At 51.7% G+C, this 70,685-nt stretch overlaps 1 protein-coding gene across 1 annotated transcript; it reads left to right on the plus strand.

The window, feature by feature from the left end:
* The first annotated feature begins 7,469 nt into the window (after positions 1 to 7,469).
* ALX4 (ALX homeobox 4) lies at positions 7,470 to 56,351 on the plus strand. Its single transcript, XM_032283536.1, has 4 exons — positions 7,470 to 8,031; positions 40,838 to 41,148; positions 49,578 to 49,706; positions 51,984 to 56,351. Exons 1-4 carry the CDS (start codon positions 7,593 to 7,595, stop codon positions 52,311 to 52,313), a joined length of 1,209 nt encoding a protein of 402 aa, XP_032139427.1. The 5' UTR covers positions 7,470 to 7,592; the 3' UTR covers positions 52,314 to 56,351.
* The last annotated feature ends 14,334 nt before the right edge of the window (positions 56,352 to 70,685 follow it).

Here is a 70,685-nt window from a genome sequence, read left to right on the forward strand (position 1 = left end):
GAGGAGAGGAGAAGGAGTAGGGAAAGGAGGGAAGGAGGAGGGGACCCAGGGCCAAGCTCTAGTATCCCCATGCAGCCAGAGTCAGGAAGCCAGCTCTCTCCAGTCCCCAGGGAAGCCTGCCCCTTCGACTCTCTCCTGCTCCAACTCGGTTTTCTGAATGGTGAGACGGAAAGATCATCCCTTCCTTACCAGACAGAGGTGCCACCCACCTCAGAAGAGCCCCCTCCCAGTACCCACAGGCCTTCAGAGGGGCAGTCCCAGGCTAGTCTCATTGCAGAATGAAAGGGAGGAGGGGGAAGGGAGTGAGGTCCAGGTCTGATGGTACCGAGAGAACTCTGGGGAGAGGGATGCTTCATCCCAAAGGCCAGCTCTTCCCAGGACAGTGGAGCTTAACCCTCTAGGGGCCAGGCACTCCTTGGAGATTCTACTGATAAAGTGTTGAGCCCTCCTCAACCCTCCAGAGCCAGGCACCAGCAGACACGGTTTGAACGGTCTTCAGCTCCCTCTAGCCATCACACTCCTTGGCCTCCACCTCCCCAGCTGAGAAATGGGTAGAACATTCCTGATAGCTTCCTGGAGCTAAGGGAACAAAGGCAGATCCGCTCCTCCTGCCAAGCACCTCAAGAAACTGAGGCCTCGTCTGCCCGGGAGGTGCCTGAGGACCCCTATAGGTGACAGACTGCGTTTGACCCACCTCTTTCACCCGCCAATCTTCTGGAGCCACTTTTTGAAATCTTAGAGGACCAGCTCCAAGAGAAAAGGGACAGGGGAGACGACAAGGGGCTTCCCTCCAAACACCTGGCTTGGGGCTTAGCTAATGACATGTGGGAATTACGCGTGGACTTAAAATATCTGTGCTCTCCTCGGCTGTAACCAATCTGGAATGGGTGGACGGGCTCAGACCCCAGAGGCCGACTTCCGGTTCCAACAACTTCCTCTGGGTTCAAGGGAAATTAAGGTGGTCACGGGGCAGGGTGGAGACCTCGTCTCCAGGGCTTTCGAGCCAGGTTTTCCGCGCGTCCCCCGAGCTCCTCTCGCCGCTCTGCGCTCTTGGCCTAGCCCTTGCCGGGGAGGGCGGGGGACCAGGCGCCGTTGCGCACCTGGACTGCGCCTTCAGGCAGGAACCCCAGCCCCGCGCAGAAAAGCGGATGCCAGCTCCCCAAGAGCAGGGACGCACATCCTGGAAGAGAATATGGGAGGCAAAGTTGTGCGCCTCCCTCTGGAGGGCGCGAGTGGCGGGGATGGGGTGCTGGGGCGTGGGGGAGTTGGTCAGTTTGTAAAACCTCCAGTCCGCTCCTGATTTGCGCCTTCTGGAAGCCGGGGACCAAACCGCGTGTGAGCGGCTGGAACGCCTCGTTTTCTCCCTCATCTCGGGGATCCGCGCTATTCCCAGATAAATGAAGGTGTGGCCGATTGCAGGCTTCCTTTACGACCCCCTCACTCCCCTGCCTCATTCAACAGAATACGAGGGGCAGGAGAGAGGCAACTGCGAAGGCCTCTCCCCGCGCCTGATTCCCTAGGGTGCGATAGCCCGAGTTCCGAAAATGACTAAGCCCCTAAATTCGAGGTGCAAGTCCCAGCGTGAGGGGGGTGAGGAGGAACGGCGGGCAACGCTGCGGCGCTGCTGGGGCTCTGCTAAGCCGGCCCGGATCCATTCCCTCGCCTGCTCCCCTCCCCACTCAGGTCCGCACGCGGTCTCAAAGCGCCTAAGCGACCCCAGCTCCCTGGAGCGCCTGGAGAGCACTCGCGGGGGCCAGTGCATTCCTCCCTTCCTCTACCCGACGGGAGGCTCGGGTAGGCGCTGCGGTGTCCGCAGTCCAGGGACTTTGGGGCAAGGGCTGGGGCGGCTGGGAGCCGGTGACCTGCGCGTTAGCTGGCCTCCTCCCAGCGGAGGACGTGGTGGGTCGCGCGATCGGCGGGGGCTGGTGAGTGCGCGGAGGTCCCGCGCGGACTCGCTGCCCTAGTGCCCGCCCCGGCGGCTCTGGAAAAGTGGCCGTTTTTCTGCAAGCCTTGGAAGTCCAAAGGGGTTAGGAACCTTTCGGCACGCCGTTCCCCCGCCTCGTTTGGCTCCAGGGATCTCTGATAACCCGCAGTGGTTAAGACCGTACGTTCTGACGTTGGATCGCCTGAGTTCGAATCCCAAGTCCTCTGCTTTGCTGTGTGCCCCCGAGCTATTGCTTCACGTCTGTGTTTCGATTTTGTAATTGTTATAAAATGAGAATACTAGTTCCACCATAAGGCGATTGTGAGGATTGCAAAGATCTCGGTGCGCAAGAGCTGACTTGTAACATTTGCCTGATAGGTTGTAACTATTATGTTGTTATTTCTAGAGTGTAAGATTTGTGCACAGGGGTGCCCAGGACAGGAGGATTCCCATGCAAGACTTAGAAGCTTCTGAGCTTCATATCTTGACTCTTCCCATCTTTTCTGCCGGTGTCCAAAGTGTCTCTTCAGCCACCCCAAACTTCTGAGCAGTTATTGTAGCCTTCTGCCATTTGCGGAGTGTCAACTTTCAGCCAAGTGCTGCACAAGACTCCCTGAGGTGGGTGCAGTTCCCATTTTACTCACATGGAAGTCAAGGCTTGAGTCAGTCAGGCCAGGTTACACAGAAGGTAAGTGCCTGCCAGGCTGCGGAGGGGGGGTGCCCCTCCTCACAGCACCACAGTGCTCAGCCAGGGTGAGATGCACTAGAGAACTGGGGCGTAGAGGGCAGCTCAGACTGAAAGTGGTGGCTCTGCCGGGGCGTGGTGGCTCACGCCTGTAATCCCAGCACTTTGGGAGGCTGAGGCGGGCAGATCACGAGATCAGGAGATTGAGACCATCCTGGCTAACATGGTGAAATCTCGTCTCTACTAAAAATACAAAAAATTAGCCGGGCGTGGGGGCAGGCACTGTAGTCCCAGCTACTCGGGAGGCTGAGGCAGGAGAATCGCTTGAACCCGGGAGGCAGAGGTTGCAGTGAGCCAAGATTGCCCACTGCACTCCAGTTGGGCAACAGAGCAAGACTCCAGAGAGAGAGAAAGAGAGAGGGAGAAAGAGGAGAAGGAGGAGGAAGAGGAGGAGGAGGAGGAAGAGGAGGAGGAGGAGGAGAAGGAAGGAAGGAAGGAAGGAAGGAAGGAAGGAAGGAAGGAAGGAAGGAAAGCAAAGAGGTGTCTGCTGTGCTTTCTCCCCACTAGGGACCCTCTAACCAACTCAATCCCCCACCCCAGGGGAATTGAGCCTCAAGAGCTCAGCCTGGAGCCACCAGGACTGGCCAGCTACCCTTCAGCCAGAGACAGTCCTCTGCGCTATTTACTAATTATTCATTCAACATACTTTCTGAGCCGTGCTGTATGGCAAGTACTGCGCTCAGCACTGGGGAGGCAGTGGCCAGGGACTTGCATTCTAGGAAGAAGACACACAATAATAAACCAAGTCCATTCACAAATGTGGGAGATAATGTCAGATCACAGTAGATGCTACAGAGAAACAGGAAGGTGTGACAGGGGTTGCCAGGGTGGTGAAGGAAGGCCTCAGGGAGGAAGTGACACCCAGCACTAGGGTTGAGGAAGAAAGACTTTTCTTCACCATGACCCTGCCCCCTTCATTGTGCGGAGCCTGGGGACTGAGCCCCAGAATGGGGACGCTGCTTCCTGGAGGACTGAGTGAGAGAAGCAAAAGGGAGGGAGAAAGGGGCAGCCAGCGGTGCATTTGCCAGAGGTGGAGGTGCAAGATTTGAAGCAGTTATTGTAGGCTCCACCATCTGCAGAGCTGGCAACTTCCAGCTAAGTGGTGCACATGACTCGCTGAGCTGGGTGTAGTCCCCTGGGTCTCCCAGTACATAGTGAAATAACTGGGCATGCAGAAACTGCCTGGTGTGCTAAGGGACCTGACGGGATGCAGGCAGCAAGCCAGGGAGACCCTCGGCTACAGGAGAAATAACGCCCCTGGAGAGCATGGTCAGGCCCAGACACAGGCTCCGGCACTCTCCCTGCAGCAGGAAAGCGGGAAGGATGCCCTACATCTTTGCTCAGGAACCAGATGGGAGTGGCTCGGCTTTCAGCTCTGGAAAGATCAACAGAGGAACAAATGATTGAACACACACAGAAATAGCCAGCTCCTCTTATCAGCGCACTCCCCGGAATGTTTTGGAAGGAGAGGGATTCCGTGGAGGTTTGCAGGAGGGCTTCAGGTCGTACACTCAAATGACTTGCCTGGAATGTTACCCCAAAAGGTACGTTCTCACGTGCTGGCACGTGCTTATTCTTCCTGGATCCATCTATAAGATAAAACGCAGAGGACTAAAGGCCCTTGTTCCAAGGATAAAGGGTGTCAGTGAGTCAGCAGAGATTCTGGCTTAGGGCATTAAATCCTGGGGTTTGAATATCCAGGTGGTCAGGGACAGGTTGAATAGTGAGGCAGTAATTAAACAGGTAATACAGGATCAGAATAGTTAGGTGGTAAGAGGCAGGATGATGCTCAAAAAACGCTTCTTGAAATATAACAAATTTTTGCATTGGTTGCACCTGGTTCAGAGGTTCTAGGAATAGTGTATAATTGCAATTGGACCTGTCCTGGGGTTGTCCTTCCCATCCAACGCTCCCCACCACAACTTGCCTCTCATAGTCCTTCCCTCATTTTTTAGGCAGGAATGAAGGTGGAGGAAGAAGTGGGGGTATTGCCATCACCTTCTTGGTGCCTGCAGGCAGCTGCTGGGTACAGGAGACTGGAGTAGGCTGCTGGCTTGGAACTCCTTGACAAAAAAGTGCATCTCTAAGCCCCTGGGAACCATGGGATGCTTTCATTCATTCACTCAACAAGCATTTTATGAGTGCTTATGTCTTGCAGTGGGCAAGACAGACCTGGCCTCTGCTGGGAGAAAACTCTCTGTTCTCAAGGCACTGGTGCAGGAAGGGCCAGCACGCTGTTAATTCTGCTGCTAGATTCTTGAAGAGGGGGTGGGTGGGCGACCAGTTGTCCTTGACTAAGGGAAACCAAAGAAAGAGTCTCAGAACTTGATGCCGCACTGAGCAGTTGGAATAAATTGAGGGGATAGAATCTTACAGCCCCAGGTTTAATCTTTTATTCCACAAATATTTGCGGGGTGCCGGGCACATAGGAGGCTGACCTGGGGCGACTAGTGGGGTTGAGATACACACATAGCCAGGCAACCAGACAACCACAAGACCTGGGATAGAGATGAGACAAATGGCAGCGTCAACCTGAACTAGGAGAGATGGGAAGACTTCTTAGAGGAAGATGCTCTAGGCTGAATTCCATTGGCCAGACAAAAGTGCAGGAGTGAGGTTGGGGAATTCCAGGTAGAGGGAACCACCTAGGCTACAGTGCAGGGGCTAGAGAACTGGGCAGGTTCTAGGAGCTTGAAGAAACTGCCGGACAGGGGCATTTAGAATGATGGCAGGAGCACTCAGCGTTTTGCTCTCCAACTTTGGAAAATTATTTTGGTTCTCAGTCTACCCAAATGTAAAATGGGTATGATAAACTTGTATTGCCAGATTGTTGGCACAACAAGAACTCAATAAATAAAGGACCCTCACGTGGCTTCGGTCTGCCCCAGTGAGGCGCGGTTCCCGTTGGGCGTGGAGTGGGGGGCGGCTGGAGCCTGCGGGCTCCTGGCTTGGTTTGCGGAATATCTTTATTAACGAGCACTTCAAGGTAAGCCGGCGATGGAAACCAGATGTGGGATCATGCGGTCGGCGGCGGAGCAACGACCAGAGATACCAAGGGAGTAGGGTGGGGTAAGAATTAGCCCAGATGAGGTTGAGAGCAGAAGCGCGACCCCCCAAATATTTTTTTCTCTGGGAGACCTTAGATGCAGAAAGTTGACATCTGACCCACATTCCTGGATTCTGGGTGCTCAGGCCCTCTTTAATGTTACCCTGCACTTTCACCTCTCACCCCACTCCCAGACTCCCTCGAGGTACGAGGTACGTTCTCGCTTCACGATTTTTTCTGGGCTGCTCTCGCTGGTCTCCTTCAACTTGAACCATTCCACAGCCAGGGGGCCAGTTTCCTCTCTGCGTCTTCGAGGTCCGCACAACCTTCCAGGTCGGTGGAGGGACTAGCCTGAGCAGAAGTTCCAGGGTGCGGCTGCTACTTCCTGGCTGTGTGACCTCGGCCAGGTGGCCGCCCCTCTCTGAGCCTCCGTTAGCTCCTCAGAAAATTAGGAGCCCCAATCTCCAGCATGGTTGTCATGAAGCGAAATCGACGATTCGTCACATAGAAGGGATCCGCGCGCAAAGTTCTTTTCCCTTGCTGTGGCGGTGCCAGGGGCCTCGAGCTCGTGTTGGTGGGGAAATCACAACCTATCAAAACCAAGCAGTTCATTTTACAGTCGGGAGGCAGTGAGGCCAGAGAGAGAAGAGTCGGCCTCACCCCCTCCCCTACCCGCGACCCCAAGGAGAGATCCTTTGCCAGCGCGACCATCGGTGGAGGCCGCAGGTCTCCAGACTCCGCGCTTATACTTTGCCGGGCAGGAAATCCCCTCGGGTGGGCGCAGACGGGGGACGTGCGTGGTGCGGCCTCTGGAAGGTAGCACATGGGGCAGAGTTCTAAAGCATCTGAAGCTGGGCCCAGCCCAGGGCTTCCCTCGGGCTTCCCTCGGGCTTGAGGAGCACGGATCCCGCCGCATCCCAGCCCAGCACCCTTACAGCGGAGGGCGGTAGTTAACAAGGCGAGAAAGTTGACCGTGCACGGGACGAATAAGGCTCCTGCGTGTGTTAATCTCCCGAAGGAACGGGAATGGGGAGGAGGACTGGAAACCTAGGAAAAGGTGCCCGCGGGAAGGCCCGCAGCAGCGCCCGCGAGTTAGAGCGCAGGAGTCCAGAGGACTCGCTTCCATCCGCAGGCCCGTGGTCCCTCTGACTTCGACTGTCAAAACCTGTTAGGTTCATTGGGGGAGAGGGCTTTTTTTTTAAACCTGTCATTAAAATTTGCATTTCCCCTCTGCCTTAAGCCAAAGCTCCGACACCCCGCCAATTCGCAGCCTAGCCTCGGGTGCCCTGGGGGTCCTGGCACCTTCCCAGCCCCGCCTAGAAGCGGACAAGCTCTCGGGCGCCTCTGGGTTGAATCCCCGCTAGCGAGTAGTAGCGTCTCCTTAAGAGTGGAGAGGACGGGGCAGGGGCCAGTGGAAGGAGAGAGGAGGAGGGGACGAGAGAGGGGAAAAGGAAGAAGCAAGTCAGGGAAAAAAAATTACTTTTTTTTTTTCCGCTTCAAAACCTTAAGAGGGTTTGGGAGATCTGGTCAACTTTCCGAAACATCTGAATCTTTTTACTGCCCTCCGTTCTTTCCCTAGGCTAGCTGTGAGGAGGGAGGAAAGAGAGAGGGGGGGAGAGAGAGAAAGAGAGAGAGAGAGAGAGAGAGTGAGAGAGAGAGAGAAAAGGGGAGGGGGGAGAAAGAGAGGGAGGGGGGAAGAGAGAGAAAGAAGAGGGGAGAGGGAGAGGCAGGCTTGGAGGGGAGGAGGGAGAGCGAGCAGGCCCGGCGCGGAGAGCACAGCCACCGCCTCCTCGCCTCCCCAAACTCCCAGCCCAGGCGCGCGGTGGCGTCCTAGCGCCCTCGCTCGCGCCCCCGCCCGCCGGCCGCGCAAGCCAGGCATGAATGCTGAGACTTGCGTCTCTTACTGCGAGTCGCCGGCCGCTGCCATGGACGCCTACTACAGCCCAGTGTCGCAGAGTCGGGAGGGCTCCTCGCCTTTTAGGGCATTTCCCGGAGGCGACAAGTTCGGCACAACTTTCCTGTCGGCCGCTGCCAAAGGACAGGGATTTGGGGAGGCCAAGAGCCGGGCCCGTTACGGCGCAGGGCAGCAGGACCTGGCGGCACCCCTGGAGGGTGGTGCCGGGGCGCGGGGCCCCTTTACCAAGTTCCAGCCCCAGCCGTCGACCCCGCAGCCCCAGCCGCCGCCGCAGCCGCAGCCGTCCACGCAACCGCATCTTTACTTGCAGCGAGGCGCCTGCAAGACGCCCCCGGACGGCAGCCTCAAACTCCAGGAAGGTAGCAGCGGCCACAACGCGGCCTTGCAGGTTCCCTGCTACGGTGAGTGCACGTTCGGGTCACCCGGGGCTGGGGACGGCGGGGTGCTTGGCTTCCGCACCCCTTGAAACTGGAGGATTGCGGGAGGCCCGAGTTGGCGGGCCGGGGGCGGGGTGAGGACAGCCGTGGGTGACTCCGGTCAGAAAACGGGATCGATCGCTGCGAGGGAGCCAAGGGATCTGTTCTGCCTCCTTCATGCCCGCCGGCCCGGGCGCAGAGCGTTTTGGCTGTTAAACTCGACCTGGAGTTGGTTTTTCCCGGTCCCTTCGGCATTTCCTCAAACCGCTGGCTTTGCGCTGCCCGCTAGGCGGAATTTGAAGCGGATGCTTCCGACCGGCCCAGGGCGTGCGGCGGGAAGGAGTCTCCGCGCAACGCTCGGGCGCCGGGCCGCGGGGCTGCGGAGGCCTCGCTCCTCTCCGGCTGGGAGGCTCCTCCGGAGGCGCCGCCGCAGGTGAAAGCGCCGCAGGTGCGGAGCCCCGCGGGAAGCCCTGAGCGCCGCTGGCCGAAAGCTCACGGGAAATCCGGGAGCACCGGCGCGACACAGTGCAGGGCCGGAGATCCTGGGGTCCCAGGAGACACTGGGGTCTGGCAAGACCCGAGTCCTGGGACGCAGAGCGCTACTGGCGGTGGGATGCGGGCGGGCCAGAGCTCTCCTGGCGCTTCTCTCTCCGCGATTCTTGGAGGCGGTAGGCCTCTGAACAATGATTTAGGACGGAATAGAAGGGGAGACAGGAAGCCGCTGAGGCCCAGGTGACCCAGGGCTGTGGCAAGAGAGAAGGATCTGGGTCCTGATTTGAGCCCACGGGGAACCTGAGGGAGCTGGCCTAAATGACCTCCAAGCCCCCTTGAACCGAGACACAGGAGGCAGGCCTGACCCCCAGAGCACCGCCACCGATTCCGCGAGAGAGCCACTCAAGGACGGACTCTAGCCAGAGCAGCTCAGTAGCCTAGGCCTTCTCTTATTCCACAGAATCGGGGTTCCTGAGCCTCAGAGAGGAAGGGGGAGGAACCACGCAGAAAGAGAAAAACCTTCTCTGGGCGGGACCCCTAAGCACAGACTCTCCCTGAGGCCTTGGCCTTCAGGCCTGGCCCTGGCGAGGTGAGTTGGGGGCAGGGAATTTGCCCTGATCCAGGCTGATGGAGAGGCAATAGGCCTGGGGACAGAGGCTGGGACGTGGTGGAGGCCTTGGTGGCTGGAATAATCCTGGGAAACAGCCGATGGCAGATTTTCTCGTATTCAGGTTCTTTCTTTCACAGGCGCAGAACAGTTCATAGATGGCTGCTGACAAACATTCACACTCATACACTTGTCTACAATGCATTCTACACACACACACACACACACACACACACAGACACCACACAGAGGGTCTTCTTTGGCAGCCCATGTGGTCATACCCCAAGAACACATCCCCATGTGGCCTCAACGAGCTACATACTCCCAAACCCATAGGACAAGACTGAGAGCAGATTTAGAAAAATTCAGTGGCCCTTCCCCACTTCCTCCACCTTTCTTCTTCACCTCCGGTTGGAATGAGATCAGGCACTCAGATCACAGACCTCCGAAGCTCCACACACAGACACACAGGCAGCTCCCATACAGGTGCTCCTTCTGTGCTTGGTGGACAGAGAGTCTCAGCTCTGTCCATACAGGCCGGCCTTCCCAGCCCAGGAGTGCGGGACCCAGCCTGTCCCTGTCATTCGGGACTATTAGGTGAGAGCAGGTCACAGACTAGGAGACCCATGGAGGTTCATCCTGCATAGCCAGGGGCTCATGCTTTCTCTCCCACTGCATTGGATTTTCATAGTTTAAATAAAATTACCAGTGAGACCTCTGAAGAGGCTGGGAGCAGCTGAAGCAGCTCCCCACCTCTTGGTTAGATGCCTTCAGGTCCAGAGGGAAGGGGGAGAGGGCTGGCCTCCCCTGAGCCCTCTCTCTGTGCCCTGCTGGGTCACCACAGCCAGCCTGGCCTTCCTCTACTTGCACTAGCCTTTGGAGCTGAGGGAAAGGGCCAGCCATTGGACCTGGGACTGCCCCTAACCTATGGCAGTGTGACCTGACAGCAAGCACCTTCCCAAACCCTGGTTTCCTCATCTGCATCCTGGGGTGATAATAGAAAGGCCTTACTGAGTCGTAAATGTGCCTCTGCAGAGACAGCAAGAGGCAAGAGCCCCCCTCCCCAACCCATTTACAGCCCTATCCAACTCCGTGCTGCTAGGAACTTGAGAGCACCCAATTCTGAGGACAGGGCAAGCTCCTGCCACTGCTCTGGGTCATAAACTGCAAGCTGGGACCAAAGGCAGCCTCTAACCACCCGCAGGACCCCACTCCATGCCACCTAAGATGGAGGCACTGCTGGGGCAAAGCCGCAGACGATAAACAACAAGTCACTGTTCGCTCCTTTCCCTCTCTCAGTAGCCGTGTCTTCCTGGCCCGGAGAGGTCTGGTTCTTCTAGGAAAGGGATTAGGCTCATTAGGTCTAAGATGGAGAAACTGAGGCTTCAAAAGCTGAGGCTCTGCCCTCTACAGAGGTAGCCAGGGGAGGAGGGCCTCTGGAGTGGGATTCCCACACTGCCAGCAAGCCGGGAAACTGAGGCATGCATTGACAAGGATTCTCCCCACCGTTGTGAGAGTGTACACTAAAAGGGGGAGAAACAAAGTTCAAGGAAAAATCCTTAGACGTTTTCAAGAGCTTGGAGAAAGTCCGAGGCAGGGGTGGCCTTGGTGCCAGTACCAGCACTGGCTGATCTCCGACTTCAGGCAGGCAGCGGAGACTTGGCAACCATTCCCAGCCCTGGGGGTCCAGGGCAAAAGTTAAGCTGTTCTTTCGCGTGTGTAACTACACCTAACAAAAGGGAGAAGCTCAGAGGCCTCCTCCCGGGCCTCAGCTTCGGGGGCCACTCCCGGCAGAATCCAATTGCCCCTCCGCAAGGAAGGTGCTCCCAGCCGCTGCGCCAGGGCCAAGCCGAGGGAGTGCAGGGCGGGGACGCCGCTTCAGTCTCTTGCTGGCCGGGTCTGGTCCGGGTTGCAGAAACAGTTGATTAGAGAAAGCCCCCCCGGGCTGCAGACGTCCCTATCCCAACTTGGGCCTTCCTTTCCCCAAATGTGCTAAAAGAACGACGATTAAGTTGGCTCCGCAGTGTCCTTTGGGTGCGGTAACCGCGTTTTTACGAAAGAGCCCCCACCGAGCCCTCTTCTGCGGCAACCCAGACCTCCCTAGTCTCGCCCCAGACTCAGTCCGCTCTTTGGCCTCCGAAATTCCCTGCCCAAGCCCAAGGTGGGCCGCCGGGCCCCAGGTGACGTGTCAGGTTGGAAACCCGAAGTTTCTCAGCGATGCGAAGTGTTTCCTTGTACTAAGGAAAGGGACTCCGGCGTCTCGCCCCCAAACTCCGGATCCGACCCCGGGAGCCGCAGCCTGCGCGTGTCAATCCTTGGCTACGCGTCCCTGGACACGGGTCCACTGCGGGAAGCTGCCCTGCTGCCCCCTTCCCTTTCGCTTTCGATTCGTTGCAGGCAGGTTTTTGTTGAAAGCAGATTGCTACCTCTCTGTCCACGCACCCCGGAAAGCAGCGCTCTCTGCGCCAAGGTCTGGGGAGGGGCGGGCCAGGCTGGAGTCCCTGGGGTGCCGCTTAGAGGCCCAGTCCCGGTTTTTCAAATTAGACGCAATGTTTAAATACTAGGAGGCATTTATTTTCCCTGCACCGACACAATCCATGCGCCACGAAATGTGTAGATTCTGCGGGGGTTGTATTTGAATTTAGTCAGAGAACTGGGGTATGGGTTTTTTGTTGTTGTTGTTGTTGTTGTTGTTGTTTTTTTTATGTGAGAGACAACCCAAAGAAGACAGAAACTAAAACTCAGCAAAAGCAGCAAATGCCCGCGGGTGACTGTGGGGTGATCGGAGGAAAAATCGAGCCTGGGACTGAAGCCTGCTCGAGAAGGGGAGACTGTTGTTTAATTTTGGAGGGAGGGATGGCGAAGGAAGATGCTTTCCATTTTTTAATTCGTTAATTCCCATAGCCAACAGCCTGCTTCACCAGCCTGGTCCAAACACATACGTTCTTAAATAGAAAAACAGAGGGCCTGGATTAAAAATCAGTATTTTAAGTCAGTCGACTTGCGCAATTTTTCTTTGTTACAATTTACGTATAGCGAAGTGCTTAGCTCTGAGAAGGAAAGTTGGAAGAATTGTTACGTGTGTGTACACTGTTTGGAAGACCATCTGGATAAAGAAACAGACCAGTCCCTTGTTTCTTTAAAGGCTGTAAAACGTTAAAGCAAAAACATTTTTTGTAAGTTGTTTTAAGAAAATTTCAGAAGAGACTTTGGATCACCGGCGACCCCATTTTATTCCTGACAGCAGTGTTTCTTGTGTAGAGTGACAGTGTAGCTTGGGCATTTGCGCGGTCGGGACTCTAATGCGAAGTTCCAAGTGGCTGCGCCGGAAACCTCGCCGCGACCGCCGAGCTAAGCCGGAGTCACCGAACCCCGAGCAGCGCGCAGTGCTATACCGGCCCTCAGTAGGAAAACAAAATGCCCTACAGAAAATCTCGCGGAAGTCTTGGAGGGCCCCCCACCCCCAGGACACTGTTTTCGAAGATCATCTGGGTGCACTTTCTCTAGGAAGTCCCTTCTTCTCGATCTCGGCCCCCTTCTCTCTGCCCGCAGCCCGCGCGTAGCTTTGTTTTGGTGGCAAACTGAAATATGAAATGGAAATATATTGGCCTTTGCAGCTGCCAGGCATGAGAGGTGGTTGACGACTAGCGCGTTTGTCTGGGCTTCGGACTTCTCTGCAGACCCCTAGACTGGGGTGCCCGAGGCCAGGAGAGGAGGAGGAGAATTGCCAGGAGCCCCGGAGGCTCCGCGAATTTGGGATGACGCTGGAGGGCCGCGCTGCTTTGGCGCGCCTCTCGCCGCGAGGATAGGCGAGGTGTGTGGGTATGGGAGTGTGTGCTGGAGAGAAGAGAGAACGCTTGACCAGAGAGAACTTCCTGCCCCCACCCCCGCCAGCATCAGCGTCCTTAGCCCCCAGACCCCTGCTCAGGAAGCCGAAGGACCTGGGCCCAGGCAACTGTGTTGGGTGGGGCGGTAAGAGCGCTGTTCTGCACCCAGACGTCGCCTGCCAGGCGCCACCTGGCCACATGCGTCCGCAGCGCGGATTCTCAAGCCGCCGGCACAGGTCCCCACCGAGGTGACAGTTATCAGGTTGAGAAACCAACACGGCAAGGACCTGGCTATGTGAGATCTCGTCTGGGGGGATGTAGAGTGGAAGCCGACTGTCCTGCGGTGCCACGAGATAAGTGAGAAGCAGCCCTTCCAAACAGGGCCCTTTGCGGGGAGGAGGAGGCACCTCTCTCCAACCAGCAAGCCTTCCCAACCGCAGCCGAGGTCTTCTCTAGCATCAGTTACCCGCGGCCTCCAGGGACCCTGCCTCCAGAGGTGCAGCCCGGCACACCTCTCCTCTGCAGAGGTGTAAACCCGTGACACTCCCATCTCCATTCAAAACGCTCCTTCCTTGCCCAGTACAGGAGTGCGGAGTAAAGCAGGGGCAACAACTTGCGGGCTGCCTGGAGGCAGGTCCCTCAGAACGGATGACAAAAGCTTAATGGTGGGACAGAAGCTTCCACTGTGTCCAGAAAGAGGTAGTGGCCCCCCTATCAGTTGCACCCACCCTGGACCTCACCTCCAGCACTTTAACAAAGACCTGCTTCTCCACCTGACCTAACCTGAATCAGACAGTGCCCAGGAGGGAGGAGTGGAAGGGAACCTCGGTCAACGATCAGATCAGCCATGAGTAAAGTGAGGAAGAGCTACGCAGAGGCAAGGCTCTGAGGAGCCAAGGCTGGGGTGTGGGGTGGCACGCAGGGCTGCGGGCTGGTTCGGATTTGGACTCCAGAGGCAGTTGGAAGAGTCACCCTGGTGCTCCACGGCTCCCAGTGTGCCCTTTTTGTGAGACGGGGGTTACTGGGAGATCCCGGCGGGGTAAGAGGCGCCACCACCTGCCATGTACCTGTTTTTCCCAGTGATCGTGGCACTTGTACTGAGGACCTCTTGGTCATGGCTGCTGGGCACTGGTGCCGCTGCACATTGGGGATGGAGGGGGAGCCAGTGCTGCCTCATCGGATTCTTAAAGCAGATTCTTTAAGAGTGAATTTTCCTTCTGAACTGGAGGCCCCAGAGCACCGACGTTGGCCCCACGCACCTCCTAGAGGGACAGGACCTGGTGACCCAGGTCAGAGCAGAACAGCTGGCTCTCTGCAGCTCTGAAGGCCACAACCGAGAAGGCTGGGAAGCTGTGGGAGGTTTGAACCACGACACTGATGTCCCGCGTGGCATGCGTGCGGACCAGGGCCCACAGTGGGGTTAGCTCACCCCAGCCTCCACCTTTGTGTTCTCTACTCCCACGTGGGCTTGGAGACATCCCTTCTGCTCGGGGTCCGAATTTTAGCTCTATGAAATGCAAGAGGGTGGACAATTTCCAAAGACCCTCTTGGAGTTTCTGTGCTGATAGCAGTCTGGGCCCACCTTCACTCCCTTTCCCTCCCCTCCTCACCCCCACATGCATTTTTGCCCAGGAGAAATCTGGGTAAGGTGGGTGAAAAAGGCTTCCCTGGAGGCTGGCACAGGTCCTGAGTGGGGAGCCATCCCAGGACACAAAGCCAGCTGGAGGTCCTGCAGAGCAGTGGTGGAATGCAGCTTCTGGGCTCAGGGCTGGGATGTAAATAGGGAAAGGGCTGAGCGAGTGTCTTTGTGTCCACACGTGCCCAGGCCCAAGCTGAGGCCCCGGCTCATGGTCCCTGTGTCCGCTCATCTTCCCTATCCCAGTATTTATGGAGCACCTTCCCTGGCTGGACCGTCTAGGAGACAGAACACGCCAAGTGCCTGCCTCCTGTGTTTTGGCTTGTGTCCTTCCAAGTGTGTTGTTCAGTTGGGCTTAACAAACGTTCACTGGTTGGAGAATGAATGAAGAACTGGTGTCTCCTGCAGTGTTGCCCCTGCATGATTAAGTGCACCTGGGAGCACCTTTGGCTGTGTGAGGGACGGCTTGGGTGTTTGTGTGAGCGTGTGCACAGCATAAACGAGGGCAGTGTGTGCCTCGCCCATTCTCACAGGGTCCATGTCCTGCTTTCTGAGTGTTTCAGGGCAAGGCCTAGTGTTTGTGTGTAGTCCAGTGAAAGGCATGCCTCTCCTCCAGCACTTGCGTCTGTGTACCCCAGTGTGTGAGCCTCAGGTGTGCAAGGGTGAGTACCCATGTGCACAGCTCTGGAGCCCCTCTGGGTCCATGGGTGGCATAGCCTCTGACTCCAGAAGCGCACCCAGGGAGACAGGGACTAAGCGCCCTTGCATTATGTCCTGCGGCCTTCCTGCCCCTTGTCATGGCTCCCAGGAATAGCTGACTCACCAAGTGGCAGGCAGAGTCTCCCTGTGGCAACTCCCCAGTGGGGCCCAGCCATCCCCAGTATCATCCTGGGACTGTCTAACGGGGTGCATCCCGCCTGCCCGACCGCACTGTGGTGAGGCCTTCCAACAACCCCCCAGCTCTGGAATGTACCCTCTGTGCCGTGTGGCTCACCGCGGAAGAGACGCATCTTTGGCACTGTCCTTACGCACACTGCTGACCCCATTTAGCACACAAACAAACTGAGGCCCAAGGGGAAATGGACCTCACAGCCAGGTTAGCAGGAAGGCAGGGACCCACTGAGTTCTCCTTCCGATACAGTGGGTGGAAGGGCAGAAAGCCTCGGGGAAACCGATCCACTCACCCGCTCTCATTGGACCTGGCTCCTGCAGTAAGTCCAGTGAGTCGCATTCTCTCTGTGCATCGAATACGGCAGATGCTTCCAGTCCAGCCTCCTTAGAAGTAAAGCAGACCCCACCATGAGCTCCTGGGCGTTAGAGGACAACAAGAGAGCACCGCGGAGTTCCTGGTGGGAGTGCAGGGACCTGACTCCAATCCAGCTCCACCAGGCTGGGGCCCCTGCTCTCTGCCCAGAACCCCAGGCTGGATTTTCTTTTCTTGAGTTCGTGAAAACCACAAGCCGGGGTCAGTTGCAGCCAGATGACCAATTCCTCCCGCTGTGCAGGACTGTCCACCGGGCCTGAGGGCCTTTGGTTGCATCCAGGATCCTGGTACCTCCCCCGACTCTGCAACACACACACAATGGGTCATGGTGACATGGTGGGGGTTCCACCCAAGGTTGGGAGAGATGGCAGTCATCTCCTGGCCCACATGTCTTATTTCACAATCAAAGGGACTGGGAGGCCTGATTCCATTTACACATGGCTCACCAAACTGCCTGTCACGACGCCAAGCCTTGTGGGGGATTCTGGGAAGCTCTGGATGCAGCCCCTGCCTTAAGGTCCAGAGGCAGAGACAGACAAGCGGCCTTGAAATTCCAGTTCAATGGAATGGGCGCTGAGGTGGGGAAAGCCCTCACTCAGGCTCTGAGGAGGTCAGGCTGACTTGCCCTGGGGGGTGTATGTGCCACCAGGGTTTTGTAGCTTATTGGAAGCCACTTAAGGGGAGGGTTCAGGAAAATTGGGGGAAGCTGGGATTTGTCAAAGCCGATGGGTCTTCTCTAGCGCTGGAAATCCTGAGGCTTCTTCTCTCCTTGACTTCCTCCTTTTCTCCCTCCATGCTTTCTCTGCAGATCAAGAGATCTTGGTTTTTCTATGGAAGTAGCCATGTATAACAGCTCCCTTGCCTCTCCAGTGCCACGCTGTTTCTCCATGTGTTGAATGGGACTTTGTCCCTGTCCCACCTGGGAGGGGGTGTAAGGAGGATGTGATGATCGGGAGAGGTATCGTCCCTGCCCCGTACATCCTGCATCGCCAGGTTCTCTGCCCCACCACTCACACTGTACCCTTCCAGGGTGCTAGGATATTGCAAATGGTAGTGGTGGGGTCCTTCCTGATCAGGTTTCAGGGTAGGGATATAAACTTTGGGGTCCTCCGGGATGTGTGAGCCTCCCTGATGTCTCTATCTAGCCACAATGATTCATTCACATCTGGTTCACATCCCAGCATGGAGACTGGACAACTCCAGCTCTATGGCCTCTGCCTTCAAGGAGGGAGCTCACTTTCAGATGGGAAGGCAAACATACACACAGCTCTACCGCACAGGCCCCCCGTCGGGACCTCCACCTCCCCATCTCTGAACCTTCTTCCTGGGACTTGGTGGTTTCGGAGGCCTTGGGGTCCTGTGATATTCACCAAGAGAGGTGGGTGGGTCCTCCAGAATCCTCAAGATGCCTCAGGGTCCCACACTCTTCCCCATTCATTGTACCAAGAAAGGGAGAAGGCTGCTCCAGTCTGCCAAAGGGTAAGGGTCTGGCGTGCCGGACCTGGCTCTTGGCCTCAGTTTTCCCATCTACAGGACAGAGACCATAATGGGTTTTGAGGCAAAGAAGGCTTGGAGTTGGCTGCTGCTGCAGAACCATGTGACAGCCCAGAACCACTGAGCGCTCCTGCCTGTGCGTCAGACGGTACCCCAGTGCTGCTCGTGTATTATTTCATTTCATCGCCGTCACAATCCTATGAGAATGATACTATTATCATCCCCATTTCACGGATGAAAACTGAGGTTCATGGAAGATAAGTAACTCGCTCACAGTGGGACAGCCAGGAAGGAAGAGGTAACTCTTGATGGCCAAGGGATCCAAGAAACCTAAAAGGCACCCTGTTTTAGGATGATCCTGATTAGCCTTGAGATCGCCCTACTTCTATCCCAGATGATGTGGAGATGAAAGACAGCCTTACGAACATGGCCCCCAAAGCGTTCTCAACTTCACATCCCGGGATGCAGAAGGCAAGTGGTGTCAAGGGTAAGCTTTGGCACCTGGCAGGCTGAAGTTCTAGACCTGACTCTGTGACCTTGGGCATACCTTCCTCACCTGTGCCAGGTGAGAACAGGGCCCCAGGCATGGCATAGGGCCTCATAACTAGTATGAGGAATGACTGCATGAGTTTCCAGAGGTTTCAGGAACATGACAGAACCTTTGATTAAGGCAGGGCGGAGCTGAGATGCATCTGTGGGACCAAACAGTGGGGAAATAACACCTGCCTTCTGGGAAAGAGGAGAGAGGTTTTGTCTGTTTTGTTTCAAATTTTCCCCAGAGCCTGGAGCTGGCGTATATATTCGATGCTCAATAAACTGCCTGTTGCTGAATGAATGAATGAATGAATCGATTGTATGGGATGGGAACATGCTGGGAATGCTGTACCTCTTTCCACTCTCTCTTCATCCATCCTTCGTTTGAATTGAAGCCTGCGGTGAGAATCTGCTTTGTCGTTCTCTTGCATTCTGGTAGGAAATGATAGTTTTTTTTTTTTTGCAGGGTTCCCTGTTGGGTGTAGGAGCAGGGAGGGTCTGGGTAGCTCTATTTTGCACAAGGCTTGGTCCTCTCAGACTCTAGCAGCTGGAGGAGCACCCCTTTTTCTCACTGTTCTTCCTTTGGTCTCACCCCACAGCCCACAGGTGTGGGTTCTGACTGCCACACCCCTCAGGGTTGGCTCTAGTCAAACAGTTTTCTCCCTTCATTCCCAACTCTCCTCCTCAGGTCTCCCCCATTCCCTATAGTGAGTTTCATGTCCTTCCTGCTGGCACCCCTATTCCTGCCGCCTGCCCAGGGGGCTGCCTGAGAGCAGCTGCGGTTCCTCCCTCAGTACCTCATTCACTCATCCTCCATCCCGAGACTCTGATACTCACCTGCAAGGGACGCAGGCCTCTGTTCTGGCCAGGATGCCATCCTGCTGTCACTTGGGTTCCCAGCTGGGTGTGCGGCTCCAAGGCCTGAGCTCTTCCCAGCACACCCATGATTCCTTCCACCCGCCCCACTCCAGCACTTGAGGTCTGACAGCACTTGAACATCCGTGATCTCCTAAGTCTCACCGAAGGCCTATGTGGAGGAACTGAATCTCCATTTTGCAGATCGAAGACAAAGCTCAAAGAGGTGAAACAGCTCAGAAGGAATGCATGGAGGAGTGCGCGCCTGGCAAAAGCTCTTCCTCCCATCCAACAGATCCTTCAGCCTGGCACTCCTGTGTCGGGCAGGGACCAGAGCGTTTGGCAGTGGGCGAACTGGCTTCTGCCCTCAGGGAGCCCATAGCCTGGTTAGAATGTGCTACATGCCATGGAAATCCCCAGGGAAAGTGAATGGACTGAGGCTTCCTGAGCATGGACATTTGAAGTGGGCATTGAAGGTTGAAGAGGAGTTCACCAGCGGAAGGAGCTGAAAGAGGCCCTCTAGACTCAGGAAGCAGCATGAACTAAGGCTTTGGGTAAGGGAAGAACATGAAGCCAGCGTGCAGAGTGCAGGGGCATGATGGATGCTGGTGAGATGGGCTGAGGAACAGCAGGAGCACAGCCAAGAGAGCCTTTTATATTGCTTTAATTTATTTATTTATTATTTTTTGAGGCAGAGTTTCACTCTTGTTGCCCAGGCTGGAGTGCAATGGCACAATCTCAGCTCACTGCAACCCTCTGCCTCCCAGGTCCAAGCGATTCTCCTGCCAAGTAGCTGGGATTACAGGTGCCCGCCCCCACGCCTGGCTAATTTTGTATTTTTAGTAGAGACAGGGTTTCACCATGTTGGCCCAGCTGGTCTTGAACTCCTGACCTCAGGTGATCCACCTGCCTCAGCCTCCCAAAGTGCTGGGAGTACAGGCGTGAGCCACTGCACCCGGCCCTAGGCACCTCTTATTTCGTTTCTCCCGTGAGGAATCATACAGTGTTTCTCCTTGGACGTCCAGCCATTTGGATATCTTCTTTGGAGAAGTGTATTCAAGTCCTTTGCCCATTTTTGAATTGGGTTGTTTCCTTGTTCTTGAGTCATAGGAATTCTGGATATTAATTCCTTTTCGGTTATATAATTTGCAAATATTTCTTCTCATTCTATGGGTTGTCCTTTTGCTCCCTGGATACTGTCCTTTGATGAACAAAAGTTTTACATTCTGATGAAGCAGCACAATTTTTCCATTTTTCTTTTGCTGTCTGTGCTTTAAGTGTCATATCCAAGAAATCATCAATAACTCCAGTGTTGTGAGGACTTTCCCATGTCTTCTTCTAAGAGCTTTATAGTTTAGCTCTTAGGAAGGTCTTTGATGTGCTTCAATTTTGAATATGATGTAACATAAGGCCCCAGCTTCATTCTTCTTTATAGGGATATTCAGTTTTCCCAGCACCATTTGTAGAAAAGACAGCCCTTTTCTCATCAACTGGTCTTGGGACCTTTGTTGAAAATGGATTGGGCATGTATTTGAGAGTTTACATCTGGTCTCTGTTCTGTTGCATTTGTCTGTCTGGCCCCTGAATGGCCTTCTCAGGTAAAGTCCAGGATCACAGAATGCACAAGGACCCTTGTAGGCCATCCGTCCATCTCCCTGCTTGCAGGCCAGTGACGGACCGGCCACAGAGATTTAGCTCAAGGACACACTTGTTTTCCAGGACCTGGAGCTGGTGAGAAGGGGTGGAGGACAGAGCCACAGGAGAGGACTCTAGAACAACAGCCTTGGCCCTGACTGGGTCCCTGGCTATTTGGGGGCCCGTCTGCGCCTTTAGTTGACCATCCCGTGAGGATTTGGCCTTTGGGGAAATTCTCATGTGCTCTTGGGGTCTACACACCCTGAGATGCTCAAATCTGGGACCACTTCCTTTATTAAGACGAATCCAGAATCCTTCCAGTGGCGCTGGGTGGAGCTCCAAGAGGGAAGCATCCAGTGGCTCCATGCTGTTGGCCCTGTGCATATTATGAAGATTTTCTGTTTGATTCTCAAAAGAGGCACTTGCAACACCCTGTCCCCCAACCTAGACTGTCCAGTGAGCGGCACAGCCAGGGTTGGGGCTCCAGGGACTAGACAACAGGCCCCAGGGGAGCACAGCTGCAGAGAAGCCCCTGTCCCGTGCTCCCCCTCCTGGGAACTTCCCCAGCCTAGGTGACTAAATAGAGGCCCACTTGAGCCTGGTCTTCCAGCCATGTGCCCTAAGGCATAATTTCTAGAGTTTCTGGAAAATCGTAGAGACTGCGTTCATTCCACCATTGGGCTACACAGGCTGCGTGATGCTTCCGATGCCTTTGATTCAGAGAAACCAGTGGAGCTCAGGACCTGGAAACGAATTTCAGCCCGCACAGTTGAGTGACCTCAGGCAAATTAGTTGACCCCTTTGCCTCAGTTTCTTTACTTGTAAAGTGGGGATAAGAATCGTGTCTACAAGTTAGTGAGAGGGTGAGACTTAAATCAGGTGAAGCAGATAAGGATCTTAGAACAGTTCCTGGAGCATAGGAAATGCTCAGTAACGGTTAGCTGTTATGATTGATAAGATTTTGCTGGAACCTTGACTATGTCAGAGTGGCCAGAAGCCTTGATAGGCAGTTAAAGTTGACTGGGATGCATAGAGCTGGAAAATGAACAAATTATTCCTGAGTCTACGATTACTGTGTGGTTGACATTGCCTTTTAAAATATGGATGAGTGATGGGAGGCGTGGCCTCTCTACCTAAGGCAGGGGCACAGGGGAGGGAGGCTTCAAGAAGGGAAAAGGAGCCACCCAGGCCCCTCAGGCCCTTCCTCCCCATAGGCTGCTGCGCCTTGTCCCACGCAGCATGAGCCGGGGCTTAACCCTCTCCCTGCTGAATGTGTTTTCTGTGTTTGTTTGACCTAGACCTTCAGCCTGTGCCCAGGGCACAGGTGGTGGTGTGTTCCTCTCTGATCAGCACAGGGCCAGGCACAGAGAATGGGGCTCAGGGAATGTCAGGCAGGCTCTGCACCCTCCCTGGACCCCAGCTGGCCCATCTGCAATTAAGGAAGCACCCGGTGGGCATGGCCCTGGGCCAGACCTGGACTGAGAGTTTCCACAGAAACCCGCTGGGAGATAGTAGTATCCTCAATCTGCAGATGAGGAAGGTGAGGCTGTCCCGCTGTGACTTGAACCCAGATCTCCTGAAGCCAAAGAGTCTTTTTCCTCTCCCCTTCCCTGCCCATGGCGCTCATGCCCACTGCCTGGACAGCCTCATGCCTGTGTGCCCATCAGACACGACCAGCACGTGAGAGCTCTGTAGACTGCAGGGCTGGGGGAGCACTGGGCGGGGGGGCTTCGGCACACTGCATGCCGTATGTGGGCCACAGCATCTTCGCTCATCTACTGGAATCATGACCACAAGCCCTGACCACCTAGACTCCACTCCCTCCTCCCTCCAAAGCCATCCTGAGAACCAGCCCAGCCCAGCCCAGGCCCCCCATGTGATGTGTGGGAGCAGCTCCCATGGGTGAAGAAGGAGACATACCCTTCTAAACAGAATGAGTCATGCCCTCCTCACTCTCACTTGCCCAGCGTCGGCCAGGCCAGGGACAAGAGGCCAGTTTGGAAACATTGCCCATACCATGTGGCAGGTGGACATCGAGGGCCAGGCCTCCTCGGGGAACGCATGTACCCAACCCCTGCTGTACTAACACAATCCCCAGAACTTAGACCCATGAGAGAAGATTCCACAGAGCCCAGTTTTGTGCTACGCAAAGTATCTTCTCAGGAGATCCATCCACCCTGTCGCAGGGGATCCGTCCTCCCAAGAAGTAGTAACGGGTGGAAGAGATACACTTGTCTCGAGTTTGCTGTGGATTAAGGTTTTCTTGGTAAAGGGACACACCATGCATTTTATTTTATTTTATTTTTATTTTTTAAAGATGGGGTTTTGCCATGTTGGCCAGGCTACTCTGGAACTCCTGATGTTGGGTGATCTGCCCACCTCGGCCTCCCAAAGTGCTGGGAGTACAGGCATGAGCCACTGCACTTGGCCACATCATGCATTCTGAAGCAGAGACTTGTTTGAATTTTTTATTTTGTCCAGATGAACAGAAGTCAATGAAAAAGACATTTCCTTCCCTCCTTCCCTCCTTCCCTCCTTCCCTCCTTCCCTCCTTCTCTTCCTCCTTCCCTCCTTCCTTCCTCCCTTCCTCCCTTCCCTCCTTCCTCCCTTCCTTTCTTGAGACAGGGTCTCACTATCACCCAGGCTGGAATACAGTGGCTAATCACGGCCCAGTGCAGCCACAACTTCCTGGGCTCAAGCAATTCTCCTGCCTCAGTCTCCCGAGTAGCTGGGACTACAGGCACATGCCACCAGGGCCAGCTAATTTTTTTAATGTTTTGTAGAGATGGGGATCTTACTTTGTTGCCCAGGCTGGTCTCAAACTCCTGAGCTCAAGCAGTCTGCCCACCTTGGCTTCCCAAAATGCTGGGATTACAGGTATGAGCTACCATGCTGGGAAAAGAACCATTTTCAGCTAACATGTTAATTATGAATGCAGAAACATTGATTGTTTATATTTGATGCTTACTATATGTGATAGACAAAATGCTTGGAACCCAACCATTTCAAATCCCAGCCATTTGTACAAAAACACCAACCAAAACTTATATATAATTGTCCTTTAGATATTTTGAATTGTTAACAATTTTATAGTTATAAATGTGGGATTTTCAAAAAAGCAAATATTGAAAAATCTTTTCCATTCTAATCAACTTTAAGAAAGTTGATGACTTTCGGCCTGGCACAGCGGCTCACGCCTGTAATCCCAGCACTTTGGGAGGCCAAGGTGGGTGGATCACGAGGTCAGGAGTTCAAGACCAGCCTGGCCAAGATGGTGAAACCCCCGTCTATACTAAAAATAAAAAAATTAGCTGGGCGTAGTGACAGGTGCCTATAATCCCAGCTACTTGGGAGGCTGAGGCAGGAGAATCACTTGAACATGGAAGGTGGAGGTTGCAGTGAGCCAAGATGGTGCCGTTACACTCCAGCCTGGGTGACAGAGTGAGACTCTACCTCTAAATAAATAAATAAATAAATATAAAATTTTTTTGAAAAGTGAGCACATTTGAGAAGGAAAAGACTTGATGTTGGTGAAAGCAGCACATTCTTTCTGGAATTATATGCTACTTTTGCAGGCTAAGAAATTCAGTTGTTTAAGATTAATTCGATTCAGCACGTTCGAGCTGGGTGCCAGACACCGACACCAGGCAGGCCGAGGGGGCAGGCCAAGGGGGCAGGCTGAGGGTACCTTCGTAGCACTCCTCCCCTGCCTTTGGCGAGGGCGCAACCTGAAGGCAGAGGCTGCCAGGAATCCACTCTTGGAAAGTTTTAAAAGTCTATATGACAAAATAAATTCACATTTAACATTTGATTTTTACAGCGGTTCCAATGTTCCACCCCATTTACAGTCTTTGTTATATGTGTGTGAAATGGGCCCTTCATTGAAAGGGACCCTGGGGGCTACTTTTGACAGAGATTTATGGTTCATAAATGTCTTTCTGGGAGCTGCCTCTGGGGAAACCTGAACTGGGGAGGATGCACCTGGGGAAGGAAGCCAGGGGAGATGACACGGTTGCAGGCTGAGCGACGTTGCCCTGGCTGTCAGCTGCCATGGCCAGACTCATCACCAAATCATAACTGTATTCACGTATCATGGTGGCGTCCCATTGATAGAGAGGGTAAGGTGTGTGGGGCAGGGGATGAGCCGTCTTACTCTCCACTTCAGCCAGACCTCACAGCCATTCTGGGATGTGGATGTTCTCAGCCGTACCTTCCAGATGAGGAAACCGAGGCACACAAAGGTCAAGTCACTTTTCCAAAGATATCCCTCTGTGGCAGAACAGTAGGGTGGCTTGGGAGCCTCTTTCATAATCTCCTTTAGCCTCCCCAATTTCTTTGACAGGGGAAACTGACATTCCCTATGTGGGAGTCTCATGTGGAGCGTTAGCTGAACACAGCTTCAACAGTCCTCTCCAACCACAACCCTGCCTCAAAACCCCATCTCTACAGAGATCTGGAGTTACCCCAAGGGGCTAGGTGCCCCTGTTCTGGTCACCATCCTGCACTGTAATCACTACCCCTGTCACCAAGCTGAGCCATTTGAAGGTAGGGGCTGTGTTTTACTGGGCTTTGTATTTTCATCACCCGGAACTTTGCCCAGCACATAGCTGGTACTCCAGGGATGCTGTTGAATGAATGAATGCAGCAAATAAGTGGCAGAAGTAGGGGCCGAGCCCAGGCCCGTCCTACCCCAAAGGCTTCTCATTCATTTCATTTCGCGGCATGCAGGATCTAAGCCTCTCCGTCTCGCCTGCCTGGGGATGAAAGTGAGATTACAGTCTCTTGGTGAAGGTGGTGGGCTGCAGGGTTCTTTCTGCTACAGAAGGGAACCAGAGGCTTGGGGGAATTGAGAGATGTCTCAGGACATGCCCAGGGCCACATGGTCTAGAGGAGTTGCATGTGGAGGAGTTGAGAGGGACAATGGGCAGATCTGTCCGTTGGGCTGGATGTCCACAGGGCTGGATGCAGGAAGTGCAGGGTTCGAGTCCCGGCCCTTCCACGATCAGGTGATATGACCTCACTCTGGGCCTCTGCATCTTGGCTATGAAGGGAGGGGCTGCTCCAGTGGGATCTCTGAGCCCTGGGGACATATCGCTGGTTTAGCAGCAGAGCCTGCGAGACTTTGCTTCTCTGGCAGTGAGTCCTGCTGGGTCAGGGTCTCATCCAGCCACCCACACTATGAGATGGAGCTAGGGAGGGGATGAGGAGCTGGGAAACTTCCAGCCTCCTTAAGGACAGAGGCTGACAGGGGCACTTAGAGCCCCGACTGAAGCCAGAACACCCATCCCACCCCAGAAGGCATCAGGAGGTGATCTCCAAGTGTTAGTTCGTACGTGGGCTTCTCATGGAGACCCTGAAGCTCAGTTTACCCCAGTCCTCTGAGATAGAAATGACCCCAGGGGCTGCTCAGCGGTGCCCCCTTAGGACCAGATGAAGCCTGTCTGCCCCCTCCAGGAGTCCCCCCATGTTAGAAAGATGACCCGTCACCACCTTGAGAGGCCGTGGGCTTGGCGTGGGACCATCGGGGTCAAATCCCAGCCTGCCCCTCCTAGCTATGTGATCTTGAGCAAGTTATTCATCTTTGCTGGACCTCAGTCTTCTCATCTGTGAAGTGGAGATATCAACACTGACCTCATGGGATCTGGGGAGGGTCAGAGGAGATTAGTGGGTAGGTCAGAGCAACGCAAACACAAGGCATTCCATCATAGCTCTCATGGTTGTCACCAGCCCTGTTTGGAGACCTCCTGTCTAAGGCTTCTTGCTTGGTTGATAATTTGGGACTTGCACTATTTGGGAGTGGGGGGGGTGATATCTTGGTATCTTGTTTTTATTTTTTATTTAGTTCTGGTTTTGTTTTGAGACAAGAGTCTTGCTCTGTTGCCAGGCTAGGGTGCAATGGCGTGATCTCCGCTCACTGCAACCTCCGTCTCCCAGGTTCAAACAGTTCCTCTGCCTCAGCCTTCTAAGTGACTGGGATTACAGGCACGTGCCACCACACCCGGCTAATTTTTTGTATTTTAGTAGAGACCGCGTTTCAGCATGGCAGGATGGTCTCGATGTCCTGACCTCATGACCCACCCACCTTGGCCCCCCAAAGTGATGGGATTACAGGTGTGAACTGCCGCGCCCGGCCTTAGTATCTTGTTTTACCATAAAATGCAACATGCCTTGCCAAGCCCTCCTTGGCTGGCAGTACAAGAGCCACTCTGTCACAGAAGTCTTCTCCGACCTTTTCAACGGGAACCGACAGTCCCTTTCTGTGGCCCTGCCACCTCTGGGAAACGGGGCTCTTGCCTTGGGGACCCTGTAACACTTGACCGCTTGTCCCTCATCCGTCTCTTTCACCAGCCCACGATTCCTAAGGGAAGCGCTGATGAGGCGCCCAATGAATGAATCAGTGAGGCAAGACACAGGGTCGAGCAGAGAACAGGAATGACAACTTCCAGACACAAGCTGGGGGCAGAGGGGACCCAGGCCTTGGCAGAGGGGGCCATGGGGGCTGGGGGCTGGACAGAGGCCCTAAGGGTGGTTCTTTCTTTCCGCCATTTTTTTTTTTTTAAATGATACATGGAAACTTTATGTATCATTTATGTATGACTAACTGTAGGAGAATTCAAATTATAGACTCAAAAATTAAAATACTTTTTAAACTTTTAAGTTCCACCAGTAGCTTGGTCTTGGCTTCCTACAGCTCTCAGAAGAGCTGCTTAAAGGAACCCCATGTTCTAATGGGGTCACAGTGGCTTCCATGGAAGTGAGGGCTTCCAGAGGGCTGGGGAGCAAGGCGTGCTCCAGAGGTGGCATTTGTCTTGCGATTTTTATTGCAACATACAAGGCCCCTTGTGGAACTGTGAATGGTGGCGGTGACGGGGGAAGGTGAGGAGGTTATTAAGTAAACTCAAGTCTAGGTCCTGTTCAAACGATTACAAATGTCAGCTTCACAACACGGGTTCCAAGAGAAGGTGGTTTCTTCCCATTAGCCCACATACGTTTTCTTTAAAAAACTTTTTATTTTGATATAATATTATACTTAGAGAAAAGTTACAAAGTGGACTACAAAGAATTCCCAGATGGCTTTTACACGGACTCCCCAAATGGTGATGCTTTGCCTTATTTGCATTGTCTTTTTCATTCTCTCTGGGTCTCTCTCTGTGTATATGCTGCGTTTATGTATGTATTGATATACATGCATACCATATACATGGAATCATTTAAGACTAAGTTGCAGGCTGGGTGCAGTGGCTCACGCCTGTAATCCCACCACTTTGGGAGGCTGAGGCAGATGGATCACCTGAGGTCAGGAGTCCAAGGCCAGCCTGGCCACCATGGTGAAACCCCGTCTCTACTAAAAATATAAAAATTAGTCGGGCATGATGGGGTGCAACTGTAGTGTCAGCTACTCAGGCTGAGACAGCAGAATTGCTTGAACTCGGGAGGCAGAGGTTGCAGTGAGCCAAGATTGTGCCACTGCACCCCAACCTGGGTGACAAAGCGAGACTCCATCTCAAAAAAAAAAAAAAATACTGAGTAAGTTGCAGACATATGCCTCTTTGCCTCTAAGTACTTGTGGGTGTGCAGGTCCTGAAATAAGGCACTGGTCCACCTCTGAGGTCCCAGATGCTGAGTGAAGTTGATCCTCAACAGGGCAGTGTGACCAGGGCCAGCTCTGAAGGTGGTTGCCAGGGGGCCAGTCTCAGGGCAGTTGAGAGCAGTCATTCTCCTGTGACTGCTGTCTTCCTCCCTTCCTCCTTGACCCTGTCTTCTGTCTGTCTGTCTCAGTCCCACCCACAACATCCACCTGGGGCCGGTGGGCGTGCCCCAGGCCTGGGGCTCAAGTCTCAGCTCTGCCTCTTACCAGTTTTTTGTTTGGCTTGATTTTCTTTTCCTTTCTTTCTTCTTTATTGTTTGTTTGTTTGTTTTGAGACATGTCTCCCTCTGTCACCCAGGTGAGATGGAACTCTGGGTTCAAATGACCCTCCTTCCTCAGCCTCCCAAAATGTTGGGATTACAGGCATGAGCCGCCACCCCCGGCCCTTCTTAACAGTTGTTGATTCTTAGACAAGGCATTTACCCCTCTGGCCTCAGTTTCTGGAGCTGTAAATGGAAACCTTTTACCTGGAGGTTGTAAAGAGGATGGAACACTACTGGTGGCGTAATAGATGCCCTAATACTTCGTAACATACAAAGCCCAGTTCCCGGTGTTTGTTTGTTTGTTGGTTTGTTTTCAAGAGCTAGCATTAAGCCCTTTTCCTTCTTGAACTCTGGGAAGTCCACTCCATCTCTGGACTAAGAGAAAGACACTCACCCCACTCCTGCCATTGCAGGAAGAACTAAGAGAGCTTCTGCGTGAGGGTGGAGCGGTGCAGGAGGGGGCTGCAGCCCCTGCCTCAGCAGATGACCCCCTTGGAAGAAACCCACAGGGAAGCTGGTAATAAATCTCACAGCCACAATGAAAGCCACTGGGCCAAACTACACCCCAGGGGTGTCCTGGGGAGCTTTGGCCAGGCAAAGTCATGTGCAAGTTAGAGCACCCACTGTGTGCCGGCCTCAATGGAGGGCCAAGGAGTCCCCATGGGTCTCCAAAGTGAGGCCACTTAGGGGAATGAAAAAGAGCCCCAGTCTCAGCCTGTCTGCCACTCAGTCGCTGGTGACACTGGTGGGTCCCTTCTCTCGGTGCCTCACTTTGTCCATGTGTCCAACGAGGATGCTGGGGGTTCCGTGTGGGAATTCTGAGGGGACTGGAATGAGGCAGGAATGTGAGAATACCCAGAACTAGGGGAGGAAAGACTCCTGCAAGGAAGGCCAAGGACCCGCCCAATCCAGTTCTTTGTCCCTTGTAGTGCTGGGACGGTGCAGACACATAGTAGGGCTGAATTACTGCTTGAGTGGCAAATCCTCCCAGCTAGGACTTGGGTCTTCAACTGAACTTTCAGAAATCTCATCAGATACTGGGGCCCCAGGATCACCTTGTGTCTAGACTTTATTGGAACTGCAGTGCCTCCTGGTGGCCAGCCTGAGCAACTGCAGAGTTGATATTGGCCTGCTGGGAGTTGGGCCCCGGAACCTGAATGCTCAGCCCTCTGGGTAAACAGCCAGGGCCAGGGACTCCCCCTCAGTCTTGGCTCCCCACAGGGCGGTGCCCCTCCATCCCATCTTCTATACCCCTTCTGGCAGGAATTCATTGCAGTGTTGTTGAACTGAGGAAACAGAAGCCAAGAGGTTTGTCCAGGGCCAGGGAGCTGCTAGGGTCACCTTTGGTCCTTCCTGCCCTGCGCTGTGGCTGGATTCCTTGACCCCATCTTCCTGCAAGGTCCATTCTTCCGACTCCATGCTGCAGCCTCCCCATGCAAGCAGCGTGTGCAGGGACCAAGGCCCTCCAGCATCTGCAGCCCAGCTCCAAGGCCTGGGGCCTTTTCCTGCAGACACCCTCAGCTGCATCTGCAGAGCTGCCCCAGCCATACCAGAGGCAGAGGAGCCCAGGGGAGTCTCCCCCAACCCAGGCACACACACGCATTTGCATTAATCCCAGGGGTGTGTCCTGAGCCCTTACACAAGGCCCAGGCCCCAGCTCCAGACCCCAGCAGTATATCTGGGAGACCAGCTGTAACCCGCTCACAGTCTAGGGAGGGGGCAGGTCCCTGAGCTGGTGCTATAAAGCAGGGAATTCACTGTTTAAGAGGCAAGGGAGGTCAGGGAGGAAGAAGGGTGACCCTTGGCTGAGCCTTGAAACCCAGGAGAGGCAATTCACAGCAGAAGAAATACAAAATAAAAGGTTCCATAGTTATTAAAAAAAAAAAAAAAAAAAAAAAAAAGGAAAGACAAGATCTCACTTTCATTCATCAGGCTGGCAAAGATTTTAAAAACACTATAATGATCATTTGGCTCTGAAGTCGGAGGGCACACTGTGGTAGCTGAGGAAATGACACACTTCTGGAAGACAGCTTGGCCATTTCTCAGAGACCCTCAGATATGTGGATGATTGAACTCCGTATTTCTAGTTCTTGGAGCTTCTTCTAAGGGAATTGCCATGCATGTATTGCGAGATTTAAATCCAGACCTGCTATGATTTCAAACAAGTAGAAACCTGTGAGGCCAGCAGAAGCGGATGGATTACGTAAAACAGCGATTGTTCTCACTATGTAGCCATTAAGAATGGTGTGATAGAAGAATATAGAACAGCATGGAAAGAGGTACAGAATGTAGTTAGATTTTTAAAAAACATTCACAGGCCGGGCACGGTGGCTAGCGCCTGTAATCCCAGCACTTTGGGAGGCCGAGGCGGGCGGATCACCTGAGGTCATGAGTTCGAGACCATCCTGGCCAACACGGTGAAAGCCCATCTCTACTAAAAGTACAAAAGTTAGCCAGGCGTGGTGGCACTCACCTGTAATCCCAGCTACTCAGGAGGCTGAGGCAGGAGAATAGCTTGAATGTGGGAGGCAGAGGTTGCACTGAGCCGAGACTGAACCACTGCACTCCAGCCTGGGTGACAAGAACAAGACTCTGTCTCAAAGAAAAAAAAAAAAGTTTACAAAGTAATGTGTTCTCTGTGTGTGTCTGTGTATGTGTGTGATTTTCTTTTGGTCTGTCTTGATTTTTAAAAATCTTCCCCGTGGAACATAAATTACTACTTGTATGGAGAAAAAAAAGTCACAAAAGTTATAGAGAAAGCCATCAGTTGAAAGCAGAAGTTAGCCACAGACTGGAAAGGCAGAGGGACGTGCTAGTAGAAGGAAGCGTGCCCTCGCAGGAGTGCGGAAGCCGGAAGTCACTCATGGAGTGTGCGGGGGGAGTGGAAGCTGGTCTATGAGCCTCAAACTAGATGGGGGGCTGGGGTATCCGTCTGTGAGTCAGGTGGGGACCAGTCCTGCCTGCGAGACCGTGAGTGCCACACAAACCTGATGTGCAGGGTTGGCAGATTTAGCAAAAAGCCAGCAAGCAAACAACAAACCAGGTTGCTCAGTGAAATCTGCATTTGAAATAATGAGTAATTTGTAGGATAAGTATTTCTCGTGCCGTATTTAGGATCTACTTATATTGTTTAAACTACTAACTGTTTATCTAAAATTCCAGTTTAACCCAGTCTCCTGTGTTTTTTCCGGCCATTCTAAGGAGGGCTCTGGGAGCCAGGGAAAGCTGTGTGTGTTTTAGACACACTCTGTGATTGTATTTGATGGTGGTGAGCCTGAAGGTAGAGAAACCCCTCAGGAGGTCGGGACTGGATCCTGAGCTCCGAGCATCACCAGGATCCTCAAGGTCTGAGTTGCGGGGGCCCAGTTTGTGAGGACGGTGGCCAATCCCCACGGCAAAAGAGCCTTTCTCAGAAGCCTCCCTCAACTTCCTCCACCCCATTCCAAGTGGTGCTTGTCTCTTGTTTCCCATAATCCCACACACAGCGCCCAGCATGCTGTCAGCACATGCGCCATCCAGGATTCTAATCACTGCTTTCAGATAACGTTTCAATCTGTTCATGGGAGAGCAAATAGAAAATTCATTCAGACCAGCTAAAAATTAAAAAAAAAGAAACAAACAAAATTAACCCATGGACCCGTATTGCCACTTCTGGTGGAAATTTACAGTGTTTTCTGAGGACAAATGCTCCATTCCTTTCCTCTTTTTGGTCAAAATGAGATTTATTTAATATAAGTTGAACATCTTTGCATCTGCTAAAATGCTATCCTTTCTTAACATCAAATTCATTACTTGTTCATCACGTTTACTGAGCATCTACTGTGTGCCGGCTATGATACTAGGTGTTACATAGCAGGGTAAAGAAAGCACATATATTCAGACATATTCCCTACTCCATGGGAGGGAGAGAGAGACAATAAACCAAGGAAAAGCAGAAGAACACATAAATACATAACATTAGTGCGGTGGTCCACGCCTGTAATCCCAGCACTTTGGGTGGATCATTTGAGACCAGCCTGGGCAACATGGGGAAACCACGTCTCTGCTAGAAATACAAAAATTAGCAGGGTGTGGTGGCGCACACCTGTAATCCCGATTACTCGGGAGGCCGAGGCCTGAGAATTGCTTGACCCCGGGAGGTGAGGTTACAGTGAGCCGAGATTGAACCACTGCACTCCAGCCTGGGTGGCAAAGCGAGACTCTGTCTCAAAAGAGAAACAGCATGCAGAATAAAGACCATCAGGAAGGATATTCCATTTATGGAAATATGATCCTTTATTTAACCAATCCCCTATTGCTAGACATTTTGATATTGTCGGTTTTCCTACATATTAAACAATGTTAAACAATGCCATGATGAACTATCTCTCTACTGATTTTTTTCTTTTTTTTGAGATGGAGTCTCCCTCTGTCGCCCAGGCTGGAGTGCAGTGGCGAGGTCTCAGCTCACTGCATCTCCATCTCCCAGGTTCAAGTGATTTTCCTGCTTCAGCCTCCCGAGTAGCTGGGACTACAGGTGCCAGCCACCACACCCAGCTAATTTTTTATATTTTTAGTAGAGACAGGGTTTCACCATGTTAGCCAGGATGATCTCGATCTCATGACCTCGTTATCCACCCGCCTCGGCCTCTCAAAGTGCTGGGATTACAGGCGTGACCCACAGTGCCTGGCCATGAATTCTTACCATTATTTATTTAGAATAAATTCCTGGAAGTGAGATTTCTGGGTGAAGGCATGTAAACTTTTTATTTAGTTTTTGTTTTATATATTTGAACACAATTTTGTATTTTCTCTTTAGTTAAATTTTTTAAAATTTGAAAACATGCTGTAAAAAGAAAGATTTTTTTTTTTTGAGTCGGATTTTTGCTCTTTTGGCCAGGCTGGAGTGCAGTGGAGGAATCTCAGCTCACTGCAACCTCTGCCTCCTGGTTCAAGTGATTCTCCTGCCTCAGCCTCCCAAGTAGCTGGGATTACAGGCGCCCACCACCACGCCCAGCAAATTTTTATATTTTTAGAAGAGACGGGGTTTCGCTGTGTTGGCCAGACTGGTTTCGAATTCCTGACCTCAGGTGACCTACCCGCCTCTGCCTCCCAAAGTGCTATGATTACAGGCTCGAGCCACCGCACCCAGCTGTAAAAAGTTTTGGTGTATACTTTGATGAGTTTTAACATACTCATGTATAGATTCATGTATTCACTGCCGCAATCAGGATACAGAATAGCTCCATCACACCAGCGCAAGCCCTTGGTAGACAAACCTTCCCCCTCCTGCTATGCCTGGCAACCAGTGATGTTGCCTGCAGTCCCTGTAATTTTGCCTTTCCCAGAATGTGATAGCTGAGGGAAGGTGCGCTTTACTTAGATTTGACATGGACTTCGTTTATAAATCATAAGGCCGCCCTTGAGATTCATCCATGTCATCATTTGCCAACAGTTCCTTCTTTTCACCTGGGGGCCGATCGTGGCATGGATGGACCACAGCTTGCGTATCCATTCCCCTGTCAAAAGACACTTGGGGTGTTTCCATTTCAGGGTGATTCTGAATAGAGCTGCTACAGACATTTGTCTATGGATTTGGGTCCCTCTCCTCTGTAAAATAAGTCATTATTTCCGTAGAGTAAATACCTAGGAGTGGGATTGCTGGGCCATGAGGTCAGTGTAGTTTGATTAGACAAGACACCGCCTGAGTGTTTCCACCTGTGATGGATGGGAGTTCCAGGTGCTCCACACATCACCTTGGCATCATCAGGTTTTTCATTCTCACTGTGAAAAGCACACAGTATCTCCCTGTGGCTTTAATTTGCATTTCCATAGTGGGTAATGAGGTTGAGCATCTTTCACGCTTATTTCCTCCCTGTATATCTTCTTGGGTAAAGTGTCTGCTAGAATATTTTACCCACTCTTTGTTGAATATTACTATTAACTTACACTCCACACTTTATTCAGATTTCACTGGCTTCCCGCCACTCCTTTTGCGGTTCCAGCAGCCCACCCAGGAGACCGCATTGATCACGCTGAGATCTCACGTTTCCTCGGCCTCCTCCAGTCCGGGGCAGTTTCTCAGACTTTCCTTATTTGGAGAGCATTTCAGGGCTTGGGTGGGTGGCTGTGGGTGAGCAGGATGGCCTTTGTGCCATGGTTGGCCTGAGGATTACCACCTCCACCCCACCCTCTGCTGAAGATTGCCAGCCCCTTGAGGGCCAGGATACGATCTGTCTCTGCACACAGCCGTGCCTATGCATGTGTGCTGAAGGCTAAGCCCAGTCACTACCGCCCTTTGGCATTATTTATTGGGACTGGAGCTAAATGAGGGACATCCAAGTTGAGCTCTGGACAGAGCCCAGGGCAGATGAGGTGGGGTGGGGACGTGATCAATGACTGACCTTTAACCTCTGCCCTCACCCTCACAGGACTGTTTGGACAGCAGTGGGTTTCGGCAGTGCCCTTTCAATAGCCTGAAGGGCCTCAAGCTGGCCTGTTTTTTTTAAGGAGGTTTCAATGGTGCTGTGCACCCCGCCACAGGGTGTGTGGGGCCAGCTCACCCGAGAACAGAGCGAGCAGCATGTCCCCCACAAAGCAGATGTTCGGAGGAAAAATAGACGTAATCAAAACCATTGAGGATAAAATGACTGAGCCCCCTCAGCTCCATATGCACAGGCCTCTGCACAGCCCCACACAAGCACACACCACCCATGTCCACACCCACCCACGCGGGTCTGCAGCCACACACATCCCACGTGTGTGCCTGCACTTGACCACACACACATGCATGCACACTCCACAGGCCTATCCACAAGCAGCTGCATGTGTGCTCCCCACACCCACTCACAACTGCAGACTTGCGCCACATGCCCTTGGGCGTACATCTGCGCACACAGACGCTGCCAGCACCCTCTCCCTAAAAAGGCTTTAGAAGGTCATTCTTGAAATCACGGCCAAAAGAAAAAAGAAACATCAGTCACCTTTGGAAATCTCTCGAGGGTTTTCATGTTTTAAAAGGGTGAAACTAGATAAGAGTGATGCCATTGGGTTGAACCAGGACAGATGAGTGGAGGTAAAGGGAATGAAGCAAGGTTTTCCATTTCATGCATTTTCTCCAGCTGAAATCCAACAGCCAAGTGTTCCCAGGGCTAGAAGAGGCAGCTCCCAGTGGTACGGGGATCCTCCCAGGGGGAGTTAGCAGAGGTTGAGAGGCTCAGTGGCTCTTGATTGAGAATATAACCTTGAACTGAATGCTTCCCGCTTCGTCAAACGCAGTCTATGTCAATAATGCTGACCGAGGATTGTTTGAAGCGTATTGGATACGTGATGGCCACACCGTGTGCACACCCTCCGTGGGGCGGGCATTGCTCTTGGTGATGCAGGTTCACTACTTGATTGATGGCTCTGAGTAGTCTGGGGTTTACTTCCAGATCAAGACTGGGGAAGCTGCAGATTGGGACTACAGCATCTTGGATCCCATAGCCTCAGCCCTGGGACAAACCCATCATGGGAGGGGCGTCAGCATAGAGCCTTTGTGGGTCCACCAGAGCTGCTCCAGGGAGGGTGTGAGAAGTCCGACCCATGGTGGGTAGCCTGGACCCAGTCTGGGCGCTGTTGCTGCTCATCCTCATTCCAGCACGAGCTGCCCCAAGGCTCTGAAGAAGGCTTGCCCAGCATCCAGGCAAGCTGAGAGCTCCCTGGTGGCCTTCTGTACCCCAGTGTGGCGGCAGGGCGGGTGTGGAGCTGATTCCTGGCAGAACGTGGACTGGGTTTCGGGACCTTGATTTCAATTCTAGAACTGCCCCCATGAAGCCCGTCTCTGCTTTTCCTTCCGTCCCCTGCTCTCTGCATGGAGACATTGCTCAAGGTCTATCCGGGTGTTTCTTCTCCCCTCTCTCCCTCAGTGACCTCAGCTGTTTGTGCAGTCAGCCTTGAATGGTGGCATTTTGTCACTGCATGCCCCTTTTCAATGTATCCCACCCAACTTCCTCCCCATTGGGTAGGAGGATGAGACGGTTCATTCATTTACTCAACAGATATTTGCAACATGCTCTCTAGAACACTGGCTCACAATGGTGCACACAGACGCCTGGACAGAGTGAGAGCTCAGTGATGTTTGTTTGTTAGAAATTGCTCATTTATTCCTCAACAACCTCTTCTGCATCTCTGCCACCTGACCTATCCTGTGCTGAGCCTCAGGTGAGAAGGGACAAATGGCATGAGGTCCCAGCCCGACATTCAGGGCTTGATGAGATACGAGTCAGCAAACACAGGCAGTCATTGGAGAGGACAGAAAACAGTCACAATCTGGGAGGGCTTCCTGGAAGAGCTGGCACTTCGTTGGAATTCCTGGAAGGAGGGACATTTCAGGCAGTGGGCCGAGATGGGGACTTGGGGGACCAAGGCCAGTGGTTTCCTTTGGTCAGGAGCAATCAGCCTGAGCCATGGAACCTGTTTTCAGGGGCCATCTTGTTGAGGAGGGCACCTCATGGGGAGCTGGATCTGACCAGCACCCAGGCCTTTGGCCATCACACTGACTCTCCTGCCAGCCCCGGATCATGTCCTCAGAGAGCAATCTGTCAGCTTTGTCCAAGGCCCAGCCCCACCCTCATCTCATCCCTGCCACCCGCTGTCTCACACGGGCCAGAGAAACTCAGGGCCACCCGAGGAACAGCAGTGGAAACTGCAGGAGGGAGGAAGACTCAGGAGTGGCAGGAGCCTCCCAATGTCTGCAGGGGGGTTAGAACTGGAACCAATGAGCCAGACCTGGGATGGGTCTAAGGGTGAATGGTCCCGCTGTCCTGGGGGCACCTGAGGGCAGTGAGCTCCCTGCTACCCTAGACTGGAAACAGCGCCAGGTGGAGAAGCTGCAGGGTGGCAGGGGGTGGACACAGATGGCCTGAGCTTGGGGTCTGAGGACTGAGACTCTGAGTGGGCCGTGCCTGTCATTCTGACTGGTTGAGTGGAGCCACAGAACTTTGGGGAATTTTTGTCGTTGTTGTCTAAATGAAGATCCCCGGCACAGAATTTAAAGCAAGCTGACTCAAGACAGGCTAGAAGGCCTGCTTCTCCAACACAGAAGCACCCTCCCCCTCTTCCCCTCCCCTCTCCTCCCCAGGTCCTCAGGGACAGTCTCTGCTGCTGGTGAGCAAGGGAGGAGGGATCCTCAACCACCCTGCTGTCCCTATTTGTAGGTGAGACTCCAGAGATAAAATGGGTCATCTGAAGTCCTAGGAAGAGCGAGGGCCAAGGACGGGGCTCCCAGGTCTTGGGCTGGTGGTCTTTGCACGCCCTGTGTTGCCTCTATCTCTGCCTGCACCCTTGGTCTCAGTGGGCAGCTGGAGGTGGACAAAACTGAACCCTGACTTGTCACCATGAAGACTGGACCTTCTGCCCGAGAGCTGGCTCAGTGCAGAGAGGCTGTCTCCAGGCGCATCCTTACTCCCTCGTCCTCAGGGCTGGTCCTTCTCCCCACCAGATGGACAGAGCAGGATGCCTTGGCCATGTAAGGCCCCTGGGTTCCTTCTGCCACTACCTGTCTCCCTGGGAACAGAGCCCAAGACCCTGGGGGAGGGAGTAGAGGGCAGGCCAAGAGCTAAGAGAGAGGCTGTGCTCTGTCCAGAATTGGGGTATGTTCCCGCCTCTCTCTGGCCCCAGTTTCCCCCCAGTTAAAACTAGGAGTTCAGGCTGGTCCATACCAACTCCCACTTTCTGTAACATGGAGCTCCCATTGCTGTGCAGGGTGGTCCCGATCCCTAGCGAGGGTCCGTGGGGCTGTGAGATGGGGCCTGGGGATCAGGGCTCAGGGCTCAGTGCTCACCTCCCTCAGCCCCTCATCTGGCTTCCAGGAAGTTGCAAAACAGGGATGGTTATTTTTGGTGAGGCTGGGTGGGATTTCTTTAAAAAAAAAAAAAAACACAAATCTAAAACATAAAATGCATTTGTCTGCCAGGAAGATAAATATCTTTGCTGAAAGCTCTTGGCCCCACTGCCAGCTGCAGTTTGCATAATGCTGTCACTGAAGCTGTGGCTGTCTGCATGTGCCTGGGCTCACTCCGGTGTCACGCATGATGCCACTGGACCGGTCCGGCACCCCCATGGTGTCTGCACAGCCAGTGGCCGGCCCTCAGGAGCAGCCTCCTGAAGCTGCTTTCAGTCCTACTCCAGGCACACATCTCCATGTCCTTTCCTTGATGCCTGGGAGAGGGAGGTGACAATGCCACAGGCCAAATGTCCCTCTCAGCTTCCTCAATGTGCACAGAAAGCCAGGGATGAGACAGTCTGAAGCCGCATCCCTCAGGGTCTGGTTGGAATCAGAAGACCTGAACTAGAAGCATCGTTCTGATGCTTAGTGCCCATCGCTTGGACATATTTCCAGAAGAAGAAACCAAGGGTCAGAGTGGTTAATGCTCATACCTACCACACATACTTGTTGTGATGATCAAAGCTTGTGCATGTGAAAGGTCATGTCACATGCTCTCCACACGTCTTATTGTGTCCGTTCTTTCACTCAATACACTTCCTTTTCCCCAAGTTACAGACAAGGAATGTGGTTCTCAAGGAGCTCACACCCACATCTGCAGACACCCAGTTGGCTGCCCTTCCCTCAGCGTCTGTGCATGCTCTGCACATGCTCCTGTGCCCAAAGGCCTGAATGCTTGGAGGACTTCTCCAGGGTCAGAGTCGTCTAATGCTCACAGGGCCTGTGGGTCTGCAAGTCCAGACTAGAAATGTGAATATCAATAATGGCAAAATTACATAGCCAGCACTCTAGCTGCTTTATTTCCCACAGCTACTCTATGAGGAAGATCCTGTAAGTATCATCTCCATTTTATAGAGGGGGAAACTGAGGCACATAGTGGGTAGGTAAGCTCTCCTGAGCACGGAGCTGGGGAGTCATGGCCATAGGATTCACAGCAGGGCTAAAGAGTCCATGCCCTTGGCCAGGTGCTGTGGCTCATGCCTGTAATCCCAGCGCTTTGGGAGGCCAAGGCTGGTGGATCATGAGGTCAGGAGTTCGAGACCAGCCTGGCCAATATGGTGAAACCCCATCTCTACTAAAAATATAAAAAATTAGCTGGGCATGGTGGTGCACACCTGTAGTCCCAGCTGCTCAGGAGGGTGAGGCAGAATTATTTCAACGCGGGAGGCAGAGGTTGCAATGAGCCGAGATCACATCACTGCACTCCAGCCTGGGCAACAGAGCAAGACTCCATCTCAAAAAAAAAAAAAACAAAAAGAGTCCATGCCCTCAACCAGGGGTCCTTAACCCCCAGGCTGTGGACCAGATCTGGCCCATGGCCTGTTAGTAACCTGGCCGCAGACCTGGAGGTGAGTGCCAGCTGAGCACACATGACCCCAAGTCCCACCTCCTGTCAGATCAGCAGCAGCATTAGATTCTCACAGGAGCATGAACCCTACTGTGCACCATGCATGCGAGGGATCTAGGTTGTGTGCTCCTTGTGAGAATCTGGTGTCTGATGATTTGAGGTAGAACAGTTTCATCCCCAAATCATTCTCCCCCACCACCCCCTCCATCCATGGAAGATTCTCTTCCACGGAACCAGTCCCTGCTGACAAAAAGGCTGAGGACTGCTGTCCTAAACCCGCTGCCAGGAAGCTCACCAGGCCGTTTGTGGGTAAAGTGGCTTCCCGCCTCACTCTCCCACCCCAGCCTCCACCTCCTTTTCCTTGAACTGCATGGGTTGATGCATCCTTGAAGTCCTGAGCTCCTAGGAATGGGCCAGTGGGGTTCCACCTGTCAGGCGCAGTGGCTGCGGGCCCAGGCTGGGAGCCGTGCTCGTGTACACACACCCAGTCCCAGGATTAGCATACTGGGGATGAAGGTATCTGGGCAGTCTCAGGAAACAGTGGGCAGGTGCCGCTTGTAACAGGAAATGTGGCCCATGCCTCAATCCCATGCACTGTCAAGGAAGAAAGACCCTTCTCTTGAACAGTAGGTGAGAGCAGTGTGCAGGGTAGGGTGGCGGACAAGGAGGTGTTGACCCCTCAGCACTGGACTCTTGTGACAGAGTCTCCACAACTCCTGCTGAACCCCCAGTGTGACTAGGCTGGGAAAGGTGCAGCACTCCTGTCTGCCTCCATGCTGGGTCCTCCTCACCCCAAGTCCTACTGGGCCAGACGTGGCTGCTGAATGAGTTTCCCTTCCATCCAGGGAAGCCATGGCACTGTGGTCAGAATTCTTGGGGCCCAGAAAAGTCCTGACATAGGGAATCCCTCTAGAGAGAGGAGCCCAGGGTCAGTGAGGTGGGGAATAAAGTCCACAGAAGTCAGACTGGCTGACTTGGGTTCACATCACGTTGGTGCTGGAAGGGACCCAGTCTAAGATGATGGCAAAGAGGCTCAGAGAGGGGAAGAGATTTGCCCGAGGTCACACAGCATGTTAATGGCAAGCCAGAATTAGAAGCCAAGTCTCCTGACCTTGCATCCAATGAGCCTCTAAGAGGAAAAAGGCAGGGGGTGGCTACCCAAGTGCCCCCCCATACTCTATTGGTTCAACCATTGATTTCTGACTTTGTTTCCTCCTCCCTCAGCTAAAGAGAGCTCCCTGGGTGAGCCAGAGTTACCCCCCGACTCTGACACCGTGGGGATGGACAGCAGCTACCTGAGTGTCAAAGAGGCTGGGGTGAAGGGGCCCCAGGACCGGGCCAGCTCAGACCTCCCCAGCCCACTGGAGAAGGCCGACTCAGAGAGCAACAAGGGCAAGAAGCGGCGGAACCGCACCACCTTCACCAGCTACCAGCTGGAGGAGCTGGAGAAGGTCTTCCAGAAGACCCACTACCCAGATGTGTATGCACGGGAACAGCTGGCCATGAGGACAGACCTCACCGAGGCCCGCGTGCAGGTCAGTGAGGACCACCTGGGAGTGAGGCCACTAGAGCAGAGCCTGCCCCTGGGCTCTTGGCGGCAGCTGGGGTCTCCTGATGGCCCACTGACCACACCATGGCTTTCCTCACCTCAGTTCATTGAGAATCCGATGGTAGAGGCTTCTAGACTGCCCCTCATGTCCCCCCTGTCCCAACCAGAGCAGCTCTGCTTTTGTCCTCTTTAATATTGGGCTTCTGCACTGGAGGAGGGGCAAAGGAAGGAGGGCACCCGGTGGAGGGGCAGGAAGGCTGCTGCTGGCTGTTCCTGGGCTTTAGACAGTGTGAGTCCTGGCTTTTTCACACAGAAAAGAGTTACTGGTCCCTGCTCTGGAAGGGTTATCTCTTAGGAAAAAGGACAAACCTGAAGACGACATCTACAGCATCCCAGTGGGCAGAAACAGAAAACAGTCTAGCTCTTCTTTCTGCCAAGATGGCTGCCTCCTGCTCTGTTTTTCAGATTTCAGCTCAACATTCCTTCTCTGAGTCTTCCTGACCACCATGGCTAAAGCAGTAACCCCTCTACTCCCAGCCAACAACCAAAACACCCAACCCAATAAATACAGTGGAACCTGACACACTCAACCCAACTCAGTGCAAACCAACACAACACGACACAACAGAACTCAACTCAACACAACACAACACAATGGAACTCAACACACTCAACCCAACTCAGTGCAACCCAACCCAACACAACACAACAGAACTCAACTCAACACCACAATGGAACTCAACACGCTCAACCCAACTCAGTGCAACCCAACCCAACACAATCCAATAGAACTCAACACAACACAACACAATGGAACTCAACACACTCAACCCAACTCAGTGTAACCCAACACAACACAACCCAATAGAACTCAACTCAACACAACACAATGGAACTCAACACACTCAACCCAACTCAGTGCAACCCAACCCAACACAACCCAATAGAACTCAACACAACACAACATAATGCAATGGAACTCAACACACTCAACCCAACTCAGTGCAACACAACCCAATAGAACTCAACTCAACTCAATACAACACAATGAAATTCAACACACTCAACCCAACTCAACCCCTTCCAACACAACCTGACACAATATAACACAATCCGACAGAACTCCACCCAACAAAACAACAAAATGGAATCCAATGCACTTAACCCAACTTGGTGCAACCCAATAGAACTCAGCTCAACCCAATACAACACAATGGAGCTCAACACACACAACCCAACTCAACCCATTCCAACACAACACAACTCAATGTAACACAGTCCAACAGAACTCAACACAACACAACACAATGGAACCTAAAACACTCAACCCAACTCAGTGCAACACAACACAATGGAACTCAACACACTCAACCCAGCTGAAGTCATTCCAACACAACACAACTCAACATAACATAATCCAACAGAACTCAACCTAACACAGCAGAACACAATGGAACCCGACACACTCTACCCAACTCAACATAACCCATTAGAACTCAACACAACACAACACATCCAAACCAGCTCACCTGCTACACTGTCCTATCTTCTTAAATTTTTTTAAAAAATTTATATTTTTGTTTTCTTTTTAGAGACAGGGTCTCATTCTGTCACCCAGGCTGGAGTGCAGTGGAATGATTATAGCTCACCGCAGCCTCAAGCTCCTAGGCTAAAGTGATTCTCCCACTTCAGCCTCCCAAAGTGCTGGAATTATAGGCATGAGCCACCATGCTTGGCCCCATTTTATCTTTTGGGTATTTTTGTTTATTTTTTAAAGAGAATGAGTCTCTCTCTGTCACCCAGCCTGGAGTGCTACAGTGGTGTGATCATGGCTCACTGTAGCCTTAACTTTGTGGTTCAAGGGATCCTCAGCTTCCTGAGTAGCGGGGACCACAGGCACAACTGCCATGCCTGGACTAAGTTTTTTATTTTTTTGTAGAGATGAGGTCTTGCTACGTTGCCCATGATGGTCTCAAACTCTTGGCCTCAAGTAATCCCTCACGTCAGCCTCCCATAGTGTTGGGATTAGAGGCGTGAGCCACTGTGCCCAAATCCTGTTTTGTCTTCTTTATAGGATTTTTGACTGGCTTAAGTTATTTTATTTGTTTGTCCCCTCTCACTAGACTGTGATTTCCCTGAGATCAAGCACTGATTGTTCATCACTGTATTCCCTCCAGTTAGAGAAAGCCGAACACAAAGCATCGAGGCTACAAAATAAATATCCGTGGATCAATCAACCTTTGTTCAGAGAGCTGTGTCTCCCTTACCTGCAGGAACTCACAGCAAAGAAAGGATCAGAAAGAAAGAAAAGACCCATGAGTAGCCAAAATACAGGTGACAAAACTCACACACTAAAGTTTAAGTTTCAACTTAGCACAAAATAAATGTCATTCCCAGTCTGCTTTTCCAACCCAAAGCATGTTGGACATAGCAAATAGAGGGTTGTCATATAGCAGTTTTTCTCTCTCCGGTGGGATAGAGAAACCAACAGCTTGAGAACAAAGAGAAATCTTTTTTTTAAATCAGCACAGCACCATGCTGCTCAGTGGGCTGGGCCCTTCAATGTTAGAACGAGATTCCTCCCATCCTGCAATCCTTAGCAGGTCCCAGGTACTCTGTTGCATTAATTCACTAAAGAATCTTCAGGCCGGGCACGGTGGCTCACACCTGTAATCCCAGCACTTTGGGAGGCTGAAACAGGTGGATCAGGAGGTCAAGAGTTCAAGATCAGCCCAGCCAACATGGTGAAACCCCATCTCTACTAAAAATACAAAAATTAGCTGGGCATGGTGTTGCATGCCTGTAATCCCAACTACTCGGGAGGCTGAGGCAGGAGAATTGCTTGAACCGGGACCTGGGAGGCAGAGTTTTCAGTATGCCGAGATCATACCACTACATTCCAGCCTGGGCTACAGAGCGAGATTTCATCTTAAAAAAAAAAAAAAAAAAGAGAGAATCTTTAGCAGCATGGTTCAAAGGCATCAGTAAAAGATTCATCAGTTACATCCGTGTTATGTTTAAGAAAGCAGAGGCATCTCTAATAAGAGTCCACAAACTTTTTTTCCAAAATCGCTAATGTGGAAAAGTACTAGTGGTTATCAGTAAATATATATCAGAAACTGCAGCTACTGGAAGTGATGCTGATGAGTTGCATGGTTCAGTTGAGTTCCCTAAGGGCTGACTGCCATTTTTAAATTTAATTTAATTTTATTTTTGAGACAGGGTCTCACTGTGTCACCAGGTTGGAGTGCAGTGATGGGATCTTGGCTCACTGCAGTCTATCTCCTGAATTCAAGCGATTCTCATGCCTCAGCCTCCCAAGTAGCTGGGACTACAAGCGTGTGCCATCATATCCACTAATTTTTTTTGTATTTTTTGGTAGAGACAGGTTTTCACCAAGTTGACCAAGCTGGTCTTGAACTCATGACCTCAAGTGATCCACCCGCTTTGGTCTCCCAAAGTGCTGGGATTATAGGCGTTAGCCACCAGACCCAGTCCAGGCTCCCACTTTTTTTTTCTTTTGGGACAGAGTCTTGCTCTGTTGCCCAGGCTGGAGTACAGTGGCGCGATCTTGGCTCACTGCAACCACTGCCTCTAGGGTTCAAGCGATTCTCCTGCCTCAGCCTCCCGAGTAGCTGGATTACAGGTGCATACCACCACACCCAGCTAATTTTTGTATTTTTAGTAGAGAAGGGGTTTCACCATGTTGGCCAGACTGGTCTTGAACTCCTGACCTTAGATGATCCGCCTATCTTGGCCTCCCAAAGTGCTGGGATTACAGGTGTGAGCCACCGCGTCCAGCAAGGCTGCCATTTTATTTCCCTCCAGTGCCTAATGAATGTTTGAGGAAGGACGGCAGGGCAGCTGGGGCTTTCCTGTGAATCCAGAAGCCCTCACACGCCCCCAGATCTCATTTGAGTTTGGACAACCAGCCACTCACATGACCTTACATGCCTGGTTTTGGACAGGAATCCCAGCATCTAGCTTGAGCTCCAGCAAATGGATTGAGGAGGACCACAGGTGTAGGTAGGGGAAGGAATGTGGGTGGTTACAGGAGAGCTCTGTAGATGCTATGTTGGTGTGGGATAAACCAGTCCATTTTCTGTGCAGCATGTGTGTACATTTGTGTTTGCATATGTGGATTGCATGCATGCTTCCTAACAAACATATAGGAGTGCCCAGGAGTAGAACTCATTTAGTACTGAAAGAACGACGCTTTGAGTACACACACAGAGCATTTTTCAGTCACCACAACACAACTAAAACAGTGTTCTCTGCACACATGCACATGTGCGCACCTGCACACACACACACACACACACACTCATACCTCCTTCCAAAATGGAGTAGACGTGGCTTACAATTAAAGATTTATTGTTTCAATCTAAAAACAAGAACAATGGCATGACATGCAGAGGTGATGCGGTAAAATAAAATTGAGGCTAAGTTTCATAGCTGCCATTGAGCACAAACTTCAACTTGGAGCTTCCTGGCAGCCAAGGCAGAAAGGGAAACTCTGATGTGTTGCCTATCTTATCATCTAGTGGGAGGGCCATAGAATTATCCAATGGTAGTGCTGGAAATGATCGCCCCATCTTTCCATTTGATAGACGAGAAAAAAGAGGCCCAGAGGCAGGAAGTCATAACCTGAAGTTAACAGCAGCGACTGAGTAGCAGCACTGAGACTGGAATCCAGAACTCCTGAGTCACAGTCTAGTGCTTCTCTGACTTTAGTTTGCTGTACCAGGACACATGCCAGATTGTTCAGAGGCTTTTCTTTGTATAAAGGCAGCAGGGTGGGTGGGATCTTCATGTGTGTCAGACCTCTGGGTTGAGCCCTAAGCCTGGCAGTGCCCTGGGGAGGTTCAGGGGGTGGCGATGAAACCCCCTGCCTGCCTCTGCTGTGCTTGTTCAGGGCCCATACTCAGCTGGTGGCAAGCCAGGTGCCTGGCACAGAGTGGTGGTGGGGACAGGGAGGGAGCAATGGGGGCCCCAAGATGGACTTTTCCTGGGAAGAAGCCTGGGGTTTGGCCCTGCTCCAGGGGGCTGCAGGGGCCTGTCTCTGCTGTCTGGGATTCCAATCTCTGCAGCTGGTGTCTGAAGACAATAAGACAGAGGCCTCCCCGCCCTGGGCCACTCCACCCTGGCCCCAGATGGGCTGCGGTTAGGGAGGTCTCTGCCAAGACAGTCAGTTCGTTGCACAGCCCGGTCTTCGGGAGAGGCCTGTGCTGAGTGGGCCCAGGCCGGGGTGGTCCTGGGGTGTGACGTTCAGACGGGGAGGACAGCGGGGACCTGGTGCTTGGCCACCCTCCGGGGCTGCACGGTGGAGATGGGCCTGCGGTGCAGAGTCTGGAGGCACAGGAGCAGACCTGGGGGCTGGTGTGGCATCTGGAAGGGAGCTCTCAGAGTGCCTGGGGTGTCAGGGGTCAGAAACGGAAGGACACTCCAAGCCTCAGGACCTGCAAATGTGAGCACAGAAGGGGCTGGGGGATACCCCTGCTGCCTCAATTTACAGGGGAGGATATTGAGGACCGGCCAGGCTCACCTAGCTTATGTTGGGATCTGGGCACAAAAGCCAGAGTTGGGAGCACAGAATAAGGCCCGGGACAAAGGAACGGGAGGAGGAGGAAGGAGGAAGGAGGTGGGCAGCCCTGCTCCCACCAGCTGCTGGCCCGACTCTCACCATCTCCATCTTCGGCCCTCAAATAAATCCCTCAGCCTGACCCTCTTCCACGCCTGTTCCAAGACTATGCTAGGTCTATGGGCCTCTCCCCCGCCTGCTCATCTGTCTTCCCCAGATAACCCGCATCTCCTCCTCCCTCACACTCAGCTCCAGCGAGCTGGAGTCCCACATTCCACTCCCCCATACGGCTCCTCCCTCCCCTCTAGACCCTTCCGCCAGGCGCGGGCCACCTCCTTCCCCCCTCGGGGTCCCTCCCCACTCATCCCTGGATGTCCTGTTCCAAAGCCTGCAGAGTCACCTCCTACTTCCACAGTCCCACCATGGGGACCTGGAACCCATGGAGACACTAGGGGAACCCCAGCAGTCACAGTGGCAAAAAGAAAAAGAGAAGCCCTCTCTCTCTGCGCCTCCAGTGGCTTCTCCCCTCCCCCAGCTTCCCCCACAGAAAACCCTGGGAGGCTGAGGAAGGAGCGGAAAGACGGAGCTAAGCCTGCAGGAAATTAAACATGAAATGAAAACAAGCTCCTCTGATTCATTCTCTCATCCTGGCCCCAGCCTCCCATCCCAGGCCACTGATAAAGGGGGATCCCGTTTCAGCAGCGTGGAGAGGAGACCCCATCTGCCCTTGGCTCCCAGTGGGCGGCCAGGGCCTGGATCCTAGGAATGAATCCCTGGAGGAAAAGAGCCCTGGGAGGCTCCAAGGCAGGGGCTGAGACCCCAGGCTCTGGAGAGGGTCTGTCTCTAGGGAAGAGGCTTCTCCTCCCAGACAATGTGTGTGCGCACATGCGCGTGCACGCAGGCACACTAGTGGGTCCACTTGGGCACACGCACACATGCTTGGGATGAGGAAGGGGAAAGCAAGTTGCGCAGGAGTAGAGAAACATACTCATGTGCCTCCCTGCACCCCGCTCACCCCCACTGTCCTCACAGTAACATGAGACATGTTCCCTGCTTCCTTGACCTCTTTCCTCTAGCAAAGACAGTGAGAAAGGTCAGGAGCTGTAAATAAACAAATGGGAAATACTCTAAAAATTCTTGGACTGCATTTCCCATCTATCTCCCCTGCTGTGGCTGTGAGGCACCATTTGCCATGCAGAAACTGAGCCCCTTGGCAATGCCAGTACTTCCATAGGCCCGTCCATTCGCCAGCTACACCGGACACCCAAAGATGCCAGGCAGCGTCTGCAGGGAGGAGGTCCACACCTCCTTCTCCCCTCCTTGCAGTGGGTGCTAGGAAGCTCATAGGCTCTTAGGCAGAAGAATATTGAGAGCTGACTCCTATGTTTAGCTCAGCAGCTGCACTGATTGTGATGGATAGAGAAGGGTTTCCACCTGGAGAGCAGGGACTGGACCTCAGGAAAGTTGGCTTTCTTGATGCCTAGGCCTGGAAGAGCCTGGCAAGACTCCTTATGGCTCTGCAGCTGAGGCTGTTGTCATGGCTCTGTTCTCCCCGTCTGCAGCATGCTGTCTGAGGTGTGCCTACTTGCATCTGAGTCTGCAAAGCCAGCAGGCAGGTACACATCAAGGTGGCAGAGGCCTCCCTCTGAGGAGCACCATGATCCATCTCTGAATCAGCCTGAAGCCATTTCTGGCCCTCCTCACCCTCCATCTCTCACCCACCCCGTCCCCACTGCTCCTTCTCCAGATCCTAATCCATGGGCCAGGGGTAGAGCAGCTCTTGCTCTGGAGCATCCGGAAAGTTCTCAGCCTTCCAGAAATGCTCATGCAAAGGAATAGGACCCAACACTCCCTACCACCAAGGACCCCAGTGCTCACGGCTGACTCAGAGACCTCCCTCCCCAGTCGGGCTCCCAGCCAGACCAACATCCCATCCACTCGGGCTCAGTGATGGGCGGGCCTCTGCTTCCTTTCAGCACCAGGCCACTCTTCCACACAAGATGTTGTGGTGACTGCCTCTGCGGATGGCAACAAGGACAAACCCTTTCACTCGGCATTCAAGGCCTTCTGCAATCAGACTCTGTGCCTTTCTCTCCCACCAATTCCTTCAAATTGACCTCTTTAGGTTTTTGGGATATGCCTTGCTATTTCTAAACCCAGGGTTTGGCTTTCCTCCTTTCAGCCAACCATTCAATGCCCAGCTCTTGTCCTTCCTCCAGGAAGCCTTCCCTGACTGCCTCTATTGCCCAGCAGAGTTCCTGTTCTCCCATGGGGTCTCATTCCCTTTAACACAGGGCAGTTCTGAGCTGGGAGACTGTTTCCAAAGTGAAGACTGTAGACAGGATGCAGGGAGGAAGGCGTCTGGACCAACAGGCCTTAGAGAGCCATGAGCATTTTGGAAAACTGTGGCAAAACTGTGTGATTGTCTAGGAGAACACGTATGGAGGAGCAGTTGAAGCTTTTACCAGCTTCTCCGCAGGAGTTTGTAACCCACAGTGGGTTGGATGACTGCTAAGATGACCAGTGACTTGTTTCATGAGTGGTGACACTTGCCTGCTCTAGGTTCTGAAGCTTAGAAAAATAAAGATCTCAAGATCCTGCCCACGGCTAGTGGGGGTAACATACCTTCCCAACTCAGGGTGGATGATCCTAGATTGTCAGCTCTTGAGGACAAAGACGAAGGCTGATATTTATGTGTGGCCCCCCGGCTTCCCAAAAGCACTGCAACTGATGGGAGGGGGCTCAAGGGAACAGTTTGTACTGCCTGAAGGGGAGGTCTCCAGGCTGGCATCTCGCCCCAGTGACAATGGTGACAACAGCTTCTTGCCTTGTAGGTCTGGTTCCAGAACCGCAGGGCCAAGTGGAGGAAGCGGGAGCGTTTTGGGCAGATGCAGCAGGTTCGAACCCACTTCTCCACGGCCTATGAGCTGCCCCTCCTCACCCGAGCGGAGAACTATGCCCAGGTAAGTTCTGCCCTGAGCTGTCTCCTTAGATCCCCAGCCCCTGGTGCTCTGAGAATGAGCCTATTGGAGGAGAGGCCAGGTCCCCCAAGATGACTTACGGCTCCAGGCTGCCCTCCCGTCTCAGTCCAGGGGTGTGCCTATTTATGCCAGAATGTGGGAGTCCCAGGGTTATTCTGTCCAGCTAGTCATCGACCCAGGCTTGGCTGAGCTTTAGGGAAAGGAAGGTTGGGGCAGTGAGAGCGGCTCTTTCCTCCACTAGCCTTGGCCACTTTTGCTGTGGGCATCGGAACCCAGGCAGGCAGAAGGCCATCCAGGCCATCAGATACCACTGGGAGTGTCTCTTCAGAAAGCACACTCTCAAATCCCGAGGACTCGTGGCCAAGTTGGAATGGGCCTGGAATTCTGAGTCCGGGGACTTAGGTTGTCTCCCCAGCTCCAGGTCCTTCTCACTTCAGGCAAGTCTCAAGTCTCTGAGCCTCCATTTCTTCACCTGTACCTTGGACGCGGTAAAAGCATCTGCTCAACACTGTTGAAAGACAGATGTAAGGTCTAAATTCAATTGTGCAAAAGGATTTTGTGGATGGTACAGTTTCAAAAAGTTTGTGTGCCTGCGCTCAGCTTCTGGGGCTGTGTCCTCCCCTCCCTGCCCCAGAGCATTTTCCTGGGTGTCTGTCAGCCAGTCCCCTGGTGTCCTTCGAGTCCTCGGTGAGATGCAAGGGACAAGAAGTACTGAGTCGCATCAGGCACCTGCGATGCTTGGAGAGGCTATTTCTGGCCAAGTCCAAGTCCACTCCCGACACGCCTCAGCCTGCCCAGCAGAAGTGGCTGTGCCCTCCCTGCCCAGGCCTCATGCTGGCATGGCCTCTGCCTCAGCTCCAAGCCTGGCCCGCCAGCAGCCAGCCTGTAGCATGGACACCCCTGCCTCCTGTACTTCTCCCCAACCTGGTTCTGTTCTAGCAAATGGTCTCTAGGCTCTCCGCCCAGACCAGCCCTGCATACCGTCTCCCCCAGTCCGGGATTCATGGGACATGGGGGCAGGGCGCAGGCCTAGAGATGAGGCTGAGGAATACGGGGTGTCTCACACAGTGCCATCGGCATCAGCTCGCACTGTGTTCTTCCACTCTCTTTCTCCCCTCTCCCTCCCTAAACTCAGCCTCCCTCTGTCCTCCAGGATGGAACTCCAGCTCCCTCCTTGGCTTTGAGCTTTGCTGCCTGAGCGCACAGCTGGAGGGAGAAACCAAGGCAGGGTCCTGCTCACGGCCCCACCCCAGCCTCACTCACAGCAGCACAGAGTACACGCCCAGACCTCTTCCGAGAGTGGGTGGATCGAGCCCAACCAGTCCCCCTTCCCCTGCACCTCGGGGAGAAATGTAGTTCCTTCCAGGATTAGGGCTGAGCTCCTTCTCCCTGTTTTAAAATGCTCCCTTGAGTGTGCTCCAGACACACGTGGGAGGGCAGGCCGGCAGAAGCCCACTTGAGGCTACAAGAATCCCAGTTGCATAAGCTGAGAGGCTCCCGGGTCTGCCCACACTCCAACTCTACCTCCTTATAGGTGCTTAGAAGGCAGAGGATGATGGGAGCCCCAGGTGAAGGCTGGGGAAGGCAGGGAAGCCAGTGGCACCGATGGAAGATAAGATGGCCAGCTCACCCCTGCTCACGCCCTCGCCCTCTTGGCATGGGAGGTCAGGCCTCAGCTCTGGCTGTCCACTCCTGAGGCAGCCCCTCCCATCCTGAGTTAGTTTTAAAGCCTCCTAGTTCAGTCCCTGGAACCTCAGCCATGGACTCTTGGCTTCTGGAAGGTTTAGGCCCCTGCTACCCACCTTACCCAAGTCCTCCACCTTCCCTGCTCCTGGTGGGGGCCCAAGGGAACCTTCGAGCCCAAAGCTCTTTGAGTTGAGGTCTGTTCACCGTGCTCAGGTGCCTGTGGATGAGCTGGAGGTGAATGAGACACAGCTGCCATCCACAGACGGAGAGGCCAAGTCCGCAGCTGAGTCTCAAATTAGGAAGCCAGCTGGGGGTACCGGGGGGCCACCCTTCCACTGGACCCTTGGTGAAGTCTGAGGTCACTCCTTAGAACTGAATCTCTCTCTGCTGCTAGCCTGACCCTGGGAATAGAGGTGCCAACGTGTAAAACCCACGGCCGCAGGGGAATCTGGATGTCCATCAAGAACACTTAAGAGGGGCTTCATGGGAAGGATAGACAGTGCATGGAGAGGTGCTCTGGAGAAGGGGTGAGCCCGCCCGCCGGCTGGTGACATCTCTCCCTTCCTCTCCCAGATTCAGAACCCGTCCTGGATCGGCAACAATGGGGCTGCCTCGCCGGTGCCAGCCTGCGTGGTCCCCTGCGACCCAGTGCCTGCCTGCATGTCCCCTCACGCCCACCCCCCTGGCTCTGGGGCCAGCAGCGTCACCGACTTCCTGAGTGTGTCTGGGGCTGGCAGTCACGTGGGCCAGACGCACATGGGCAGCCTGTTTGGAGCAGCTGGCCTCAGCCCAGGCCTCAATGGCTACGAGCTCAATGGCGAGCCGGACCGCAAGACCTCGAGCATCGCGGCCCTCCGCATGAAGGCCAAGGAGCACAGTGCGGCCATCTCCTGGGCCACATGACAGGGCACCCCCGCCCCGTCCCCACCTTGGGACACCATGGGCCATGCCCATGCCTTCCAGGCCCCCAGCCTCCCACTCGACTTTCCTCTTAGGAACCTGGCCTGGGCCAGGGGCCTGACCCTCAGCACTTTCAACCACCCCAAGTCTGAGGCCCCGTGGACTGCTGGGAGGGAGGGGGCAGCAGGCCCCTGCCCCTCCCTGGCACTGAGGCCCTGACCCCTGCTCCCGGCCACAGGCAGTAGAGAGAGCCAGGTGGCCACGTTTCTCAGCTTCGCATCCATGATAAGCTGAAGGCGCTCTCTCCCTCCTGCCTGCTCCTCCGCCCTGCCTAGTTGACCATGAGTCAAAGCTAGATTTCCATGCAGACCCAGCAGCCTCACCAACCCGGTGTTGTCCATCCTTGTCCTCCCTGTGGGGTTCCCCGGTCACCAGGCCGGGGACTGTGTGTCTGAAGAACAGGCTGCCCTGCAGAGCCGGCCTCCTGCCCTCCCAACTTTCTCTCCCTGAGAGCACATGGGAAGCCGACCAGGTGGGGCCAAGGCACCAGCCTCCCCCGCCCCACGAACAGCGACAAGTCTCACGGAGCTGGCTGTCCTCTGGGCTGGACACACCTGGAGACAGTGGGCAGAGGAGAACAGGAGCTGGAGCCAAGGACCCCTGCTGCCATCCAGCAATGCCACTCCCCAGGGGAGACGTGGGCTAGCCCCTCACACCCCAGAGCCCCTGGCTCCGGGTGGACACTATAGGGGAGGAGCCGGACCTGGGGGAGGCTGGGAACACATTTGCCACTAGGGCTCCCACGGTGCTAGAAGAAGGAAAGCTCCTGGGAGGGGGAGGCAACTGGGTGGGGCAGGGCCCGGGCCTGGCCTCCAGTGCAGTGGGGAGGTCTGGGCAGCTTTGTTCGCCATCCGGAGCGCAGTCAGGGTCCCTCCAGGAGGATGCGGAGCGGCTTGTCCTTCCCTGCCCTGCTGTGGCCCCTCCCTGGCGCTGCTCAGCAGTGTCCCGGCGTGGAAGGACTCACAACTCGGAACACGTAGCTAGGGCTGGGGGGCGGGCAGCAGAAGGTCCAGAGCCGCGTGCAGGCTTTGGTAGAGGACGTGTGGCCATGCTCAGCCTCCAGGACCTGCCACAGCCTCAGACTGACTGTCCTCCCTGCCATCTCTGTCACAGCGTCTTCACTGCCCAGAGCCGTCCACAGCAGATGGGGGCTCTGTGTCCCTCCAGGCACTGGGGAGGGTGCTATTCTTCTCCACACAGCTTTCTGCATTCTCTCGAGAGCCTGCCCTTCCACTTCTTCCATGTGGACCCAGACTCTCCGCCCTCTCTGCAGCCTGCGGAAGGGCTCCTGGCCTGGGCTCCTCGGCATGGCTTGCTATGGCAGGTGGGGGTGGCAGGAGGCCCTCCTAAAACCAGGCTTACTCCGTACCTGCCTGCCTGACCCTGCAGCTTGGGTCTGGCCCTGAGCCCCAGCCCTCACCTCAGCTGGGACTACACAGTAACCGTCCTGCGGCAGGCCTGTCAGACCCCAGGGGTCCCTCCAGCAGGCAGGCCCCCCGCATTGAAGCGCTCACCTTTTCTACCTTCTCCCTAGATTCCTGTCATGGAGTTGGGCCAGGCCCACTAGGCACAGGGTCACGGACACAGAACGGCCTCCTGGGTTGGGCTGAGGGTAAACCTGGCACTGTGGAGTGAGGGTCTCGGGTTGGGGTGACAGCTTCCCGCCTACCTGGTGTTCTCATCTGCTCTGGAAACCAGGCTGAGGAAGAGTCTGGCTGTGGCCTCCTTTAATAAGAGTCAGACCTCTTTGTGAACCGTAGCTCTAAAATTGATGTTTTAGAGGCGAAAGGGTCTTTGACTTTGAATTAAATGTTCTTGGAGGCTTGGCTTTAAGTTGTTTCAAATATTTGAGGACCTTGGAGTGACTTTCAGGAAGGTTTTTGTAGTTCTGAGCTTCGCTGGAATAACCGACTTCCCCAAAATCTAGCCAGGGAAGAAAGCACTTAAGGCTGGGAAGAGTTCCCCCATTTCTCCCCTATTTTCTTCTGAAATGCTTGTGGCTGAGGAAGGATGGGGGAGGAAGGAACTTTCACCCCGGGTCTTTCTCCCCATGAGAGAATCAGAACAAAGGAGGAGAGCCAGGCAGCTCCAGAGTGGGCGGGGAGGGAGAGCAAGGACTTTAAAGGGGCTCTTCTGGAGGGGCCCCCGGCGCCCAGTTCCTCCATGCGTCTGCTCTCTGGCTGGGCTAGACCTAAGCCAGGCAAATTTCAACCCAAAAACTTGAGAAGAAAAAGCATCTATTAAAAGGCTCTGTGGCTATCTATGGTTGCCTGTCCCAACACACCCAGGAAGGGTCTAGGATCAAACATGCCAGTGTGAAATGTTCCTGTTCATCTCTCCAAAGGTAGCCACGCACCCCAATCCTGTCCTCCGTGGCTTGACCCAGCCCTCAAGGGCCACCTAACCACACGAAGTATGACAGGACCACCTAGTTGGGAGGAAGCTTAGAAACCCACTAGTTAGTCCAGTCCCTTCGCAACAGAGAAGACCCTGGCCCCGAGTGGAGAAGTGACTGCCCTGACCTGCATTTGCCCTGAGACAAAGCTGAGAGAGGAACCTGGGATGTGCCACCCAGAGTGTAAGGGCCGGGCCTCGGGGGCCTCGGGGGTGGCCGGTGCTGCACGGAGCTCCCAATGTCTCATGGGCGTCCACTCAGCAGCTCGGTTCTCCAGAAGATAACCTTGGGGCCCATTCCCTTCCCAGATGAGTTGCTGGGCCTGGCTTTCTGCACTACAGAACAGAGAGCCTCTGCCGTGTCAGCTCCTAGGATGACTGAGCAAGTTGGGGCAGCTGCCCAAGACCGTCTGGAGCTAGAGCTCATGAAGGCAGGTGGAGACAAGCATCTACCTGCCACGTGGTTTCATTGCTAAGCAAAAAAGCTAAGAAAGATGAGGATTTCCTTTGGTTATCTGCCTAAGATCTCAACAGAGATGACAACTTAAAGATGAAGTCGTGGGTGGCCGGCAGATGGACGGGCAGCCTCCCCATACTGACTGCCTCCAGTCCTTGCTGGGCTTAGGTCTCAGCATGGCAAGGTTCAACACTAAGGTGCTGCTACTGCCCTCCAGATGCCAGCACCGCTCCCGGGGCGTGGGAGCAAGGGCTCTGGTGGGTACACCGAGAGGCTTGTCTCCAAGGCTGAAATGGTGCTTGGTGGACATGGGCTGTTAGAACTTTCCTTGAATTCTTTTCACTATACTTGATTCTCAGTGCTCACTACCATGCCTCCAGCTTTGGGAAGCACGGTGGCCAGGTTAGCTCAAAGACACTGCGATGGGGTGGGTGCAGTAAGTGTGAAGTGGGTCCCCAGCACACACAGCTATGACCACACTGGACCCAGCTCCCTGCCGCCTCCTGTCATTTCAGCAGGGCCAACAAGAGGAACGTTTCCACGAAAACTCCACATACCCTGCTTCTGCAGTCATCCCCTCTCTGGGCTAGATGGTGGGGAGACCATCTTCAAGAACACGAAAGACATGCGGGGGTTCCTGGTCTGTTTCGTGGCCCTGACGGTCAGGTGCAAAGGTGAACAGGCCTGGCTGGGGGAGGATGGTTAGTAAACTGGCTCCCAGGATAATAGTCTGTGACTCTCCAGTTAAAAAATCAGAAGGTGACAAAGACCCATCAACCCCACTTCACTTCTTTCAGGATGCTGTAGGGAGCAAAGGTGCTTCCACGACCCAGCCTCGGCCTCTCCTGTCTTCCCCCTTCACTCACACACATAGAGCTAGGCCTTTATACTACTGATTTTGAAGGACAGTTTTCGGTGTCTAATCATCTGTTTGGGTGTGCAGTGGTTGAAAAAAGAAAGCTGAGTGCTAGAAGGAACATGAACCTCAACCAATACTTAATGTTCACATTGTAAGATATTTTAACCCTGTATAAATGCAACTTTTCCTTTAGCTTAATGGCCTGGGGTGAACTATTAAAAATATATATTAAAAAATACAGTAAAAATCCAGAAAAATGTAAAAAAAAAAATGAGGTCGGTTCCATAAAGTTTTACTGCCTATATCACCATGTAACTACATTATAGCAAAATATTAAAAGAAACGTTCTTGCCTTTTAAAGTAAGTTATTGCACTTACATCTTTTTTGGGAGAGGAGGAACACAGGTGGGAAGGAGAGGTAGGGGTCCAGGTGTGGGCCTAATGGAGCACAAAGGCAGCTGGGCGCTCCCAGAACACCCTTTCCTGGCCCAGCCCAAACTGTTTGGTGGTTGTTATTTGCAATAAACTCCTTCTCCTTCCTCCTCTAAACTGGAATCTGTCTGTTTTGTTCCTGACTTGTGACAGATGAAATGTGATCAGAGGGGCCTCCGAAATCTCACGTTAATTGAAGTCGGCAAAACATACTAACAGTGCCCTTTTGAACTGCTGACACGGTACAGAAGGGATTACCAGGGCTAGATGAACAACAGGTGGCCGGCTGATGCTCCCGCACAAAGAAGGGGTGCATGGCCTGCAAAGGTCTGGGACATACCCAGCCCCCTTGTCCCAGAGGACCTGTCTGCACTGCAGGGAAGCTGGAGACGGGCAGGGAGTACCAGAGCCCACTTCTCAGGCAGTCCAAAGGGTCGCAGCAGCAGCTTCAGAGGCCATCTGAAGACAGCTCCTTTCCTTGCCTGCCTGGCATCTGGGGTGTGCTCAGCACAGATTGTGCCATGAGGTCTTCACAACCAGCACTGCCAGCCCCTCAGTGCTGCTGAGTCCTGTTCTGTTTCCAGGGGCTGTTCTGAAAGCAGGAGGAGAGCCAGGGCACAGAGGGCCAGGCTGCTTGGCACCAGCAGCACAGGGCGGGCCTCCATCCGGGAGAGGCGGGTCCTCGTTCTGGCTCTGCTACTGAGTGGCCAGGGGAACTGTCCTTCCAGGAGATATGGCCAGACAACTGCTAAAGCAAAGCCCTGAAGACAAATTAGGAAGCAGAAGGAACACAGGGTCTACTGTGGAAGAGGTGTTTTCTTGCTTTCCAGCATGAAGGTGACTCAGGAAGAGGCAGTCAGCCTCCAAGGGACCACCATGTGGACAGGGAGTCATTTTTGTTGACCAAACCAGCCGACTCTCAGTTCTCACATCTGAAGGAGAGAATAAGCCCCTGTCCCTGCTTAGCTTACCAGTGTCGGGGGAGGATTAGGTGGACAACGTCTGTGCATGGGCTTGGCAAGCCAGTGTGGCATAGTGACATGAGGGACAATAATTACTCCCAGAGAATGACATTGCCCTCCAGCTCCCAGCTGTAAGTCTGATGAAACAACAATAGCAACAACAAACTCCTTTTCATCCTCCCTTTCCAGCTATTTGAAGTTTTCTTGGAACCACATCTCCGATTTGATACCTGTGGTGGTGCATTCACATTCAGTATAGCCCCAACTGGGTTTTAGATTGACTTGGGCTGGGAGCTTTTTTTTTTTTTTTAATGACACCCGCCCTATATTAGGGCTCAGAGTCACGGTAGTGCTTGGATGCTCCACACCAAATCACTGCCAAGTCACAGGGCAGAAATTGAAGCAGAGAGAGAGAAAAGCCATGTGCAAACCACATGCGAAGCCAGGGGGCGCTGTCTCTACCTCATGCCCTTGATTCTTCTGTGGGAGCTGAGCACCCCCCAAATCCCACAGAGTCCAGATGGGCATCACTGCGAAAGAGGAAGACTGGCCTGATGGGTGACGTAGGCATCATGGAGGATGCAGGGAACCCACCCCTGGGACCGGTGCCTCCGAGTGGTCTCTGAGGAGGACAAGGCCAGCGCCAACAGGGCCTCCTCCGACTGTGGACCACGGCTAAGCCCTTCACTGTCTGACCACCCAGCACAGCTCATTGCTCCCCAAGCCATCTACGCCCTTTCATTTGGCCACACCACTAGACTTGCTATCTCTTCTTTGAATGCCTCTATCTCCTCTCTAGATCCCCTCCAGTGCACCCAGCCACTCTGCAAGGCTTCCTCCAAATGATAGCATCTTCTGTGATGGTCTTTCTTAATCCCATGCCCTCACCCCAAGTTCCACCCCTAGGTCAACAGCTGCCGCTCTGTGCTTCCACAAAACCGTTTGTTTAATAATACCATGAAAGGCTGGGCGCGGTGGCTCACACCTGTAATCCCAGCACCTTGGGAGGCTGAGGCAGGTGGATCACCTGAGGCTGGGAGTTCAAGACCAGCTTGCCTAACATAGAGAAACCCTGTCTCTATTAAAAATACAAAATTAGCTGGGCGTGGTGGTGCATGCCTGGAATCCCACCTACTCGGGAGGTTGAGGCAGGACAATCACTTGAACCCAGGAGGTGGAGGTTGCAGTGAGCCGAGATCGTGCCATTGCACTCCAGCCTGGGCAACAAGAGCAAAACTCCGTCCCAAAAAAACCACAATACCGTGACGGCACATAATACCATTTAAGTTATCTATTCATCCACCTGACTTCCTCACATCCTTAAAAGGCTCTTCTATGAGGAGACAGGCTATATTCATATCTGAATGCCTGAGAGAATAAGAATATCAAGTCATTGGGTGAATGAATGGGAAAGTGAGAATGATGAGATGCTCTGTGTTGATTAAGGGTGGGAGGAGGAAGGTCAGAGGACATGCAAGGATTCGTTTGAGAGAGCTAGAAGCTGACTCAGCCCACTAGAGATCTTCCTGGAGTGTCAGAGCCTCTACTTGACCATGAACCCCGCCCACCCCATTCTTCCAGGGTTCACACGCATTCATTATGAGCTGTGGCCAGGGCAGGAAAGCTGCCCTCTTTAGTGTTGCCAGGGGTGGGCCAGCTCCCCAAGATGGTGCAAGGGGTCCTGTGTCCAAGAGTGTTCATCTGGAAGCTTCTTCACTTGGCCCTGGGCTCAAAGCCCGCTTTCTCCAGCATCCCTGTAGAATCCTCATGCCCTGAAGCCTCCACTCTCAACCCCAGTTTCAGCGGCTGTCTGAACACGGCTCCTTTCCTGCCTTGGTGCCAACCCCAGCAGAAACCACTCTTGCCTTCAGCTCATCACCAATCCCATTGTCCCAGGTCTTGCTACAGGCAACTCTGCCAACCCCAGGGCTCCACATGCTCGTTAGGCCATGTGACAGCAGAATCCTCAATGTGGCGAGCAGGGCATGGAATGATGGTGGTACCTCTCCTTCCAGAGGTCCAGACTTGCATGCTCAGCAGCTAAGGAACAATAGACTCTCCACAAATAGCCAGTTCCCCAAAATAGGGCTGACTGCAAACTGTCTATGTGCACAAGTGAGGAGGTGCAAGTCAGCGCCAGAAGACAATGGGGTGTGAGAGTTGAAATTTTCCCAGGAATTCTGTGTGATTCCAAACAGATTTTTTTTTTTAAGCTCCACACAGACCAACAGGATTGAGGAAGGGCAAACCTCCACAGGGAGCTTCAGTTTATGAGCATGTGCACACCATGTGTTAAGGTGTTGCCTTAACTAGTTGGGAGAAAACCCACTGTGGTGCCTGCATGAGATCTGCCTGGAACCCCAGTCAGGATGCAGTTCTTAGATGTGCAGAGGACACAGTGTTCTAGCCCTGCCTCCTGGGATTTCTCCTTGGCAACATCACAAGCCCCATCTCTGTCCCTTCTCTGTCCTCTACCCACAGTGTACCTCTGTAATTTCCAGGATCTTTGGGAAAGGAAGGGCTCCCTGTGGCTATGATAGTAGGGCCAAGCTACACCATGGGGAAAGAATGAAAATAAATGAGTGTGTGCGTTTTGAGAGGACGGGGGAAGGGGATAAACGCCTAAAGAAGGATGGAACACAAGGCAAACCATAGCTCTTCTCCAAGATAGGTATGGACAGAAAGCTCTGTCCAGATGAAAGCATGGGGGAGCACTGGCCAGGAAGCCACATGGTGAAGCAAGAGACAGAAGACATGAGTTAAAGAACGGACTTTGCAACTTACTAGTTCTGTTACCCTAGGCAAGACACAAAAATGCTTCCATTTTCAATTTTTTCATCTGTCAAATGGGGATAACCAACTGTTTCCTGCTTATCTCATCAGGTGGTTATGAAGTCCAAAAGTTAAAATATTTGAAAATAGTGAAGAGTTGTACAGAGGGGGAATCATGCGCACTGGAGGCTGAGAAGGCCAAAGGGGTTAACTTCCATCCAAGTGGCTAAGGGCGGGGTGCCAAACATTGGAGAACTGCTTCGCAAGTTCTATGGACGCCATACCATGGAGCACTGGGGATGCCCGATATTATGTTTATCAGATTGGCGGGGCTGGGGAGGCAGTGAGGTATCTGGGGTGAGCAGTGTATTAATCTGCTTGGGCTGCCATAACAAAATACCACACAGTGGGTGGCTAAGAGACATTTATTTTCTCCTAGTTCTGGAGGGCCAGAAGTCCATGATCAAGGTGCTGGCAAATCTGGTTTCTGGCCTCTTTCTGGCTTATGTTAATAGAAGATGGTCTTCTCTCTGTGTCCTCACAGAGCCCTTCCTCTGTGCACACGTGTAGACAGGTCTGATGCCCCTTCCTCTGTTAAGGACACCAGTCCTACTGGAGTAGGGTCCCACACTTATGACCTTACTTAACCTTTATTAACTCATTATAGGTCCTATGTGCAAATGCAGTTACATTGGAGGTTAGCACTTCAGTATATGAAGGTGAGGGCACAAAGCTGTCCATAACAAGCAGTGTGGCTGGTATGTGTTATAGGGGTGACAGGAAGGCAAAGAAATGGGCAGGGGGCTGCTTTTCCCATCCCTGTATCCAAAAGGGTCTCAGCATCCCCAGCAAGTTCCCAGCTAGGCCCAGCAACCGTCCTGGTTCATGCCCTCTCACTTTCTACATAGGCTACTGCTAAGTGGTTACATCTAATTCCGTCTCTCACTGGTCCACTCCATCAACAATATGGATGCCAAAACCCTGCTCTGATCCATCCTTATTCAGCACATTCACATGAAAACCTTCACACGCCTACAGACTGGTGTTCCGGCTCCCTAATGTAGCCCTCAACTCCTGTTCAGCCTTGTTGTTTCTAATTCCCTAGTCTGGGCTCTGTGCTCCTGCAAACCTAGGACATCCTTTATTCTTTCCCATCTTCTTGTTTCCTTTCACTTCCCTCAGGTTGAATGCCTGCCCCAATATGCATCTTTATTTGTTAAGGATTTTGCAATCATGTTCAGGAGGGTTATTGGTTTACACACCCCTGTCCACCTAATGCCCATCTCCATGCATTAACTCTTCACTGCTCCTTCAAATGCTACCTCCTTGAACAAGTCAGAAGCAACCCCACTCTGCTTCCACAGGGGGTAATGTGTGCAATTTGTCCTTTGTCATGCACTGTCTTATACAGCAGATAGGACTACCACTGACTAATCTCCTGTGTTTATCAATTCAACGAGCTCCTTCAAGGCAGAAATGATGTCTTCTTTGTCATTTATCTGAAGCACCTGGCACAGCATCTTTCACATGGCCAGCATTTAATAAATGTCAGCCGCCTACCTGGCAAGTCCGTATTCCATATCAAGAACACACCAGACTGAGGCAATGGGACTGGAGGCATCCTAGATCCTGAAGCCCTAAGCAAATACCCAGGTTAAGGATGGAAAGAGACACTGGTCCAGGATAAAACCAAGGAACTATGAAAGATGACACTTTTTAACCATCAGTTTTTTTTTTTTTTTTTTTTAAATAAACACTTCATACAAATAGTATATACTCTTTTGTGTCTGGCATTTTTTTTTTTTTGCTCACCTGTTTTGGAAACTTGTCCATGTTGCATCGCTCAATAGTTCAGTATTTGTACTGCTGAGCTGTACTCCATTGTATGTATATACCAGAATTTGTCTATCCATTCATCTGCTTTTGAACATTTGACTTACTTCCAGCTTTTGCCTATTATGAATAAAGCTGGCTATGAACATTTGTGTGCAAGTCTTTGTGTGCATATGTTTTCTATGTTTTTTTTTTTTTTTAATTCAGGTAGAAAACTTTGTCAAATGCTTTTTCTATAGCTAGTGAGATAATCACACAAATATTCTTTTATTCTATTGTGAATTACATTGATTTTCCAACATTCTTACAGTCTTGTATCAATCTGCTAATATTTTGTTAAGGATTTTGCATTTATGTTCAGGAGGGCTATTGGTCTGCAGTTTTCTTCTTGTAAGGTTTTTATCTGGCTTTGGTGTCAGGGTAATAATGGCCACTTAAAATGAATTGAAACATACCTCCTCCCCTTTTATTTTCTGAAAAGGGTTTGAATAAGATTGGTATTATTTCTTCCTTAATTGATAGAACTAACCAGTAAAACTATATTGACATAGATACTTCTTTGCAAAACATTTTAAATTACAACTTTCTTTAACAGATACAAGAGTATTCAGATTTTCCATTTCTTCTTCAGGCAGTTTTGTCAATTTGTGTCTTTCATGGATTGTGCACATTTCATGCAAGTTACACAAATTATTGTTATAAAGTTCATACTTCTTAGTCTGTTCGGGCTGCTATACCAAAATATCTTAGACTGGCAATTTATAAATAATAGAAATTTATTGCTCACAGTTCTGGAGGCTGGAAAATCCAAGATCTAGGTGCCAGCAGATTTGGTGTCTGGTGAGGGGGCCCAATCCTTATAGATGGCACCTTCTAAGTGTCCTCTCATGGTAGAAGGCACAAATGAGCTCTCTCTCAGGTGTCTTATAATGACGCTAATCCCAATCATGAGAGCTCTGCTCATGAACTAATTAACTGCCAGATACTCCACCTGCCAATACCAAGGCACTGGGGATTAAGTTTCAACACATAAATTTGGCAGGGGAGGCACACAAAAATTCAGATCAGATCATAGCAATGTATTATCCTTTTAATTTGTTTAGAATCTATTCCAATGTTCCCTCTGATTTTTGGTACTGCTAATTTGTATCTTAGTTTTTTTCTTCCTTTAACAGTCTTGAGCAGTTATTAATCTTTTTCAAAGAACCAGTTTTTGATTGATTTTTTCCATTGTTTTCCATTTTCTGTTCCATTGATTTCTGCTCTTATCTTTATTTTTTCTGCTTACTTTGGGCTTATTTTGCTCCCTTTCCTAGTTTCTTAATGTAGACTTCTCTTCTAATTTAAACTTTCAAGTTATAAATCTTTATGTACTCTACCCTACACATTGTGATACAGTTTTCATTTTTACTCAAAATATTTTCTAATTTCCTTTGTGTCTTTATTAATCCATGCATTATTTAGAAATGTTATTTAATTTCCAACTATTGGGGATATTCTCAGGTATCTGTTGATTTCTGATTTAACTTCGCTGTGGTCAGACAACTTTTTAATGTTTTCGATTCCTCTAAAATCACTGAGACTTATTTTTGTGCAACACATTTGAGGTAAATGTTGCATGTGCACTTAAGAAGAGTGTGTATTCGGCTACAGCGGATGAAGCATTTTATAACTGTCAATTAAGGTTGCTGATAGTGTTATTCAGGTCATCTATATTTTTCCATTAACTTGTTATATCAGTTACTAAGAGAGGAGCATTGAAACATCTATATACAATTGTGGGTTTTCTATTTTTCTTTCAATGATAGTTTTTGATTTATATAGTTTGAGGCACTGTTATTTAATGCACACACATTTAGGATTACCTTGTTGATGAATTCAATTAATCTTGATGAATTGATTGGCCTCTTTATCATTATGAAATATTCCTCTTGCTCCCCAATGATATAATCACTCCCACTTTTTCATGACTAATATTTGCATAGTACATCTTTTCTACCCTTTTACTTTTTAAACTTAACTCTGTCTTATAGTGGTTTTCCTTGTAGATAGCATGTAATTGCTCTTGCTGCTAATAATCCCTGATAATCTCTGCCCTTTAATTACAGTGTGTAGATCATTTACATTTAATGTAATTGGTGACATGTTTGGGTTTAAGTCTACTATCTTGCTCTTTGTTTCCATTTGTCCCTATGTCCTTTGTTTACTCTTTCTTCTTTTCCTGCTTTTTGATTGAGTATATTTTTGATATTCCATCTCTAGTATTGCCTTATTAGCCCTGCCTCTTTAAAAAGTGATTTTTAGTGGTTGCTCTAGAGTTGATAGCATGCATTTTTAATTTATCACAGGTATCTTACAGACACCTTCCTGGTTTTCTTCCTAATTCACTGGCAACTACTTAGTCTCCTTTGCTGGTTCTTCCTTTTGTTCTCTACCTATAAATGTTAGAGTTGGCCTAGTACTTAGGGCCCCATCCTTGTCACCTTTCTAACTACACTAATACTCTAGGTAATCTTATCGAGTCCTAGAGTTTTAAGCCCTCCTTATTTTCAGTCATAACTTTTCCTCTGAGCTCTAGATAACTATTTAAATGACACTACACCTTAGATGTCCAATAGACAAACTTAACATGTTTAAAGTAGAGCTCTTGATTTTTCTCTCTCAACATGTCTTTGCCCTTACCCTGCTCAGTCTGACATACTTCAGCTCATGGTATCATGTAGTTACTCAGGACAAAAACCTTGGAGTTACCTGTGAATCCTCTTTTGTTTTAATCTCTTCTATTCAATTCATCAGTACAACCAATAAACTCTACTCCCAATATAACTTCTTACCATCTCTGCTACCATCCTAGTTTAAGTCTCCATTTCTTACTTGGGTTCCCTAAAATAGTGTCCTAACTGAATTCCTTTCTTCTACTCTTGCTCCTTACAGCCTACTGTCCACTCAGTAGAAGAGATAACCTTTTTAAACATGCCATTCAGATGTGTCACTCTCTTGCTTAAAACTATCCAGTGTCTTCCCAGCACACTCACAGTAAGACTCCAGAATCCCTTTGGCCCATATAATCCTAACACAATTTGGCACTGGCCTAACTTTCTGGCATCATCATCTATCATGCTCTCCATACTCAATATGCTTCAGACACTATTCTTACTGTTCTTAAAATAAGCTGAGCTTGTTCCTGCATGAGGGCCTTTATACTAGCTCTTCCCTCTGCCTGGTATGCTCACAGTTCACTCCTTCTCAACATTTGTATTTGTGCTTAAATATCACCTCTGATCAGCCTTCCTAAAATACCACGTTATGCCCAAGTCATTATCCATCTATAATACTCTGCTTTATTTTCTGCACAGCATTTATTGACATTTGAAATTATATTCACTTACTTGTTTTGCTTATCTTCCTCATTAGAATGTAAGCTTGATGAAAGTACATCCATTGTTTTGTTCAGTGCCATATTCTCACACCACAGGCAGTGTCTAGCACACAATAACTGCTCAGTAAGTATTTGTTGACTGAAGGAACCCATCACATCAGCTTTTTTATTTTTTAAGGGAAAAGAATCTTTTTAAAATGACACACTTAAAAACATAAGAAAATTTACTTTCTCCTGGTCCTTACTCTGAAAGTAAATTAAGTCGTGTCGTCAGATGCAATTCTCTTTAGTAATAGCCTTCAGGTTCAGATTATGTACACAAAAATATTTCTTTATTGAGTGACTTAACCAGAGTCATCTGTCCTGAGAAGTAGGTAATAGTCAGAGCCCAAGGTGAGAAACAATGTTGTGTCCTGCTCATAGTCTCATGGGATACTTTTGGTGTGTTGTTAAAGCATAAAGGAACCAAAAGTCATTCCTTAGGAAGTTCTCCCTCAGAATATTTCCTAACCCCCAGACTTTCACACAGCATATAAGATATTGGAGTGGACTTCCAGATGTTTCCTTTCCATCCCAACCTTATCCAAGACCAACCTCTCCATTAAGATGGTACAGATGACATGAGAGTTAAAAGAGCATCAATCTCTTATTAATGGATATTCATCATTATAACTTCCAAAGAAGGGCCAGGATGCAACTGGCAACTGGAAGGTACTATGAGAAGAGAAAAAATATATATATCCTTGAATCCTTCGTGCATTAGAGAAGATGGAGCTAGTGGGACCCTCATTTGACTAAGTTGTAAGATATCAAACCAACTGGTGACAAAAAGGTCGTTAGGAAAAAAAATATTGGAACTATGTCCAGAAAACAGGACAAGATATTTAGGTGCAGGGTAGACAGAAGAGAGGAGATGAAGGTGAGTCCCCAAGGATCTACTAGAGAAAGACCATTGGAAATCCTATAGGAGCTGCTGCCACCAATGTACAATTTTCGTTAATTACCTCAATTGTGGCTGTTATCCCCTTAATGAGAAACATAACTTTACTTCTAAGCAGGCAGTGAGACTGGCAGAAAGTTGAAACCTGAAAATCAGCAGATACAGGGTTGCATACAGCCCTTTCTATTGAAATTAAGCCACATAGAAAACACAGGGAGAGGACTCCAAATAGTTTCAGACAGCAGCCAGCCATGCAGGGCCCTCAGCAGGCACCGGATGGACGCTCTCTCGACTCCTCAAAAGAGGCCCAAATCACAAGTGCTCATTTCAATAACGTAAGAAAATAAACATAGGGCTTATTTATAGCACAGGAAAGGGACTGGGGCAAAAGAACTGCTCATTTGGTAATCCACCCTGACGGGGCCAGATAGGATCCAGACCCCCAGGCTCTCTGGTAACAGGGTAAGCAGAAATAGGGGCCGGAAGAGGGCTGGCTGCCAGCATCACCAGGTACAATCTGGTAAACAATCTGGTTAATAAAAGGGGAAGAGATCTGATACATCATACCATCCCACCAACCCAGGCATAAATGCTCTCGGCATCTCTAATTTCTGGTTGAGGAAAGAGAAAAGGACATTTTAAACTCCTTGCATCCTCCATACCTTGGAGAAGACGGGGTTCACGGAATCCTCATTTACAGCTGGGACTAAAACATACATGCTTAGAATCCAAGGACACAGATGGACTCACACCATCTTACCAAGCTCAAGAACTCCCGCTAGAGCTGGATCTCAAGAGCAGTACAGGGATACTGTCTTAGTCAGCTCTAATTGCTGTATCTCCTGGGCCGAGCACACTGCCTGGCAAAGACTACATTATCATAAGAGAATGAACAGTTGGAATAACAGAATGACTGAATACATGTTCTCTTACCTCAGTTGGATCAGTAACTAGCTGGTTGTTCTTCAGCTGTAGTCACCAGAAAACCAAATGTTCCTTGAGTTGATGCTTGAGTATAGTAGCCAATGATATGTTTGCAGCTGTAAGTAAAAGTCCAGATAAATATATTCTAAAGGGAAGGTTGTATATGGTGGCAAGGACTGGTGGCTTTGGTGTAAGATATATGGATCCCTGCTCTGTCAGCTGCTCCCAACCCACGTGCAGTTCCTGAGAGATTATAGACAAGATGGGGCTTTGCTGAGGAAGCCTCTTGCAGACACAGCTGCCTGGGACCTCTTGAGAACTACCTTGTCTTCTGTCTGATAGTTCTGTGCTTTTCAGGGAGCGTGTAAAGAGATGCAACCAGTGGTCCAACCAATTGAGAGCAGAAGAAAGGAAAATGCGCTATCCTGGGTCAGGCACGGTGGCTCATGCCTGTAATCCCAACACTTTGGGATGCTGCAGCAGGAGGATCACTTGAGCCCCGGAGTTAGAGACCAGCCTAGGCAATATAGTAAGACCCTATGTCTACAGAAAAACAAAAAATTTAGCCAGGTGTGGTGGTGTGCGCTTTTAGTTCCAGATATTTGGAAGGCTGAGATGAGAAGATTGCTTGAGCTCAGGAGTCTGAGGTTGCAGCAGTGAGCCATGGTCACGGCACTGCACTCCAGCCTATGAGACAGTGAGACTCTGTTTCCAAAAAAAAAAAAAAAACCTCCTCTACTCTGAAATGGTTGCAAATGTGAAGAAACAAAATGCCAGATATAGAAGCTGGTGATTCAACTATTTCTTGAAAAGGAAAGAGGCCTGGAAAGTTGGGAGAGGGGACCAAACTTTCTCTAGTCTAGTCATCTTCCCACCGTGGCCAGCAATGGAGAGCCAGAAATGTTAAAAAATGACACAAGGTTGCCTGTACAGACCCACACACCCTCCCAGGAAATGTGGGGAAGCTGGGGATCCCTAACAGTCCTTTTTTTTTTTTTTTTTTTTTTTTTTTTTTGAGACTGAGTCTCGCTCTGTCGCCAGGCTGGAGTACAGTGACACAATCTCGGCTCACTGCAACCTCTGCCTCTGGGTTCAAGCGATTTACCTGCCTCAGCTTCCCAAGCAGCTGGGACTACAGGCGTGTGCCACCATTCCCAGTTAATTTTTATATTTTTAGTAGAGATGAGGTTTCACCATGTTGGCCACCTGCCTCGGCCTCCCAAAGTGCTGAGATTACAGGCGTAAGCCACCGTGCTCGGCCCCCAACAGTCCATTTAATGGAGGTGGAAGAGAGGCTGTGGTTTCAGCTTAGAATGCCCTCACCTAGTCTTCAGATAAACTCACAGCTCCCACCCTAAAAATGAAGGGGAAACATTAAAATTTAGAGTGGGTCTTGCCTCCCTGACTTTCCTCTGCCGAGATAAGCTTGATAAGGCCTGTTCACAAATGATGCGTGGCTGGTATAATGGGACCAAATGCTGCCCTTGACTTTACTCAGAAGTAGAAAGTGGGTGAGTACCAAACACAGGCTGAGCATAGAAGCTCCAGGGCTTGACCAGAGCTCTGGGGTAAGGTGAGTAGGGGCAGGCCCCACAGGTTTCATATGCCTTCAGGCCCTGCAGTGGAAAGCTAAGTTGCTTCCAAAGTCTCTCTGGATGGAAGTTGCTGCCAATATGGTTAACACTCCTGCCAGAACTGCTCCTCAGGAAGCGGCTGGAGGAGGTATGGGGCGAGTTTAGCATTCTCTGCTCTGCCTCTCCGTGCCAGGGCTCCTTGGGGAAGAGCCCGTTGTGGCTTCTCTTGCTGCAATGGAAGAGTACCTGGGCCAAGAGAAATGGAAAAAGCAGAATACCCCCAAAGAAGCTACAAAGCAAAGGAAACGTACCAGGCTCAGGATGCGTGGCTGATGGGAAATCTCCAACACCCAAAGCCTTTGCCCTATCAGCTGGGTCCCCACAGGACCTAACTGCAGGGCCAGGAAGCGCCTTCCCAGAACCCAACTGCTTCCCAAACCCAGTCTCTGCTTCATCTACTTTCTCATTACTATCTTGGCTAAAAACCCTCAGGGGTTCTTGGATGTTAACCCCAAATCACAACTTCAGAACCTGTGGCTAGAAACATGATATCTTTCGTTGATAAAGATGCTCTAGTTTCCTTGCTGGCATGGTGCCTGTCAGAGGCTCGCATCCTAGAAGGAAGCTGGGATCACAGGGTTATTAGCAACACCTTTGGCCAATGAGATCAAAGAGGGAGTTTGTCTCTTCCAACTCCCAGTCCACGTCAGCACAGACCAGCATGACGGTCAGTTTTTTCCAAAGGCAGCAGAGAAACTAGCACTTAAAAACCACGAGTTCAAAGCCCAGCTGGAAGCAGATGAGGCTTTGGCAGAGAAACCAGGGTAGTCAGAGCTTTGGACATAACGACACTGAGTAAAGAAAGGATACAGCAGAGCATCGCTGGCAGGAAAGAATATGAGATTCTGACAACTAAAGTTGCTGTTTTCCTCTTTAATTCTCCCAGAAAAGGAGGTTAACGCCTAAACGTGTGAGGGTTCATAAAATACATGAGATAAACATTTTAACAACTACCTAATGTTAATCAGCAAAATAAAAAGGTATTTTCAGCCCTTGCATTCCAAGCAGGCCCGTCCCAGTCAGGTTCCTGGGGGCAAAGGCAGTGGCTCAGTGTGCACTTGGGCCAGGGCCAGTTCAAGTTCGTCTGTCTATAGGGCAGTTAAGATGTGATTTCTTTAAAAAGATTTCTTAATCTAAAACCAGCTGTTGTCTGCTGTAGGCCAGAACATGACATTTTAATTAGCATTATTGTTCCGCTTCTGAAACCAGGCTCTATGGCATCCCAAGGGCAGACGATCCTGACCTAAGCTTATGGGTGAGGTTTGCTGTTGAGCAGCTCAGAAATACACCAGCAAGGAAGTGGAGTCTCTAGCCCATTCTGAATCCATGAGTCACCATCACCTGCTATAACCCTGTCCCGAATTTCTACCGTGACTGTACCGCCTATCTGTTCGGAGGGTATTGTCATCTTTGAGGTTGTTTCAAATGCCTAGGATATAATGTTCCTTCTTCAACATAAATTGTTTTATGCTTTGTTGCAAGATCTAATCCCCAATATTCCTGGGATTAATGAGGCACTTTACATGGAGTTGTAAGGCCTTGAAAGTCCAATGACTCCTATGATGGTGATAAAGTCACACTGCTCTCTAGGGCTCACAATGAACTCTGATTAAAGAGTTCCTTTTCTAAAATCAAAGGACTATCAAGATTTTAAAAAAGAAAAATTGAAAAATGTATCCTTTGGGAGAGAAGCTGCATTAGAAACCAGCCACTTAGGTAGTGCCTTCAG

The sequence above is a fragment of the Sapajus apella genome, unplaced genomic scaffold (genome assembly GCF_009761245.1).
Source record: "Sapajus apella isolate SASKATOON/1434 unplaced genomic scaffold, GSC_monkey_1.0 scaffold14, whole genome shotgun sequence".
NCBI lineage: Eukaryota > Metazoa > Chordata > Mammalia > Primates > Cebidae > Sapajus > Sapajus apella.

Excerpts from the sequence above, each read along its gene's own strand:
- ALX4 (XM_032283536.1), top strand. The coding sequence starts at position 7,593 with ATGAATGCTGAGACTTGCGTCTCTTACTGCGAGTCGCCGGCCGCTGCC. Across the intron at positions 41,149-49,577 it reads TCACCGAGGCCCGCGTGCAG|GTCTGGTTCCAGAACCGCAG; the intron begins GTCAGTGAGGAC and ends CTTGCCTTGTAG. Across the intron at positions 49,707-51,983 it reads GAGCGGAGAACTATGCCCAG|ATTCAGAACCCGTCCTGGAT; the intron begins GTAAGTTCTGCC and ends TTCCTCTCCCAG.